Source organism: Acomys minous (genome assembly GCF_964271855.1).
Source record: "Acomys minous genome assembly, chromosome: 20".
Classification (NCBI taxonomy): Eukaryota; Metazoa; Chordata; class Mammalia; order Rodentia; family Muridae; genus Acomys; species Acomys minous.
The window spans coordinates 17,577,424-17,629,666 of record NC_140502.1 but is presented as its reverse complement, the minus strand read 5'-3'; the positions used below and the strand labels follow the sequence as shown (position 1 = coordinate 17,629,666).

General features: G+C 50.0%; 1 protein-coding gene across 3 annotated transcripts; it reads right to left on the bottom strand.

The window, feature by feature from the left end:
- Positions 1–5,669: 5,669 nt before the first annotated feature.
- ZC3H4 (zinc finger CCCH-type containing 4) lies at positions 5,670–42,044 on the bottom strand. 3 transcript variants are annotated; one of them, XM_084771026.1, is made up of 14 exons: positions 41,876–42,044; positions 26,317–26,536; positions 25,924–26,034; positions 22,861–23,083; positions 21,498–21,649; positions 20,949–21,045; positions 20,718–20,857; positions 19,013–19,123; positions 17,580–17,691; positions 17,169–17,278; positions 13,896–14,254; positions 13,335–13,714; positions 10,280–10,528; positions 5,670–9,308 (listed from the first exon to the last, which is right to left on the bottom strand). In XM_084771026.1, exons 1-14 carry the CDS (start codon positions 42,037–42,039, stop codon positions 7,819–7,821), a joined length of 3,918 nt encoding a protein of 1,305 aa, XP_084627152.1. In that variant the 5' UTR covers positions 42,040–42,044; the 3' UTR covers positions 5,670–7,818. The 3 variants fall into 3 exon arrangements, with proteins under 3 accessions (XP_084627152.1, XP_084627153.1, XP_084627154.1); XM_084771027.1 differs by lacking the exon at positions 10,280–10,528; XM_084771028.1 differs by lacking the exons at positions 10,280–10,528; positions 41,876–42,044 and adding an exon at positions 40,386–40,557.
- Between the last annotated feature and the right edge of the window lie 10,199 nt (positions 42,045–52,243).

The following is a 52,243-nucleotide window of genomic DNA, read 5'->3' as shown; positions in this document are numbered from 1 at the left end:
ACCGCACTGCAGTCCCAGCTGGAGGACTGGAAATTCAAGTAGGGAGAGGCTGGGAGCTAGAAAAAAAAAGGCCAGCCTTGGAGAAAGAGGTCAAACAGATCACCAGACACCCTGCCGGCTTGCAGGGGACACTCCATGACAGGCTTACGTGAGTGCCCCGGCCCGCCGGGGTTCGACTGATGCTCGGGAGGAGAATTTTCCTGTATAGGGACAGAACACTAGACAGGAAGAAGGGGGCAAGTCTGCATTCTGATCAAACCCCGTTTATTGAAAAATTTCAGAGTTTATATAGGCACAGAGGCATGGGTATTTGCGTAAGCAAGGGTTGCTATGGATACCTAACTCTGGGATGCTCCAGCAGGTAGGTATCTACCTTTACAGCTGCTATAACTGCAGGAGAGAAATTCCAGGAAAGTCGTGAAGGATCTGGTTAGTCAGGAAAAAGCTGCCGGAGCTGCTGCTCGAAGGTAGCTGGCCCTTAATCTGATCTTATCAGTAGTTCCACCGGAAAAGGAGTAGCTCGGGGGTCTGGAATGACCAGCCCCCACAATAAACCACAACAGGTGTCTAACTGCTGACCTACGACAAGGTCAGCTAGTTTCTGATGAATGGCAGACTTCTGGAGAAATAGGAACCTAGGTTCTGACAAGATGGCTGAACATTGGCCTACATGTAGCCCGTCCCCAACACGTGAGAACTGAACTTGCCACAGAACATTTTTCACATCCTTTGGCTAGGGAACCATGCTAGTTTGTGCCCATAAGGATGAGAAAAGAATAATAGTCACGGGGCTGGAGAGATGGCTCAGTGGTTAAGAGCACCGCCTGCTCTTCCAGAGGTCCTGAGTTCAATTCCCAGCAACCACATGGTGGCTCAAAACCATCTATAATGTGATCTGATGCCCTCTTCTGCAGATAAAGCACTCATATACAATAAATATTAAAAAAAAAAAAAAAAGAATAAGAAGAATAGACACTTGAATGCCATGAAGGATCAGGGCAGAGAGAAAAAAAAAGAAAGAAAGAAAAAAAAAAAAACCTCTTTAGAGGTAGCCAGCTGGTAATTAGACCTGAGGTTTAAAGGAACTTCAGAAGTTTGTCAACGTCCACTGCAAAGCAACGCAAGCTGGATCTGAGGCTGCAGGGGTGTTAGCAGGCTTTTTGTTTGTTTTTCTCCCTTCCTCCCCACCTGGCTTCCTCCAAAGACAGTGTTTCTCTGAGTTGCCTTGGCTGTTCTGGAACTCACACTGCGGGCCAGGCTGACCTGGAACTCAGAGATCTGCCTGCCTCTGCCTCTTGAGTGTTGGCATTAATGGTGTGTGCAGCCCCCACCCCGCCCCCCGCCCTGCTCTCTTGGGACTTCTGTTGTTTTGTTTTTCAAGACAGGGTCTCTCTGTGTAGCCCTGGCTGTCCTGGACTCCCTTTGTAGACCAGACTGGCCTCGAACTCACAGCAATCCACCTGCCTCTGCCTCCCAAGTGCTGGGATTAAAGGCCTGTGCCACCATTGCCCGGCTCTGGGTGACTTTTTTTTTTTAAAATGGCTACATGCTGGTGGTCATTTGGGAAGCAGATGAGAGCAAAGACCAGCATGCCATTGGGATGCCCAGTTCATACACAAGAGCACTGCAATGCTATCTGCAAGGCTGGGTTCTGCAAGAGCATTGCACTGCCCTAGGGGACACAGAGCATCTTAGTGACCATCACAACCAAGGCAGCTTATAGAAGAAAATGTTTATTTGGGGATAAGATTCCATCATGGCAGGAAGGCACAGAGCAGGAACAGGAAGATGAGAGATCCCATTGTAGCCACAGTCAGGAAGCAGAGGGAACAAACTGGAAACAGGGTGAGGCCATATACGCTGGAAGCCTTGTCCTCAGTGACAGAACTTCCTTCAGCAAGGCTTTACCACCTGAACCTTAGCAAACAGAATCAACTGTGACTCTGTGGAGGCCAAGTGTTTAAATACCTAGGCCTTCTCTTCCCTCCACCCCCCCCCCAGCCCCCCTGCCCCCCTCCCTGTCTCTGTCTGTCTCTCTTCTCTGATTGGTTAATAAAGAGCTGAAGAGCCAATGGGTGGGCAGGAGAGAGGAAGCAGGACTTGCAATCCCAGGAGAAGGGTCCCAGGTGGAAGAAAGAGAGAAAAAGAAAGTTGAAAAAAGAAAACAGAAAAAGAAAAACAATCTTATCATACACAGTTACTGTACAAGTGCCAGCAAACGGTGGCGCTTCCAAAGTAATGAAGAATTTAGATGGCATCCCATAGAAATGATAGATTAAAAAAAAAAAGTTTAGGGGCTGGAGAGATGGCTCAGTGGTTAAGAGCACTGCCTGCTCTACTAATGGACCCGGGTTCAATTCCCAGCAACCACAAGGCAGCTAACGACTGCCTGTAACTCTAAGATCCCTCACACCAATGCACGTAAATTTAAAAAAAAAATAAAATTTAAGGATATAACTTTAATGGGCAATGTAATCTCCAAAGGTTTTAAGAAGAGACAAATTATCAAATGTTCTAATTGTGTCCAGCAAGGTCATTTGAAAAGGGATTGTAGCCGGGCGTGGTGGTGCACGCCTTTAATCCCAGCACTTGGGAGGCAGAGGCAGGCGGATCGCTGTGAGTTCGAGGCCAGCCTGGTCTACAAAGTGAGTCCAGGACAGCCAAGGCTACACAGAAAGACCCTGTCTCGAAAAGCCAAAAAAAAAAAAAAAAAAAAAAAAAAAAAGAAAGAAAGAAAAAAGAAAAAAGAAAGAAAAAAAGAAAAGGGATTGTAGGCAAGACATTTCTAGAAACAATACGTTTTCTAGAAATAATCCAAAAAGAAGGCCCCGGCCTTCTGGAGTATGCAGCGTTGGACTACAGAGTGTAGATCAACAAGAGAAAAACAAGGTAAACCCCTTGTCTGCAAATGCCCTAGGAGACCCAGTATCAAATTCAAGCTGTCCCTTTCAGGTTAGCAGAGGAGAAATTCCACCAAAATCTTGGTCCCAGATTGCCCTTTCTAGAAGATAGATATTAAATTTCAAGGAGTTGAAACTTCATCATGGGGGGGGGTGGAAGAAGAAGAAGAGGAGGAGGAGGAAGAAGAGGAGGAGGAGAAGGAGGAGGAGGAGGAGGAGGAGGAGGAGGAGGAGGAGGAAGAAAAGGGAGTCTGGAGAGATGGCTCAGTGATTAAGAGCACTGTCTGCTCTTCCAGAGGTCCTGAGTTCAATTCCCAGCAACCACATGGTGACTCACAACCATCTATAATGTGATCTGATGCCCTCTTCTGGCCTGCAGGTGTATATGCAGGCAGAGCACTGTATACATAATAAGAAATATTAAAAGAAAAAGAAAGGAAATGCCCTACAGCTAGATCTTATGTAGGTATTTTTCTCAAAGGAGGTTCCCTTTCTTCAAAGAATTCTAGTTTGTATCATGTTAACATAAAACTATACAACACACACACACACACACACACACACACACACACACACACACCAAGTTTATCACAACAACTAAGACTGAGTAACCTACTGTCCTGCGTTTCAGCAGGAACCAGGAAACTGGGGCCGAGCACAAAACCAGAAGTGCATGCTCGGCGTGGAAAAGGGTGAAGTGCAGGGTCAAAGGAGCTTAGAGCTCAGAAACCAGAGCCAGGTGGCAATGAGAGCCTGGCCTGACCTGAGCAAGTTTGCTGGCTGCTTCAGAAACAGCCGGCCACTTGATCCTGCAGAAGGCCACTGCAAAACCAAACCAAACCAACCAACCAACCCCACCCCCCACCCCTGCAAAAAATACCTAAAACCTTTTTGGGAAAAGGAAATGCATTCTTTTATTTTTTTTTAAATAATTTATTTAATTTTATTTTAGAGTGAGGGTGTCAGAGCCATTGGAACTGGAATTACAGACAGTTGTGAGCTGCCATGTGGTAGCTGGGAATTGAACCCAGGTCCTTTGGAAGAGCAATTGAGTACTGGGGAATATTGTAAGCCTCTTGCTTGCTTGCTGTCAGTAAGCTAAATCCTAACTCTTTTTGCCTTTCAAACAGTGGCTGGAGCAGGGTGGTGGTGGCGCATGCCTTTAATCCCAGCACTTGGGAGGCAGAGGCAGGCGGATCGCTGTGAGTTCGAGGCCAGTCTGGTCTACAAAGCGAAACCAGGACAGTCAAGGCTACACAGAGAAACCCTGTCTCGAGAAAAACCCCCAAAACCAAAAACAAAAATACAGTGGCTGGAGCTACAAGGAAGAGGCTGAGGGTGCTAAGGACAATGTGTCAACAGAGCAGCCGGTGAGTTCTAGGACAGCCAAGGCTGCAAAAAGAAACCCTGTCTCCAAAAACCAAAAACCAGGGCTGGAGAGATAGCTCAGCGGTTAAGAGCGCCGCCTGTTCCTCCAGAGGTCCTGAGTTCAATTCCCAGCAACCACATGGTGGCTCACAACCATCTATAATGTAATCTGATACCCTCTTCTGCAGATAGAGCACTCATATGCAATAAATAAAATAAATAAATCTTAAAAAAAAAAAAAACTAAAAAAAAAAAAACCAAACCAAAACAACAAAAAGCTGTGCCTGGTGAGGTACACGTATGACAGAAGCACACAGGAGGGTAGGACAGCGGCACTGCATGCAGGAAGTTTACAGACAGGTCCAAGGCCAACCTAGGCTACACAGTAAGATCCTGTCCCAAACAAGCAAATGCAAAGTGAAACAAAAACAAGGACCACTACACCTAGCCCCCTGAAAAACCGTTAACATACCCTTACTCAGCATGCTCGGGGCACAAAGCATCGGACACAACTCCCATCTTAATCCGTGTCTCTCTCCCCACCTGAGCACTGCAAATGAGGCTGCATACTGCTGGGCTGGAGATGTAGTAGCTTGGTTGGTACAGTGCTTGCCTACTGTGCACCAAGCCCTGCACACACATGGCAGGGTGCCATGTGCCTGTGATCTTAGCACTTGGAAGCCAAGAGTCAGGAAAACCATGAGTTCAAGGTCATCCTTGGCTGTATGAATTGAAGGCCAATGAAACCCTGCCTCAAAAACAGATAAATAACGTAGGATTGCTAGCCAGGAAAAGATCCAAATTCCAAGTTCAATGAGCAGGGCACACCCTAGTGTCAAAAGCAGAGCATCTGAAGGTGTGCGTGTGTACATATCTAGATGTTTCTGTACGCATCCGTGTGCACAGAAATAAAGTGGGGCTTGGTGGTGTACACCCAGAATCCTAGCACACAGCAAGTGGAGGCAGGAGAACTGGGAGTTCAAGGTCATCCTCAGCTACATACTAAGTCCCAAGTCCAGTCTGGAGATTATCTCAGGGGGATGAGCACACAGGTGACGAGCAGCCCAGGCGCCGTTCTGAACCTACCATCTTGGTTATTCCAGTTAGCTGAATTCTTACTTAACTCAAGCTTGTTTGTTTCCTTCTTTTACCTCATGTCCAGCCCGAGTTGGCCTCAGCCTCCCAAGTGCTAGGATCACATGCCTGTGCACTGTCCCAGCTGTCACCGCTAAATTTGAGTATGTGAGAGCCAGGGATGTCACAGGGCGCAGTGCTCCCCAGAATGCACGAAGCCCTGGGCTTGAGCTCACTGTAATGAAACAGTCCACAGAGCCCAGGTGCTCCCCCACCCTCCTTGTTTGCTGTCTGGCAGGGCAGAGAGATGAGAGGAGACTCGCAAGCTGTTTAAAATAACTGCATCCTTTAATGGCAGTAATACAATGACTGGGTTGGGTTAGGAGACCACATGAGAAGGCAGGTGAGGTTTCTGGAAGACAGATACTGAGTACAAAAGGGGCGGGAGGGCCATGCGACGATCATTGTAAAAATACAGTACGTTATATACATATTTGCACCATCGACTTTCAACTCAGAAATACTATTTACACTTTTGTTACAATCCTGGTTAGAGAACAATTTTTCTTTAAAAGTGTGGCCTGATGGCGAGTGAGAATTCAAGTGGAGGTCCTTGTCCGTGAGGGTCTTCAGCTAATTATTCCAAGAGGGCTCCATCTCACCCACAGATTTCAGCTTTAGAAATTAATTTAATTTTTCTCTAGCAAAAGCAACGTTTTCTTTCTCTAATGTAGACCAGGCTGGCTTTGAACCTCTGCTTCTCCGGCCTCTGCCTCCTGAGTGCTGGGATGACAGGTGCACACCACCAAGCCTGGCTCTTACAAGAGAATCTGCAAAGGGGTGAAGGGGATCCACACCCTGCCACACTGTACTCTTCTATCCTATGCTCACCACGGCCCCCAGCCTTGGCCTTGTGGCCTCATGGCCAAGGCTGGAGCCCAAAGACAAATCTCATTGATGATTGTTTAAGGAAACAAAACAAAATAAAAAACACAAGACAAACAAACCAACCTGATCTTGGTGCACTGCCCCCATGGGTTGTGAGCCTGTGGGGCACAAGCCCCTCCTATCCTGGCTTCAGGCCCCCGAACTCTTTTGAAGGGATTACTCTTTGGGTTGTGGAGGGTATAGGGGTGGGGGAGGGGGTGGGGTGGGAGGAGAGATGGGAGCCCATCCCCTCCCCTGAGGCAGAGGGGAATCTACTGGCTGTGCATGTTAGGTCTCCTTATTAGCAAGAAGGAAGCAGCTGGGCCAAGAGACCCTGATACAAAAGAGGCAGCCTGCAAGAAAGCATACCTCCAGGGCCTGGCCAGTGACCCAGCGGCAGAAAGGCCTGCTGGTCTTACCCGGTTCTCTGACCCAATCTTATGGGCATGGTCACAGGAAGAGTCTCTCTTGGGGCTTTGTGAACAAGGCCAGCCCTAGGTGGGCTAGTGGGGGAGGCTGTGGAAATGCCTCCACTGTCTGGGATCTGGCAGATACCTTGGCCTCCCCACTTGAAGGGGCCTGGTCCCAGGGACCAACACACCACGCTGGCCCCAGCTGGATACCTGCTGTTTCCTCGGCCCCCGTTTGGGAAACACCCACTAACCCAACACCACAACAGAACACTTATGCCCGGCTTCTGTCAGCTTGGGAGGGAAAAGCAAACACTATCTGGTACTCTACAGATTAACACGGCTAAGGGGTGTGGGAGCAGCTAGCAGACACACTTTGCCAGGGCCACCCTTGGCCTTCCTCCTCAGGAGTCTGGCAGGTGACCACACCACGGATCCTTGAGCTGTCTCGAGGGTCAGGCCAGTGGCACAGGACAGGTAATACTGAGGGAGAACGCTTTGAGGGGCTGTCCTACCCCTGCAAGGTCTGTCTTACCAAGAGTCTCCTGGAAAGCTGGAGGGTGTCACTTTGAGGACAAACCCTGGACGGAGGACGTGGAATGCACAGGCCCGAGCAGGTCAGGGCCAGGGGGCTGCCAGGACCTTTCTCTCCTTTGGACTTTTCCTTACTTCACTGTTGCTTTGTCCTGAAGCAAGCTGTCACAGGCTGCATGCTGGAGAGAGGACACTTGACCCTGGGGCTCTAGACTCCCCTGCACCAGCTTCCACGAGACGTGTGGTTCTGTCAAACTCCCAGCAGCACAGGGTGAGTGGCTTTCAGTGCCTCCCCAGACACTTACGCTTCCATCAGTTCCAGGGAAGCCCCAGGCTGGGTACTTGCCACTGTCCGGCGCAGGGTATAAGCTGCTCACTGGGCAGAAGGAGCCCAGGAGTCTGCAGCACTGACCAGAACCCAAGACAGTTAGATACAATTTATGACTCAAAGAAAGTACTACTTAAAAAAGGGAAAAGGGGAAGAAAAATGTAAAGAAAGAACACCCTCCCCACCACCCCACTCCCCACCCCTAACTCTGGTTGCTGCCCTTAAATGTCACCCTGGGAGGGTGGTGGAGTGGAGGGAGCGCTGGGCCCCACTGACACTACTGGCAGAAGGGGGAGGCTGTGGGGTCAAAGCCTTTAAAAACGTCCTTCAGGGACCCCGCATCTTGCTCACCCTCACGGGCAGGGCTGTTGCCAGCAAACGGGCTTCCTGTGCCAGTTTTGGAGGCCGGCTTCACAGTACCAAAGAGAGTGGGCACTGGCAGGTTGTGTACCCCAGGCTGGGGTGTGGCCCCCTCAGGGGGCGGGGTGGATGAGGCAGCAGTGGGGGCTGCAGTGGCCTTGGGCCGGGGCCGGTTGTAGCTATTGTATCTGTCCGTGGCTGTGGCCCCATCTGTGCTGACCTTCCCTGTCTCTGGCTGCTCCAGGGCAGACTTTCGGACAAACGGGGGCTCTTTTGCCTTAGAGGCTGAGCTCTTGCCATTGCCCTCAGGACCCTTGGGCTGAGCACTCGGGTCGGAAGCTGGCTCTGCAGCTTTACCACCTGCATTGGGAGTCCTTGGGTCATACAAGCTGATGCCACTCAGCACACTGCTCTGCCCACTGCTGCTGCCCTGGCCCAAACCACCAGCTGCCAACACTCGGGGGTCATAGGGAGCTGTGGCCGGTGGGGATGAGTCCCCACTTGGGCTGGCAGCAGGAGGTGATGCTTCGGCCGGACAGGGCTTGGCTGCACGGGAGGCTGCCGTAGGATCTGCTGGCTTCTGTAATCTGGGGTCAGTAGGGGTCTTCCGCACCCTGGGATCGCTGGGTTTGTCACTCTGGCCAGGGGTGTTGACATTGACAGTCTTGAGGATTCGAGAGAGGAGTTCAAAGTCAGGTAGGTTAGAGCCAGATGTGCTGGGATCTGTGGAGCCTGGACGCTGCCGAGTGTTGGAAGGCCCAGGGGGTGTGGAGCGGTGGAGCCTGGGATCCAGGGCAGGCAAGGACTGCAGGGCAGCAGGCACTGGGGGCACGTCCTGCTTGGGGATGGGCAGGGGGATCAGGTCTTCAGGGTTCCAGAGCACAGTGCGGGCGAAGCTCGGCTTGCTCAGGGTCACATCCTTCTTGATGTGGCTGAACTGCTGCAGCTGAGAGCGAGGGTCCCGTAGTGGATGCCCAGGCAGGGGGTCCAGGGGAATGTTCACCGCCTTCTCACGCAACGCCCGTTCCCCTTCTTCCTCTTCTGCAGGGGGCTGCCCTTTTGAACTGCTGGGGCCTGCAGGGCTGGAATGAAGGCTGCCTTCAGCCTTGGAGGTGGGCAGGGCACGGGCCAACCGAGGGTCAGAGGGCGCTGAGTCTGCTGTGCCAGACCCTCCTGAAGTCTCGGCATGGCGGCTGAGTCTGGGGTCCCGGCTGAGGCGGGGATCAGCTAGCCGGCCTCCTGTGGGGTGTCCCTTCTGGAGGCGAGGGTCCCCCAGCCCGCTGCTGCTCTGTTCCCCGACTGAAGCCTGGGGTCGGCTTGATGTCTGTTGCCTCAAGGTCTTGAGAATGGATGTGACACTGCTTCCCCCCTCGTCCTCGTCACTTGAGTACCAGTTTCCAGTGTCACCTGAGAGAGAGCAGAACAGTGGAGAAACATGAATGGCACATCCATAGCCCTCGTGGATCCCTAGGTACCCCTGGTGTGTGGTTCTGTGCTCTTAGTTAGCATCTAATATGCCCCCAGCTCCCAGCACAGCCTGGCTCTGGGCATTGACATCATCGTGGCTTTTCTCTCAGACCAGCACCAATCCTGGAAGACAGTCTGGCCTGCCTGAATAACTCACAATCACCCCAGGAAGTCCTGTCATCATTTGCCCACTGGACAGGTGAGGAAATGGAGGTATGGTGCCATTAAGGCAAGGTAGGGCTGGGCCTAAAAGCCCAGGGCCCTACTGCCTCTTCCCACCCTCCAGGCAGGTTTGGTCCAGACAAAGACGGCCAGACCAGCACTAAGCACCTCTCTCTGAAGTCTGGAAAACAGCCATGCTGACAGCTCACACACACACATGCCCAGGCCCCTCACAATGGTCCAGGGGTCAGGGAAGGGCAGATGCAATCACAGAGCCCAGGAGGGAAACCTGAGCCACCAGGATGGGGCCGAAGACTCTGTTCTTCCTCCTGGATGGCCTGAACTCTCTAAACTGTCCCCACTGGCTTGCTCCCAAGTCTATTCAGCCCTGAGATGGATGCCACCGGGGTGACCACCTGAGCCCATGACTACACCACATCTGTATCTCTATGGCTGGCTGGCTCCTCTTTGGTTTTGGCTTCCCAAGTATGTGCTCTAGGGATCAGGCCAAGAGTCACTCGGACATCTTTGGGAAGGGCACTGTCTCTGCTAGGAACCAGCCCACCACCCTCCTCCATTGAGTCAGTAGTCTTCTGAACCCAAGATACAGAGGAGCAGCCCTAGCCTCCATTTCCTCAGCATGAGGCAGCAGCCCAGGTCAGGGCTTCCTTTCAGACACAGCACCCAGCCTAGGTGGCCCCCCTCGTCCCTGCACAGAGCCAGCTGGGCCCCTGCCGGGGGACACATGCCTTCCTCATTCTCCCGGTCCTGCTTGCTGCTCTCAGCCAGCCTCCTCGCTCTCTCCTCCTCCTGCTGCTTCTGCTGGATCCTCAGGTACAGGGCCCTCTGGGCCGAGGGCAGGAAGTCGGGGACACCGGCGCCCGCCTTCGGCCGGCCTGGGGGCCCTCCCTCGGGGAAGCTGTCGGGCTCCAGAGGGTGCTCGGGGAAGAGGGGCTCCCCAGGCTGCCCCGGCAGCTCTTCGTAGTGCCCGTAGTCCTCTGTGGCAGGGAAGAGGGTTTGTGTCGGGAAGGCCTCCGTTGGGAAAGCCAAGCCTGGTGGCATGTGAGGATGAGGATGGCCACCCGTCCCTTCCTCCTCCCCAGGCCTGGGTGTCTTCAGGGTGCAGCAGGAGCCCACAGTGGCCCAGCTGGCAGGGAAAGGATGAGGCTCAGGGAGGGCATGGTGGGTGCTTATCCACGTGAGCAGAACTGTGCTTATGCCCCAGGCGAGGCTTCCTGTAGACAGGCCCTGTAGCCCCCAGGCTAGGAAACCGTTGCTGTCCTCCCAGCAAGCAGGCTTGGCTCAACATCTACCATAAGCAGTCTCCTGGTTTCTTGCAGGCGTGCCCAACCGTTTGACAGTATAATGTGACATTGTCATCTACCAAATTCACACTTGAGAAAGCATGTAATCAAAGTAAAAATAATCTCACACAAAAAAGGTCCTAATTTTAAAACAGTATCTCACTACGAATCCCTGGATGGCCTGCAACTCTCTAAGCAGACCAGGCTGGCTTTGAACTTACAGGGATCCCCTTGCCTCTACCCCCTGAGTGCTGGGATTGAAGGCTGGAGCCATGATGGCCGGCCTAGTCATAATGCTTGACTAAGTTTAAGATTTTGTGTTGTGTTGCTTTCCTGTGTCAGCTGCATGTGCTGCCTACACTGCAGGTTGGACATGCCTGTAAGACAAAAAGGCACTGTATGTCTGAGAAGCAGAACCAGAAGAGAACAAAACACGCAAAAAACCTCAGTCCAGCTCAGGGCAATCCCCCACCCCAAGTTCACTAGGGATTCCTGGACATCAGAATCCTTGAGCACACAAGTACATGGATGGCAGGGCAGGGCAGCGCCCCCTACCTGGCCATAGCAAGTCTTCCCTCCCTCACCAGCAGCTCAACTATCAGCAATAGACACAGCACCACATCTCACTGCGACTCCTAGATTATGGGTGAGCCAGAGTGCCCAGGTCTGTTGAGAGTCCACTCTATCCCTTCCACACGTGACACGACTCTTACCCAGCTGGGACAATATACTGAGCATCAGAGACGCGGGCCTTGCTACCAAGAAGCCAGTCTGGTATTTTAAATAGCTTAAATAGAAAAACCGTGACTGCAAGGACGGTTCGGTGGGCCACTGCCACACAGTTGGGTCCGCAGCACAACATAAAGTAAGGCAAGGCACAATGGTCTGGAACACCTGCACTTGGGAAGGAGACAGGGCATTCCCGGATACTAGCTGATACGGCGATCTCTTAAGTTCAAATGAGTCTCTGCCTTATATGTACAGTGATCAACTGACAGGTCACCCTGGCCTAAACACATCTGCACACTTCTCATGCGCACCCCCACATACACACATACACTACAAACTGCAGAACTTGTGAATACTCACACACGGTGACGGATGGCCCACTACCACGGCCTGAATTTTGTTAGTACATGACCCTAATGAGAGCTACTCTATGCTACAGCCACTAGAGCTGGGGACCCAGGCCGAGGCTTCACCTCCATACACCACCAATTACCAGAAGGCCGATAGGTGTACAGAAACCACAGCAGCCCTGTGTTCTAAAGAGCAGTCCCTGCAACTCACTATACAAGCTTTGCTGCAGAGACAGCCACCCTCAACATGCCAACTCCCTCAGGCCAGGCAGCCGCTCCTCAACCTCAGCGGCCTGCCCTTTCAGCATCTCCTGGAGCCCACTCCTTACCACGCACTGTACTGCATACACTACGGGTATCCATGCCCACACACAGGCTCCTGATTTAGGCAGCAGCAGTCCTCAGCCAACAGAGCAGCCTGTGCTCGGCGTCCATCCCTCTACACTACTCCTTCCAGCCAACGCAGCACAGACAGTCCGCACTGGTTCCCCTGCTACCACCCGGGCACATCTGCTGTAGGTAATTCCATGGGAGCCTGGAAATTTCCACCACTGTTCTTGTTGTTTGACAGTCTCCCTGTATCCTGGGCTGGTCTAGAACTCAAAGTGATCCTCCAGCCTCAGCCTACTGAGTGCTGGGAACCTCAGGAACAGCTGTCTGCTGCCCACTACTGCTCTACAGAGCAGGTATTGCTATGGTGACACACATGCCTGTGCATGTTTAGATGCACAGCCATCTCTGCTCTCCTCAGACAGGCAGGCCAGCTGTGGCGCCTGGCCACCTTCTTAGAGAAGCCCAGATGACTGCCTCCACTAGGGCGCTGGCTGTGCCCCACCACTCTCTCTACACTACCCTACTATTCTCTAACAATGGCTAATGCTGAAATGAGCCACTGACTTCCTTCCTGTTCCCTTACTAGAATGCAACTGTAGCAAGGACAGAGGCCACTCACTCTGAGCTTTGGCCTGGGGCAGGTCCCCCTCCTCTGAGGCTGCACTGAATCCCCCATAGCCAACCCACAACACCTAGCCCTGACTGCTGGACACTGAGGTTGTTAACATCACAGGAAAGAGGCAAGATCCTGCATGGTCATGGGGTCAGACAGGCAGAGTCATAAAGCCCAGCACTGCCTGAAGAGGGGCTTGTCTCAGACATTTGCCCTCCTCCTGACTGATTCTGGGCACCATGAGCACAGCTTCCTAAGCCATTTCTGCCTTGCTCCCTATTGGTGCCGGGTACTGCGAGCACAGCTTCCTACACTGACAACAAACAAGACAAAGGGTCCCACAATACCAAAAACACCCACAGGACAGGAACGAGACTGGCAGGCTGCTGTAAGACTGGGCCAAGGAAGAAAAGCCACTTCTGCTCACTGCCCACCCTGGTGAGCCGGCTCTGCAGCCTGGCTGGTGCCTACATACCTGTATCCCCAACAAGGCCCGGCTCCATTTCCATGCCCTCTTGCTGCGGGTAGAAGTTCTCATAGAAGTTCTGGGATGGCGGGATGGGAGGCATCATTCCCGAGTGTGGGGAGTCTCCAGGACCATAGGGCATCATCGGGGGACCACCAGGACCCATGGGAGGGCCAGGGTTCATGCCAGGACCCATTGGCATATCGGGATGCATGTCAGGGTGCATGTCAGGGTGCATATCAGGATGCATGTCGGGGTGCATATCTGGGTGCATATCAGGGTGCATATCGGGATGCATGTCAGGATGCATGGGGCCCCCCATTGGCCCTGGGGGTCCCATGTTGGGGCCAGGACCCATTGGCCCTGAGGGTCCACCAGGTCCAGGGAACCTAGAGGAGGAAATAGTACTTGTGATGAAGCTGCTGAGGAAAGGTAGTGGCACCCAGCCCAGCCCACCTGCAGTACTCACTTAGAGCCTGAGGCCAAAAGCCCAAAAGGGGTATGCCAGCCTCAGAGAAGGACAGAGCCGGCCAGGCCACACTCCTGTGCTTCTGTGGGCAGTACACTCACCTCACGCCCAGCTTCTCAGCTAGCTGGCCTGTGGGCCGCACCACAATCTCAAACAAAGAAGGGATCTTCTTGTTATACATGTCCTGCTGTAGCTGCTGTGGGGACAGCGGCTCATGTGCTGGCAGGGCCATTTGAGGAGGCCCAGGAGGTGGGGGAGGAGGTGGCGGTGGGGGAGGAGGGCCACCCTGCATGGGTCTGCCATTAGGAGAGGTGGGGGCTGGAGGCCCAGGGGGCCGTGGAGGGGTGGGCAGGAGCCCCACACCAGGAGGCGGCTTGGGCAAGGGGTTGATGCCCTGCTTCTTCAGCTCTTCCACCTCCTTCTCATCCTCAGCACCTGCTTCTGCATCATCAGCCAACATCTGTGGGGCAAAGGAAGTCACATTAGAAGCCTCCACCAAGTCAGACTGTGCAGAGACCTGAATTTCCTTAGGAAAAACTTAAAAGCGTACACCTGCTTAGGGCCTTTAGTGCACAAGGTCTAGGACCTGAATTCATCTTCCTCGTCAAACTGGGCACAATGGCACACAACTGTAATCTTAGCAGAGATGTCCAGTTTGAAGGCAGCGCCCTCTCACCACCACGGTTCCCATTCACATTGTCCATAAGCCTCTACTGACCCGAATTTGTCTACAAGGCTTCAAAACACTTCTATTGGCCGGGCGTGGTCGTGCTCCCTTTTAATCCCTGCACTCCAGAGGCAGAGGAAGGAGGCCAGCCTGGTCTACAAAGCAAGTCCAGGACAGCTAGGGATGCACAGAGAAACCCTGTCTCGAAAAACCAAAACCAACCAAACAAAAAACGGAAACACTTCTGTCTACCAACAAGCAAGTGTGAAAACCTGACCAATATCCTGAACAATCTGGGACAGCTACCAGACAAGAGAAGCCTAGGGCTCAACCCTAGCTGGCATTGCTGGGTAACAAACTAGATCAAAGCAGTCCTGCTGACACCCACCACAGCTCCCTTAGAGATGCCTTCTGAGCATGGCCAGCACCGCAGCTGGGTTCCTGCCTTCCGTGTGTGTGAGCAGGTAACACCTACCCGCCTTCTACAGCAGACCCTTCAGCCCAAGGCTACGGAGTCCACTCCTAAGCTGGTCATTGGTCTGAGTCCAAGGACAAGGACATGCGAACCGGCTAGAGCTGACTGTATATCTTAGCCTTTCGTTAGCGCCAATGCTAGTGTCCCACAGGATTCCCAAAGGTCTGTCACGTATGCAAAAAGGATAGTCACCAGCAGCGGTGGTGGCACGCACTTTTACAGCACTCCAGAGACGCAGGCAGGCTAATTTCTATGGATATGCCACCCAGCAATTCGTGGAGACACACACACACACACACACACACACACACACACACACACACACAGAGGAAACCCATCCCGACAACTGGAATTCCCGTCTTTTTCTGTAAATACCCCTATTCCTTAGCAGCTGCCCGTATTGCTTCTGTCTCTACGGTTTGCATTTTTAGGGTATGATAGGCATGGGTAGCAGGTGGGTCTGAGCCCCATCTTCACAGGATAAAACAGTAGAACTGTACAGGACAGCAGGCTGGGCGTGTGCGTGCGTGCGTGCGTGCGTGCGTGGTGTGTGTGCGCGTGTGTGTGTCTGCCTTGTGCACATCATAATTCACTTCGGATCTGCTCACAGCACTGTGGGTCTCCACAGTTCAGCGCAGTTGGCTGCAGGCTTGAACTCTTCAGCTAATGGTTAAGTCATTAGTACATAAGTACATTTGTATATTTCCAGTTTAGGCAAAAGCTTAGAATTTGTGACAATGACCTTGCTTATTTGTGTATGCAAGTGGCAAGTGTGACTGCTTCTTTCTGTTGACAAGTTCTCTCTGTAGCTCTGGCTATCCTGGACACACTGGGTAGATCAGGCTGACCTCTAACTCACAGAGACCCACCTGGCTCTGCCTCCCCGAGTGCCGGGATTACAGGCATGCACCACCACACCGGGTTTGATGCATGTCCCTATTAATAACATTACTGTGGGTGGCTAAGTGTTCTCTCATCACATTACTGGAACTAGCAAACAAATGAGGGTGTGAGAAATTCATAAAGTAAAAATGTCTGTACTCAGCCAGGAAGCAGAGGAAGGCAGATCTCTATAAATTTGAGAGGGCAGCCTTGTCTACAAAGTGAGTCCAGGATAGCCAAGACTATACAGAGAAATCTTGCCTCAAAAAAACAAAAAATGCCTGTATACTTTTGTGTTTTCCTCTGTTTCCTCCTTTCTATTTCTAAATTAAAATAATTTCAAAACCATTTTTTCTATTAAAAAAATCTTTGACAGGCATAATGGCACACTCCCTTAAATCCCAGCACTCGGGAGGCAGAGGCAGGTGGATCGCTGTGAGTTCAAGGCCAGCCTGGTCTACAAAGCGAGTCCAGGACAGCCAAAGCTTCTACACAGAGAAACCCTGTCTTGAAAAACAAACAAACAAACAAACCGAAAGGTGAGTGAAAGTGGACAACTTTAAAACTGAGAAGAGTAGGTAGGAGGAACAAAGAGGTCAGCCTGGGCCACAAGGCAAAACTGTTGAAACAAAAGGAAAAAAGAAAGAGAAAGAAAAGACAAAAGAAAAGAAAAGAAAAAGAAAGAAGACTTAAAATTACAGAGGCAGCTATGGTGCTGCCTACCACTCATCCAGCACTCATCCTGGTCTACACAGTGAGCTCTAGGTCAGCCAGGACTACACAGAGAGACCATGTCTCAAATGCAACCAAAAATAAACAAAAACCAACCCTCCCCTCAAACCAAACTTAAAAAAATAAAACAAAGCTACAAGAAAAATTAACCCGACCCAAGAGGCAGGCCTGGGCTCCTGCTTGAGTGTGAACACTGAACTTCCAGCAGGGGGCAGCCTTCCATCAGACACTGCTGGGAAGGTACTGAAAGCTGACAGGCTCCAAGGGAATGGCAAAAGGAAACAGGCACCAGGATGAATGTCAATGGCACCTGTTTTGTGAGGTCCTGGTACCCTTCCCTTCTCTGCACGAATCCCTGTGACTACAGAGAGACACTGGCATTTCCAGTCTCTGGGCATACACAACACCAGAAGGTGACCAGTCTTTTGTTCACCTGTCCCCTAGGGAAGACTGCGGCTGGCTCAGGTCTGCAGCAGGATACACAGTATGGCCTCCATCTCTCTCCTATAGGAAGGATCCAGTGGTTTCCCCCTGACAATGGCTCAGTCCAGAAGGCTGTAACAATGGAGAGTAGCCGGGCCCGCCTCAGCCCTGCCCCCTGGGCCACCCAGACATTACCTTATCTAAGAGCTCTCGGGTCTCTTCCGTCAGCGGGTCATGGGAGAACATGCAGTCGTCACCATTGATGCAGTTGCCAGTGGTGTGGTATAGCTTACAGGGGAAGTCACGTACATGACGAATTAAGGCCAATGCGTCCTCTCAGGACCCACCCCAGCTCAGCAGGAGTGGCTGGCAGCAGCCGTTCTCCACACTGCTTCAACTCCAGAGCAGGCTCTGGCCCACAGAGCTGGTCATGGAAAGAGCTCTCAGACTTACTGAGGAGGGAAAGAGAAAAGATGTGGCCTTCCTCAGGTGAAGATGTGGCCAGCTCAGGCGGAGAGTAAACAAAGGGGCAGGGGGCAGGCTGCCTGCTGAGGGCCCCAGGGGGAGCAGCACAGGGCAGACAGGGCAGCGGATGGCAAAGGATATCATGCATGTAGGGGCAGTTCTCAGCTCGAGCACAGAACCCCGTAATGTAAAACTTGCACAGCTCTCGCTTCTTCGGCAGCTCGATGTCGTGGCTGAAGTTGCAGTGGTCTCCCTGGAAGAGGAGAGGACAAGTGAGAGGGTGGGGAGTGGGTGAAGAGGGAGCGTGGATGGACGAGAGCGCATCCCCTCAGGAAAAGGCCGCTTCCCAAATGATGCTTCCCAACCCAGGGCCTGCTCCCCAGCCTGCCCTGGGCCCTTCAGCTCAGGCCCAAATATTTACACTGGCCACTGCTGTTTCTTCCTAATCCATCTGTCTTTTCTCTTCTATCTACTTCGTTCCATACTGTTTACTATCTGGCAACAAAACCTCATCCCATAAGCCAGTTCCACCTTCTGTCCTTCCTAACTGAAGCCTGGTTTTGCTGGAGGAAGACTGACTGGCTACAAATAACCCGTTTCCCAGCTTCCTTTGTTTATCTAGCCCATGAAATACAGGTAAAAGCTTCTAGGCAGGATGCTTTCTGAATTAAAACTTTTTTTTTTTTTAGACAAGATCTCACTCTGTCTGGAATTTGATATGCTCACCAAGCTGGCCTCAAACTCAGTGAGCCTGCTGTCTCTGAATCCCAAGAGCTGGGACTAATGGAGTGCACCGCCACCTGGAACCTGCCCCTAGCCCATGGGCAAAGGTTCAAAAGCACAGCTCTCATTTACCCAAGTACAACCCACAACAACAAGTGACACGTCTGAGGTAGCAGGAAGAAGGAGTCTAGGGCCCCAGTGGACACTGACTGCTGCAGTGGCCTTTAACTCACAGGCCCAACTCAAGCCTCCTTGCTCCAAATGACAAACATGCATGTGTAGAAACAAGCAGAGTGAAGACTGACACAGGCCGGGCGGTGGTGGTATACATCTTTAACCTAACACTCAGGAGGCAGAGGCAGGTGGACCTCTGAGTTCAGAAACTACACAGAGAAACCCTGTCTCAAATAACAAATTAATTAAAAAATAAAAGGAAGCAACTCCCTCAGGCATGTGTGCCACCTGCCTGCTACACTTGTGTCAGTCACAAGCCAGTTGTCCCAAGTGGCCACACTTGTCTCTGGCACAACTCTGAAGTCCAACACTGAGTCTGTGTGTGCAGTTTTTAATAACTCCACTGCAACCCTGACGTTCGCCAGCATAACTAGAGTAAGCCATGTAGATTCACTTCAGACTCAAGAGACTAGATGAAAATTTCTACCAGAAAGTACCCCTAAGCCTCAAATTCTCCACACGTCATCTAAGCTGTGAGTCTTCTAAACTGCCTAGATGTCTCCTGGCTCCAAGTGGTCGCCAGAAGGGAAGGCCACCACACAATCCTACCCCTCCCCAGCAGTGTGCACTGCGGCAGCCTGCCCACGTGGGCCCATAGCCTCGGGTGCTGCTCTTACCCAAGTGCACCGCCCCTCCACGAAGTACTTGCAGATGACTTTGCCTTTCTTGTCAGATTGCTGGTGGGGCTTGTCATGATCACTTCGCCGGTAGCTTCCGCCACCACCGTCCTGGGAGGAATGTAGAAGGAGGAGAGTGCGTTATGTACTGTATGCAGAAGGGAGTACATTAATCATAGAAAGAACAGGACAGGTGTAGGCAGATCCTTTCTTACCACATACAGTGCAGAACTCAGATGGGAAACAGGCTGGCACCTGAGCTGTGCAGTGGGGCACCCCTTCTAGAGGGGGCAGCCAAGTCCTTTTTAGAAATGCTCCTGAACAGGGCCAGTGCATCATATAGAACCTTCTCATCTTAGAAACTCAACAAGATGGCTGCAGATATGCAAAAGTGCTGCTTTAAACAGAGGGTTGTGCTTACAGGGGGCATCCCCCTGGGAAACTGGGAAACCCTGATCAGCCCATAGGTAAGAGACTGATGGGAAGAGGGGACAGGCTCAGTCCTCACAGAACAACTCATTAGAAAACAAGCCAGGGCAGTGGTGGAGCATGCCTTTAATTCCAGCACTCTGATGTCTATGAGTTTGAGGCTAGCCTGATCTACAGAGCAAGTTACAGGACAGCCAGGGCTACATAGAGAAACTCTGCCTCAAGAAACCAAATGAATAAATGAATGGTAATAATAAAATAAAATAAGCAACAACAACAAAAATCTCCAAAGTTGCCTTGATCAAAACATCAGATCACAGGGTTTGAAGTGACTGCTCACTGGTTAATCGCGATTAAGAACAGGCTGCTTGAGCCGGGCGTGGTGGCGCACACCTTTAATCCCAGCACTCAGGGAGACAGAGGCAGGGGGATCCCTGTGAGTTCAAGGCCAGCCTGGTCTACAAAGTGAGAACAGGCCAACCAAGCTACACAGAGAAACACTGTAAACAAAAAACAAAAAGAAAGAAAGGAAGAAGAAAGAAATAATAAAAGGAAAGAACTAGCTGCTCAGTGGATCTCTGAGTTCAGGGCCAGCCTGGTCTACAAAACGAGTTCCAGGACAGCCATGGCAACACAGAGAAACCATGTCTCAAAAAAGACAAAAGCTGCTCTTCTAGAAGACCAGGGTTCAATTCCAACCATGACATGGCCACTCACAACTGTTTTTAACTGCAATCCTAGAGGATCGAATGCTCTTGTCTGGCCTCTGTGGGTACCAAATGCACATGTGGTGCAGACACAGGCATCCAGGAAAAACACTCATACAGAGAAATAAATAAAATTTAAAAACAAAACAGGGCCTGGAGAGATGGCTCAGTGGTTAAGAGCACTGGCTGCTCCTTCCAGAGGACCTGGGTTCAATTCCCAGCATCCACATGGTGGCTCATAACTGTAATTCCTGTTCCAAGGGATCCAACACTCTCCCACATGGAGGCTAAACACCAATGTACATACAATAAAAATATATTTTAAAAAAGAGTAAACAAGGGGCTGGAGAGATGGCTCAGAGGTTAAGAGCACTGGCTGCTCTTCCAGAGGTCCTGAGTTCAATTCCCAGCAACCACATGGTGGCTCACAACCATCTATAATGTGATCTGGTGCCCTCTTCTGGCCTGCAGGTGTACATGCAGACAGAGCACTGTATACATCATAATAAATAATCTTTTTTAAAAAAGGAGCAAACAAGATCCACGTCAGACCTCACGGGTGTACTCACGCCCATGTCGTCATCATAGAAGTCTTCGTCATCATTCATGCCTCCCTTGCTCATTCCTCCCCGGCCGCCTCGGCCTCGGCCCCGGCCCAGCCCCTTCCCTCGGCCTCCTCGGGAACCCCGGCCTCGGCCTCGGCTTAACCCTGTGGAGAAGGAGAAAAGCGATTTAACACGCTAAGCCAGACCCGTGCTGCAGACCAGCCAAGCTGCCCCTGTGAGGGAGCCCCTGCCCACCTCGACCTCGGCTGTCCTTGGACCTGCGGTACTGGTTCAGCTCCTTGGAGTACTCGTCGTAGTCGTCATCTCCCATGGGCTCCTCGCCTTCTCCATACTGGACACAAGAGAGAGCAGGGCAGAAGCGTCATGCGAGAGACAGCGCTGACCCTAACGCTGAGAGGCTGCATGGGTGGTGGGGGGCCCCGAGCCCTACCACTTCAGACTCTCACCCCATTGGCAGAGCCAATCACAGGGCCTCTGTGCACAAGGAACAACTGTAGGCCTTCAAGAAAGGGGCCACACAAAGGACTTAGATGGCAGGGGCAGAATGGTGTGTGCTCTGCATACTCCTCAGGACAGGGTTTTGCAGTCTACCATCTGGTGCCTTTCCTGCTTCAGGCACCAAGTTTTCTTATTTTAAACATGTACGTGCCTGACACCCAACACCTTTCTTTCAGGGCACCACAAGCCCTCCTACCTTAGCCTCACAGTGCCCACCCTTGTACTTGTAACCCCGGGAGCTTGACAAGTCACATTACTGTCCCAAAGAGCTACAGAAGACCTTACGTCCATCTCCTCCTCGTATAAGTCCTCTTCATCCTCCGGGTGCTCTCCCATGGAGCCTCGGCCTCGGCCTCTGCTGCCCCTGCCCATGCCTCGGCCTCGAGATCCTCCTCGGCTTCCACGGCCCCTGTAGCCCCTGCCTCGTCCTCGGCTACCTGTGGGGTGATTGGGATAATGAGCCTCACATGGTTACAGACTACAACAGCAAGGAGCAGGGGAACCCATTTTCTATGTGTTACTTGAGGCCTCCTTTAGGAAGCCATCCAAGCTGGCCCACACAGACTACAGTGCCTCTGGTCCCCTTAAAGGGGTTCAGTTGCACTCTGGACACACAGCTATTCCTGTCCTCTCTAGCTGGCCTCCTGCTACCTGTCCCCTCATGGCTACAGTGTACAGGACAGCAGCCACCAGCCCCATGTGGCTACAAAGCCCAGGACATGCATCTAGTACCAAGTGGAAGATCCATACCAGATCTTAAAGACCTAGGGAGAGCAGAGGTAGAGAACACCAAAGTCTTGGTGTCTATCATAGATTCTGGAATGGGCTGATAAGACAGAGTACTAAAAAACTGTGCCTGAACAAGAGCTGCGTTCCCTGGGCAGCACCACACTAGGGTCTCCACAAAGCAGAGTCTGCTCCTAAGGTGTCCAAGAGCAAAAGCGTTAACAGCCACTCTCTTTTTTTTTGTTTGTTTATTCATTTGTTTTTGTTTTTGGAGGCAGGGGTTCTCTGTGCAGCCTTGGCTGTCCTGGACTCACGTTGTAGACCAGGCTGGCCTCTAATTTACAGCAATCTGCCTGCCTCTGCCTCCCGAGTGCTGGGATTAAACGTGTGCGCCACCACCGCCTGGCTGACTAGTCACTCTTAACAATAACCTGGATCCTAAATCTAAGAACCTGAGCTGAAAGGTTTTAGAAGCCTCGTCTAGCTAGCTGTCCTTTTGGGAGGAACTGCCTCAAGGAGATTGTTATCTCCTCCCCCATCTTCCCTTAGGCCTCTGGCCATAAATTCACCAGCTTCCCAAGGTCCAAAGTTCAGAGGTAAATGCCCCGTCAGGTGATAGAAAGCCCAGGATTGGACTTAAGCAGAGCTGGGGCCTCCAGGTGTCCTTACTCTGCCCTAGATGAGGGAAACCTGCTTGTCCCTGCACTGTGCCTGGTATTCCAAGGCTGCCCCTTCCCTTCACACCCTGCGCGCACAACTTCTGTGCACTCCACCCATGTCTGAGGGACTGCCCAGCTCCCTGGGAAAGGAGGCACAGTACAGGCTGGCTGCTGCAGTCTTCCTTGAGTCTGTGAATCTCCATCCTCAGTATCCACACTGGCCCTGGAGAAGAGCTGGGAAGGGAGGGGAGGGGCGGGCTCACCTCGGCCCCGGCTGCTGCCCTCCTTGGCTCGCCGGTACTGGTTGAGCTCTTTGGTGAAGTCGTCATAGTCTTCCTTGCCCATGTCCTCCTCTTCGTCGCCCTCGTACTCTCCGTACTGCTCATTCTCGTAGTCCTCATACATGCCGTAGCCCTTGCTGTCCACCTTGCAGTAGGACTTCTTGGGCAGGGGCGTGCTGTGCGACGAGGAGTACTGCTGGTGGGACTGCGCAGCAGAGAGGAGGAGAGAGGGTGAGCCAGAGCCCAGGGCCTGCGTCACGACTACTAAGGTCACCTCAGTTCTCACAACTTGTGCTTTGTCTGGGTGTCTCTGCTCTCTCTGGTTTACCATGTTCTTGGCCTCTCTGCAGACATGTTTACCCTGACAGGCTCGGAACAGCAGTGAGTCCACATGGCTGGCTGTAAGAAACGGGCCAAGGGATGGAAGGAAAGGGGGAACAGGAGCACACAGTGCCTGGAGAACTAAGGACAAGAATGCAGAGTGAGCACACTGGGGAGGAGCCTGGAGGCCGGGGAGCGGCTTCCTTGTCCAAGCTTTCCCTAGGGCCTTGCATTTCAACGAAGAGCCTGCTTGGTGGCCACAGCAGACTGCTATTTGCAAAGACACCTGCTAAAACGCCTTTTAACAGGTGAACAGATTGTGTGGCACAATCAGACAATGAGGACCGCTTTAGCAATGGAAGCTGTAGGCAAAGAAAATACCTCACTGTATTGTGGTTTTGAGACAAGGTCTTATGTAGTCCAGCCTAGAAGTCTTTTTTTTCTTCCTGGGTGTGGGGCAAGATAGGGTTTCTCTGTGTCGGCCTAGCACCCAGAAATGCACCTGCCTCTGTCTCCCCACAGTGCTGAGAGTGTCATCCTGGCCTGGAACTCTTGATCTGTCTCCATATCACTGGCGTTGAGATTAATGGCTTTAAATACGTATTGGGAGGGCAAGGTGTGATGACTCTGTGATGTCTAAAGTCCCATCCACATGGGAGACTGAGGCAGAAAACCTGCTTGAGCCCAGGCAACAGTTTAAGATTGCCCTGGGTTAAAATAAGGGTTTGGTCTCAAAACAGAAAACAACAATAACAACAAAACAAAAAAAAATCAGCATATTAATAAAAACAAAAGCAACCAGGCAGAAACCCTGTTAAAAAAACAGAACAAAACAAAAACAAAACAAAAAGAAAGAAAAAAATTAAAGAGAAAGAAAGAAAGAAAACGCTAACCAGTTCCCTTGGTGACAGGGCTAAGGGGCGTGGGATTTTATGGCAGTAAAACTACAGTCACAAAGCTCAAGAAGCTACAGAAAACTAGTCCAGCTGGGCGGTGGTGGCGCACGCCTTTAATCCCAGCACTCCGGAGGCAGAGGCAGGCGGATCGCGGATCGCTGTGAGTTTGAGGCCAGCCTGGTCTACAAAGGGAGTCCAGAATAGCCAAGGCTACACAGAGAAACCATGTCTCGAAAAACAAACAAACAATAACAAAAAATGAAAAGAAAGAAAGAAAAATTAATCCAAGAATACAAATGGATACTAATGTGTCCACATCCACTCATGAGCTACCACAGTAGCATACTTGAGGGACATTTCAGTGATGGGCAGGGCTCAACTTAAAAAGGAAAGCCATATTCAACTACAAGAAAATGCAAGGCACAGATACCTAGACCCAGGCCTCAAGCTCCAGCTCCTAATCAAGACCCTCCCTCCCTTAGGACGGAGAAGACACCCTTCTCAAGTAATCAGTCTGGATTACTGCACTAGAACATCCACCATCTGCTGTGGAACACGATGTCACAGGAAAAGGCTTTAAAAAGGTGCCATCACAGGGCTGGAGAGTTATTATCTATAATTCTAGCTCCAGAGGCTCTGGACACCCTCTTCCAGCCTCTATAGGCACCGAGATGTTAATGATACATAGACAGAAAAAAAGACACTTTTTTTGGTGGTGGTTGCTGTTTCATTAGTTTTTCTTGACAGTGTTTCTCTGTGTAGCTTTGGCTGTCCTAGATGTACTTTGTAGACCAGGCTGTCCTTGAACTCACGAAAATCCATCTGCCTCTGTCTCCCAAGTGCTAGGATTAAAGATGTGCACCACCACACTGGCTATTTATTTTTATATGTATGAATGTTTTGATGCCTCTTTATCTCTGTACCACATGCACACAGTGCTCAGAGGCCAGAGCTCCCAGAACGAGAGGTGCACCCAGTTGTAACCACCATGTAGTTCCCAGGTCCTCTGACCACTGAACCATTTTTCCAGCTTCTGTCTCCAACTCTCTTGTTTTTTTAAAAGAATTATTTATTTTATGTACATAAGCATTCTGTTTTCATGCACACCAGAAGAGGGAATCAGATTCTATAATAGATGGTCATGAGCCAGCATGCGTTTGCTGGGAATTGAACTCAGGACCTCTGGAGGAGCAGCCTGTGATCTTAACCTGAGCTGAGCTTTAAGCTGAGCTCCAGCCCCTGGCTCCAATTCTTGATCTTTCTGCCTCAGCTTTCCTAGTACTGGGCATTACCAGTTTGTGCCACTGCTTCCTGACTGTTTTTTATTTTCTATTTATTATTAGTATTGCTGGGATGAAGCCCATGGCTGTGAGCACTATACCACTGAGTTACATCCCCAGCCCATGTTTGTTTTTTTCTTACAGGTTTTTCTGAGAGAGAAAATATACACACACTATAAATTTATGGTTAAGTTTATAGTTGTAATGGGGTATTTAACTTCTAACTGTGCAGCCCTGAAGATAATTTACTCTACTGGCCACTTCATCCTCTTGCCAATTTCCCACAAAAGATCACTTATGAACAGTCGAAAGCATTCAGCTGTGACCTGGACGAGTTAAACATACTGAGTCCTGCCAAGCCATGGGGAGACTTGACACTGGGCCGGCTCAGAAGCAGGCCTTGTGGAGAACACCACTGCCCTGCCTCAAACCCATACATTCCAACTCTATTTCCTCATCCATAAAACAGGGATGAAAACAATACCCACTGCCTCTAGGTCCCATCCACCTGTCCCATACCAGAATACACGAGACACAGCATCACTCACCGGTGCATATGGGGGACTATAGTCCCGGTACTTGCGGTGACTCTTCTCACTGGGGCTGAAATCTGAGTCATCTGAGAAGTCCGAGAAGTCATCACTGGAGGAAGCATGGCGCTACAATAGAGGTCACACTGTGAGTGACTCTGCTGCTGGAGGGCCACCGTGGTACAGGCAGCCCCGGGACAAACAATGCTGGAACGTGCCTGGAAGGACTGTGCTCAGCCTGAAAACTCCTCCCCTAGGGGCACTCAATGGTAACAGAGCATAAGCTCCAGATCTTTATAAACTGTCCTCAGGCCCTGGATGCTAGAAAAGGCTGTGACAAAGAGTGCCCGCTGGGCCTGCAGTCAGGCCCTGAGCCAGCAGTGGAGGTGTGGGGAACCCTCTGGGGCTTACTTTGTGCTTGGATTTCCGCCTTTTCTTCGACCTCCTCTTCTCCTTCTCCCGTTCCTTCTTCCGCTTCCGCTTCAGTCTCCTGTGGGACTTTTCCTCGTCTGAGTCACTGTGGTGCTTCTCCCCCTTTTCTTTCCGACTCCTCTCTTGTCCTCCAGGGGCATCCTGGGTCTCCTCGGCCCCATCGTCTTCCAGTTCACCTTCTTCCAACTCACCATCTTCCCTGCAAACCAAGCCCCAAACCACTGTGAACTCGGGGACTGCAGTGGAGCCTTCTGCAGGCTCTGGACTGATGAGGCAAATAGCAGCAGAGAGCCCAAATGAGGTGGGTAACAGCTCTAGAGGCTGGGACAGGCCCAGGAGGATCCTTCTCCAAACGGGACTGTGCCTGTGAGCTTAACTGGGTCACAAGGGGTGGAGAGGTTATCACCAGTAGGCAAGGGTACAGCTCAGTGGTAGGGTGCTTGCTTGGCACACAAGAGGTCCTTGGTCCCAGTCCTAGCACTGAAAAACTAAATAAAAAGCCAGGCTAAGCCAGGCATGGTACTACATGCCTTTAATCCAAGCACTGGGGAGGCAGAGGCAGGAGGATCTGTGAGTTTAAGGCCAGCCTGGTCTACATAGGAGTTCCAGGCCAGCCAGGGCTACATGGTAAGACCCTGCCTCAAAAAACAAAACAGAGAATCAAAAAATAACAATAAGTAAGTAATAAAAAGAAAGGTGCGGCTGGGTGTGGTGGCACACGCCTTTAATTCCAGCACTCAGGTCTCTGTGAGTTCGAGGCCAGCCTGGTCTACAAAGTGAGTCCAAGGCAGCCAGGGCTACACAGAGAAACCCTGTCTCGAAAACAAAACAAAACAAAACCAAAAAAAAAAAGAAAGAAAGAAAGAAAGAAAGAAAGAAAGAAAGAAAGAAAAAGACAAAAGAAAGGTGCTGCGCTCACACGGACAAACCTACTTCAAGTTTCCCCACCACTGCATAGCCTAAGTGCTCTCAGTAGAAAAGCAGCACGTCCTGCGGCCACAGAGCTGAGGAGTGTACTCCTGGTGCTGTCACAGGCTCTGAGCAGCGCAGCTCCCGTAAAGCTCTTCTTCACAACATTATTAAGACCTACTGGACCACAGAAGTTCATCTGCAGGGAAACCCAACAGACACACTCTGATTTGTAGACATAAACAGCGAACTGAACTTGTGTTCCACTAGGAAGCAAGTTACAGAGCCATTCCCCATCCCTGCGGAGTCCTCCCTTAGCTGGCCCTGTTAGTTCCTTCTCCCGGCTGACTCCCCGCACCTCGCCTCTAGGTACCCTTCCCACCCCGCTCATGCAGTTTTCCTGACTCTTTCAACTCCCCCGCGTCACTCAATGCTCAGCATTTTGAAAAGCAAGCGCATTCTCCTAACCCAATGAGCTATGGGTCACCCAACAGGTCTCAACAGCTATGGATAGGCCGGGGGTAGGGGACAGGTAGAGTCAGGGGAAGGTCAAGAAAGCAGCGCACAGGAAGGAGTTCAGTGTAAGCCAAACCCACAGACACAGATGTTGCCAAGTACAGAAGTTGGTGGAGTGAAAAGAACTTCCAAACAGTGGCTGGCTGGTCTCTGAGTCTGAAGCCAGAGGGCCTGGTAGCAGGCCAGCAATGGTACACAGTGAGACTCTGCCTTGGGGGTCGGGGAGAACTGTTTTTTAAAAGCTCCCAGTTCTGCCTGGTGGTGCATGCTTTTAATCCCAGCAACCAGGAGGCAGGGACAGGAGGGTCGCTGTATGGAGCAGGCTAGCCTGGACTGCATACTGAGTTCTAAGACAGCCAGAGCTATAGAAACCTTGTCTCAAAGGCAAACACAAAGCACACACACAATAATTATTTTACAGCTCCCTATGTTCCTAATGACGACAGCAGAAAGGTCTGTGAATGGGAATAAAAATATCTTACAGCTCAACTAATAAGGGACAAAAAGATTATGTGGCGAGGGGAAGGGAACTGAAGATGAACCTGGAGGGCTGCAGCTTGAAGGTCAGCGTGCACAGGCAGGCTCTACAGTCCAGCCCACACCAAAGGAATGCTCTCTCTTTTTTTTTTTTTAAATGCAGTAGGCCCAAGACTAAAAAAAAAAAAAAAAAAAAAAAAAAAAAAAAAGGACCTGCCCTCTAAAGAGGCGTTGTGGAAGGAGGAAACAACCACTTAGAAGCCCTGAGGGTCCTAGGGGCTCCAGGGGAAACAACAGCCCCTAATTCCCCAGCCCTCCACAGCCCTTTCTCAGCCTCAAGAGGTGCTTCTCTAATTAATCTTGAGCCCAATTCAAAGGCTCCAGGCCTGGCTCAACAGCCAAGAGTCTTGGCCCCCAAAGACAGACAAAGTGGAGGTCAAGGACAGCACTCACACAGCAGGGCAACCACAGTGGGGAAGGGAGGTCTGTGTACCTCAGTCTTTCCACCTAAGCAGCTAACCTATGGGACCCCACCTTCACCAGAAGACAGACAACTCTGGAGGGGGCAGGGCACAAAGCAGCATTCCTGTCAAGTGAGGCACCCTGCAGGTGCAGCTCAGAACCAGGAGCAATGAGAACACCTGACTAGGAGAACTGGTTTTGTCTCAAGCAAAGCTGATTTACTCAGGGACATGGCACCTGCCTGCAGTGATGGAGCAAACCCACCAGGGTTCTCTGATGGGAATGCCGAAGTAGGGCAAGGCCACGCTTCAGAGACAGGGAGGACCAGACAAGGCCTAGGAGTGAACTGGAGCCAGGCAGACTGGAATTCCAGGTGGAGAAAAGCTAAGGACAGAGGCCAAATTGATGCTTGGCATGGGGTACCCAACTACCTCCTTTCCTGCAGTTTCCTTGTAAGAAAATGGCAAAAAGCACATGAAATTCAGTCCACGTGGCAGTCTTAGATAGCCGTCACCTAGGCACATGGCTATACAGGCACAGGTCTAGCCCGGGGTCAGCTGAGGCCTCCACAGGTCCCTGTGCTACAGCTGGCCATGATAAAAGTGCCCCACTTGGGGGCTGGAGAGATGGCTCAGCGGTTAAGAGCACTGCCTGCTCTTCCAGAGATCCTGAGTTCAATTCCCAGCAACCACATGGTGGCTCACAACCATCTATAATGTGATCTGATGCATGCTGTATACATAATAAATAAATCTTATTTTAAAAAAGCGCCCCATTTCTAATACTCTTGGCAACATGTGACAACATTATCCAAGAAACTCATGAACCTTAACTACCATCCAGAATCACAGAGCTCTTCTAGAGGTGTCCCTACCCTCCAAAGACTTCAGCCCAACAGCGATTCTCCCCACCAGTGTTGCTAACAGGCCCAGGCATACACCTGGGCTCTGCAAGAACTACACGCACAAATTTCTATAAAATGGGCTGAGACATGCTTAGAACTTTGTTTCCCTGGAATAGAGATGGGGGGGAAACCCAGAAAAAAAAAAGAAAAATAAATTGTTTTGGAAACCTAGCCAGGCATGACCATCCATGCCTGTAACCCAACTAGGGAGGCTACTAAGACAGAAGGATCTCTAGTTCAGGGCCAGGCTGGGCTACAGAACAAGACCCTGTCTCAAAGTGCCAAAGTAATAAAAAATAAACTAAAAAAACTGCTTGTGACTTAGAAGTTGTACTGGGAAGGTAACTCTAGATTGGTCACTGCATCTACAGACACACCCAGCTGTGCCTTCCCTTAGCCCCCAAGAGCCCTGTATGATCTCTGCCATGGTCATGCTGCGGATACCTTCCCAGCTAAGAGGCCTGTGTGAGTATGAGGTCTGACTACTACCTTCATACTATTCACTAGAAAGAAGAAAGGAAGCCCACTGGGAAAGGGCGGATATCCCAAGGGCCATGGACAGAAAACAGCTGGGTGGTTTACGAAATGTCACTTTAACAGGCTGCCAGAAAAACCCTTGTCAGAGTGGGATTAAACACCAAGGGAGCACGCTTAATAGACTGTGACATAATCCCCCAAGAAAAGTGGGGGAAGCCCCACTGCACTAATCGTTTCAATCTAGATCTGCCAAACCCTCTTGAGGCAGGTGCTCTGGGGGAAAATGCTACATGTAGGCTGCAAGGACCTCACCGGCCTGCTGGCAGCCAGAGCCACTACCAGAACCCCTAAAGACAAGAACCAGCCATGCTGGGAGACTGGCCAGCAGATAGAAATGGGAACAGGGCAGCACCCTGCCTCCTGCAAGACTCCCAACCGCCTGAACAAAGCATCCAAAGTGTTCAAATGTCCATTTTGGGGGCTGACTGCAGTTCCCCTTTGGTCAAAGAGTACATGTGGATGCCCAATCTAAGTAACAGGTCCTGGGCCAAACCCCCCAGGGCCTTTAACTTACAGGGCCAAACTACTCAGTGAGGAGATCTGATGTTCCCAAGCAGGCTCAGTGATGGGACAATATACTTCTTCCTCCAGACTAAGTGACACACAAAGCAGCCCTGGCCTCTCAGCTGAACAATGGGAGAGCCTTATGCGGATTTCCAGGTTGGGAAGGTTAAATGATATCCAACAGACAAAGCCCTGCACAAGCAGCAGCCATACAGATCAGCATCGCATTCCTATGATCCCAGCAGTGGGGGTGGGGGGGTGGGGGGGTGGAGGCAGGAGGCTCAGGAGCTCAGTCATCCTTAGCTACAGTTCTTGGGAGACACTGCTGATACCCGCCAACGAATGCCTATTTCATTGTTGTCATCCTCAGTCAAGCAATCTGCTGACAAAACTATCTCCACTTCCTCAACTAATCTACCTGGCACCATACAGCCTGACCAAGAAAAAAGACATGCAGAGCTGACAAAGAGGACAGTGGAACCAATCAAGATCAGAAGAAAAGACAAAGACCCCACAGGAGAAAGAACGCTTATAGCTCTCAGCAACTCTATAGAGTATGGGGCCAAGTTGGAAGAAGGCATGAGCTTAGGGCTCTGGTGGAGACTCGTGGACCAGTGGCTATTACCTGAAGCTCATGAGGCTGCTAGGTTAATGTGAAGGCCAGGGTTATGATCATTTACTGTCCAGACTCTCAATAAATTGCCTGGGTAGGCTCTGAATGACCCATTCACTGGGGATTTAAAAAAAAAAAAAATCACAAAAATTCAGTTGCGCCACCTCTTCCAATGCGTAACAACCGGCGTAAGTGCAGGCATCAAGGATCCTGGCCCGGCCCCATAGGACAGGACAGTCACAGAAACCTAAGCACAGAACCTCTACTTTAGAAGGTTGGCCTGTGCTCACACCTAAGGAAGCCTCCCTCCCCAACCCACGACCTTCCCTTGATCTAGGAAGTGGTACAGCAGCCAAGGGGGATAGCACTGAAGGCTTTGCCTCTGAATCTCACACATGTTTTTCAGTGTCCTTACTACCCAGTTCATCAACCAGAAATCAAGAGCAAGTGAGCTCTGGTGCCTTCCCCTTAGCATTTGCAGGCACAGTCATAACCTGCTCTGTGATGTCATGCCATCTCCATAGTAACATGCCTGCCTTGTGACAACCAGCTGAGCTACTGGCACAAACCAATCAATCACAGGAAGAAAGAGACCCCTTGACACCAGTGCATGGATCTGAACCACCTACAGCATACCACACAAGGGATGTCCAAGCAGTGTGAACCAGGACTGGCTATACCAGGCACTTAATGGCTAATTGCTAGGTTTGCTAAGAATAATGGAGGTTTCCAGTTTATATTAAAAAGATAAAACCCACCTAGGCAGTGGGAGCCCACACTTTTAATCCCAGCACTCAGGACACAGATGCAGGCAAATCTCTGTGAGGTTCCAGGTCAGCCAGGACTACATAAATAAACCCTGTCTCAAAACCCAAATAAATAAAATCTTTAATAAGGCTCACAGCTACGTTCTCAGGTCAATCTTCCCTCAAGTGTCCTCTTTCTCTTATTCCTCATGTGTAAAATCTGTATTAAAAATGTCTCCGTCAACTCCAACTGGGCTGGAGATACAGGCCATCAGGAGCCACTACTCTTCCTGCAGCCTCGGGATCCCTGCTCCCACATGGTGGGGTATAACCATCTCCACAGGATCCACCGTGCTCTTCCTGCAGCCTCGGGATCCCCGCTCCCACATGGTGGGGTATAAGCATCTCCACAGGTTCCACCGTGCTCTTTGAGCACCAGCCACTCGAGTGGTGTACACACACACATTCGGGCAAAACTTAAATATACAAAAAAAGTTAAATATTTATTTTGTTTGCTTTTCAAGACAAGAGTTTCCCTGTGCAGCCCTGGCTGTTCTGGAATTCACTCTGTAGACAAGGCTGGCCTCGGACTCACAGAGATCTGACTGCCTCTGCCTCCAAGTGCTGAGATTAAAGGAGTGCGCGACCACCACCCTGCAATATTTAATTAAGAGATTCAAGCCAAGTGTAAGAACTCATGCCTACCATCTCAGTACTTGAGAGGCAGGAGAACTACAATTTGAAGACCAGCTTGCACTATACATATTGAGACTGACTTTAAAATCAAATTGTAAAAAAAGGATGTGTGCGCACAAACTGAAAAAACAGGAAGAAAAGATGGCAGGCTAAGGTTGAAAGACACCTCTGTCCTGCTTCCTGTACCGCAGGGTCCCGTGAAGGCAGAAGGCAGTCTGCATTGCTCACTGCTAACATCTCCAGCTCCACGCTGAACTCATCCTTGTCTCCTCACATTACCATGAGTTTCATCACCACCCCCATTTTACAGAAAAGAAAACTGAGGCTAAGAAATGTGAAGAGATCTACCTATAGGGTCAAAGCAAGAAGCAGAACAGAAATGAAAATCATTTGGTTCCAAAGCCCAGCTCTTAATCTCTAGCCTTAACATAACTAGAAATCATCTGTATAGGAATAATTTATTAAACAGGCAAAATAAGCAACATGTATATGAAATGGATGAATGACAGTATTTCAAGAAATGTCCAAACAAGACAGGAGGGTCAGTGAGACGGTTTAGTGGGTAAAAGCTCATGCTCCCATGACGTCAATGTCACAAGCCAGGCACCGATGGAAGGGGAGCCCTCTACCATAGCAGTTTGACTAGAGTAAGATATTGCCTTGGAGTACGGAAGGGAGTAAACAAGCAATGCAAACCCCTCAAATAAAGAAAAGTCCAGAGTTCCCGAAGGTGAGGACACCAGTACTCACAAGCTGCAGTTAATCAAGCACACATCACTTATGCAGGCACACCCCCCCCCCCAAAGAAAGCCAGACAGCCCAGAGGAACTTCCCAGACACAAAGTTGCCATTTCCCTTGTGGGAGTAGCTATTGTCTGACTCCCACTAGTCGGCAAATAACGCACAGCAGGAGTCCCTCAGAAGCCCATTCTCCCAGAAGATAACCCCCAGCAACTCTCATACCCCTTGCTAAGCCATACGGTACCATGAGGATCCACGAGGCGTTTCCTACACCACCACCTCATTTCTATTACTCAGAAGAGAAATGCCTAATTAATTTGAACAAAGACCCTGCCTTATAGTTTTTTTTAGGGGAACTGATATTGCCACATAATAGACTGAACCTTGTAACTTGCTGGACAAGCACTTTCTCTGAGCTATATTCCCTGCCTTTGTTTAACCTATTTGTAAAAAGATTTTTATTTATGTATATGTGTATGTGCCTGTGTACATCTGTGCATGTCTGTGTGGGGTACCACTGGAGGCAGATTCCCCAGTCACAGGTGGTTATAAGCTACCACATGTGGGTGTTGGGATCAGAGCCCAGTTCCTCTAGAAAAGCAGCAAGCACCCTTAACCACTGAATTAGGGCTTGTTGTTGTTGTTGTTGTCACCTGGTTTCTGTTTTGTTTTTTTTGGGGGGGGGGGAGGCAGGGGTGATCAGATAGGGTTTCTGTGTATCCCCAGCTGCCCTAGAACTCACTTTGTAGACCAGGCTGGCCCCAAACTCACAAGATCCACTTGCCTCTGCCTCCCCAGTGCTGGGACTAAAAGCGTGTGCTGCCATTGCCCTGCGACTTTGGTTATTTCTCATAAATGAAAATCCCATCCATGAGTGACTAAGGATGCAGCTCAGTGGTAAAGCACAGTCTAGAACATTCCACTCTTTGATTCAGTCCCCAGTGGCTCAAAAAGGAAGAATCCACTCATCTACTTTGCAGCTGAAAACCTTGGGCCTGGGCCTCTACATGCTCAAGAGCAGAACAAAAAGGTGATGGAACCTCTGAAGACTGGGGCTGGCAGTGTTGCCCACCTCTGCGCGACCAGCTTTACACAGGATGCCTCCACTCCCTACCTGCTCTGACATAAGCACACTGACTACAGCAGCTGTGTGCAAAGGCCAGCAAACTTGGTCAAGGGCCCAGAGTAGACGCTGTCAGTTTTTTGCAGGCCCTGTGATCCCTGTCTCAATTTCTCGGTTGTCATTTGCTACTAAGGATAAAACAGATGGGCATGGCTATGCCAATAAATTTGGCCTACAAAAACTAACTTGGGACAAAGACAGTGGTCTGCAGAGTCCTCTAAGAAATAAGCAGCTTTCATTTTTTCTTCTTTTTTGCAGTACCGGGGCTGGGAGTGGACCCCAGGGTATCCTACACACCAAGCAAGCAAAACACCACTTTTCTATTTCTATCTCAACGGTCTTGCTAAAGTTACTCAAGCTGCCCCTGAGCCTGCCTACGCCTCCTGGGAAGCTAGGCTGTAGGTCTAATCATCACGTCAGGCTCACACTTTCTGTCTTTGGCCTAGATCTCCTTATATTTTGTGTAAAATATAAAGGAAGTTTCATTTAGCTGTATTTGCTACCCTCTTCTGATGTTTGTCTAATATGGAGACATAGCAATAAATGGACTTCATACCCCACTAATGAGCATACCGTACAGTGTGAAAAGTACTGTTTGGGGTGGGCATGGTGATTCCTGCCTTTAATCTCAACCTCCAGAGGCAGAGGCAGGCAGATCTCTAAGTTTGAGGCCAGCCTATCTATAGCTTGGTTGAAACAACAAAAAAGTACTATACTACACTGTGCTTGGGAGGCTAAGGCAGAAGGGCTGCTTCAAGTTGAAGGTCACCTGGACTAGAAAATGAGACCCCTCTCAAAGAAAAGAGACTGAAGAGATGGCTTTACAAGTGGTTTCAAGTACTAAATGCTCTTTTAGAAGACCAGAGCACTTTCTAGCCCCCGGGTGTAACTTCAGTTCCAGCAGCCTTACTGCCTCTGGGGACACCTGCACTAATGTACATGCCAACACACACACACACACACACACACACACACACACACACACTTTAAGACAAAAATAATCTAAAAAAGAGAGAAGGGCAGAGAGTACTGTAGCAGACTCAGGACAGCATGGGGGAGGAGGGGACCAGGATGACAGCATATGTCACATAAAACCCCCAGCGCTTTTTGTGGCGATTTTTTGTTGAGCTCCCAGCAAAGGGTCAGGTTAAGGAGCTAGTGTAAAAATCCTGCAGCAAGGCTTAATGGTTTTTGTTTTTAGGTTTTTTTGAGACAGGGTTTCTCTGTGTAATGACCCTCCCTGGCTGTACTAGACTCGCTTTGCAGACCAGGCTGGCCTAAACTCTGATCCACCCGCCTCTGCCTCCCTAGTGCTGGGATTAAGGGCATGTACCACCACGCCCAGCTTTTTTTTTTTAAGATTTATTTTTTATTATGTATATAGTGCTCTGCATGCATGTACACCTGCAGGCCAGAAGAAGGCATCAGATCACATTATAGATGGCTGTGAGCCACTATGTGGTTGCTGGGAATTGAACTCAGGACCTCTAGAAGAGTAGTCAGTGCTCTTAACCTCTGAGCCATCTCTCCAGCCCCCACACCCCTTTTTTAAAGACAGAGTTTCTCTGTGCAGCTACGGCTGTCCTGTACTCACTCTGTAGACCAGGCTGGCCTCAAACCTGAGGCCTGGCTTTGGTGGTTACCTTTGACCTTTCCACTTATAGGGTACAGCTGTGCTACAAACTGAGCTCCAGCCTCATAAAGCCAAAGGGCACAATGGCACATACCTGTAATCCCAGGACTTAAAAGGCAGAGGCAGGAGGATTGTCTTACACTGGGCTCAGCCTGGTGAGCTACCCAGTGTTCTATGCCAGCCAAGACTACTGTGTGAGACCCTTTTCTTGTAAAACCAGCCAAACCAACAAATACTAGGGGCTACCCAGGCATGGTGGCTGCATCGGTGATCCTAGCACTCCTAAGGAAGAGTATCACTTAAGACTTGGAGGCGGGAATGCATTAAACTGTGAGACCTTGTTTCACAAACAAAACACAAAGACAACCAAGGGCTAGGGGTGCAGCTCCATAGTAGAGTAGCCATCTAGCAGGTGTCGGGTCTTGAGTTCCTCCCCTACTACCAACACGGATACAGAACAATGAAACACTGTGTTCCCCAATCTCTCAGGGTCTCAGCCAAATTACAAGGGTGTGACAGAGCCTAGAGTCCAGCAGGCCTGGGCCCTCAGAGTCAGGCCAGGAAGGGTTGGCTGAAGCAGAGCAAAGGGGTGGGGGAAACAGTGGAGGTTGGATTTGGATCCCCAGCTTCCTGGTTCTCAGGGGGCCAACCTCAGCCGGAAGGCTGACTCACTCCATTGTAATTGCAAAAGCAAATGCATGCTGGTACAGCGGGCACTGGCTCAAGACAACACGACCATTTTAGCATCCATAACAAGCACTGTGAAACACGAAGTGCCACAAGATGGCTTCCATTGACTTTAGTTCCCACCAGGCTCCTTTCAGTTAAGAAAGCTGCCCAGAACCTGAGAGGTGCAAGCTTAGTGAACTCCCTTAGTCACACACAGCCTGCCAGGGTTCCATTTAGAATTTCCTCTGTAGTAAGGGCAGAGGCGCTGAGCTGCAGCCACTGTGTGGGTGCTGTGTAGTGCCCACGGGACTGTGGTGGCACTAAGAAGTGGGCACTGGTGCTGGAGGGCACCAGCCCTGAATAGCAATAGCTGCTTCCAAATACCCACACTCCTCCTTCACATCCTGTTGCTGCCTCCAGTGTTCAGAGATGTCACCACTGCCTGACAAACACCGAGCTGAGTCACCAGTCAACACAGCCAAAGCAGGGAGAACAGAGTAAGATTCTCTACTGGAAGGAGCAATCTGGCCAGGAGAAACAAGCCACCCCCAGTGACAGCTTCCATCCCACTAATGAAAAATTCTCTACGATGACACAGCTGTAACTAGCACGAACCAAGAGGCCATGTCTTCATTTCTGTCACATCAGCTCAACAATTACCTCAATGGTCAATGTGCCTGAAATTGACTTTGAAACCACTCCACCTCACCGCATAGCAATTCCACAATACGAACTGCTGCATTGTGTCTAAACAGTGTGTCCACAGCATTCACAGACCAACAGAGCTGTGTAGCAGACCAGGCCTTGAAACTTGGGAAGTTTGGCTCCCTTTGGGCAAGTTCATTTTTTTTTGCCTTAACTTATCCAAACAGGCAGTCTGCCATAGTCTTCAAGGCCTTAATTATGTAACTGACTCCAGACCACGTATTTCCTCCACTACCTCTGCCAATGAGCTCCTCTGGGTCCTCAAAGCACTCAGCACAACTGCAGCGTCCTTGGCTCCCACTCATCCTGGTTGTGCACCCCAGCCAAGGGCCTGGCTCAACTCAAACCATATCACTTAAGATCCCTCCGCAGGGCAGAACCAGTCATAGAGGTATTCACTGGAAATGGATCCCTACCTCACCTCCATGAAAAAGGTTCCTAGGGACTCAACACCGCACGCCACACAGCCAAAGTGAAGAGCCTGAGGTAGCTCTGAGATGGCATACGGGGAAGGTAAAAGACTGAACCGCAGGGCTGCAGGCAGTACCAGGGCCTAGGAACCTGTCCTAGGGTGCAGCTACACGGAAGCAAACACATTCACCTCTAACTTTCCAGGCTGAGCAGCCAGGACAGCCTTCCTATGTAAGGCAAAACCACACAGATACTTCTACAACAGCTACCTTCACTTCCAGAAGATTGTCAAGAATCAAAACCCTAACGCTTAGAGTAAACAAAGGCAAGCCCTAGAAGGCAGACCAGGCATTAGAAAGGCCCTGTGCGGGGCTATCTCTTTGGAGGAGTAAACTGGAGAACTGGGAAGGGGAGGTTGTGCCTTGGAGCATCTATGCTGTCATGCCAGAGCCGGTCTGCTTCTCCTGACTTTGACTTGCTTTCAAATTAGATCTTGCATCCAGAGGAAACAGAGACTGCCAAGGTTACAAAGTATATAAGCTGTGCTGTTAAAATCAGGGATTCCAAGAGACACCCTTTTCTTTTGCAACATCCATTAATTTCATTAACACTGATACATCAGCTTGCGGAGGGGGGGGGAAAAAGGTACTACTGTGACATTTCAAAAATAAGGAGTACATAAACACAGTTGACTTAATATTGGGATTCCTTTGCCAACAAAACAAAAAATAAACAAACCCTTGTGTGGATATGTCTGAGAGTTTTGTTTTTTGTTTTTTTTTTTAATGTTTGGAGGAAATATTTTCAAGTTCAGCAAAATGACTGATAAATTTTCATTTCCAAAAGAAATCCCATTCCCTAACATTTTATTTTTAAAGTTTTAAGTGTTCTTTTACAACTTAACAACCCTGAAAGCGTGGAATTGAAGGGTTCTTACTTGACATGGCTTTTGCTTTGAGCTCCCAGAGGGAGGAGGAATTTTACACAAGATGGGAAACCTTGAAATGCTTTTTCCAGCTGACCCAGCGCGCTGGCTAGTGTGGTGAGTTCGTGCTTTAGACGTTTTTGTGCAGGAATACAGTATGTTCTGGAAACTTCTTCCTTGAATAACTGATTTTACATCAGACCACCATTGCATGGCAGTTAAAATTGTGACTATATTAAAAGGAAACAAGTGGCCTGACAAACTGCAGCTTACATGGTCCTCAAGTGCGGGTGGCCATCAATTCTCCAGAGAACACAAGGAGGGGAACTGGCTTTGAAAGGGGCGAGGCTCATGTGTGAGAAAGACTTCCCTAACAAAGTACTTCAGGGACCAAAAGTGGGCCACTGGGACAATTGAACTTCAACGTGTTTTTGTCTTTTAACAGAAGAACTTATGCTTGTAAAACACATCAGAAGGACAGTGTTAGGTCCTGCAAGTCATTGCTGCTGTTTTTGTTGTTGTTTCTTTTTAACTTGTATGTGTAGGATGAGGGAGACTGAGGATGGGAGGTGTTCTCTCCAACATGACTGGGCGTGTAACACGTTTTACATCAACTTTTCACGGTCAGGCATGTGCTTTTGAACAAAGAGCAGTGGAGACAGGAGAGATCAGGGTTTGACACAGTTTACAGATACATTTTGTGCTTAGACAGTACTTTACAAATGACTTGCTCAATTTAAATGTCTATCACCATAAATAACATTTGAGTAAAAAAAAAATACTGGAAATGGACCTGCTTGAAACAGTTTTTTTTGGGGGGGTGTGACTTCAACTTGAATTCAAGTATAAACCAAATTGAGTAAGCTTGTCTCCTACCGAGGGGCTTGAAGCAGCCACTTTTGCCTGAAGGCTGGAGACAAAGCAACGGATGGGTCTGAAAAGAGGGATGCCAAGGGTCTGAAAACATATCAGGCCTTTTCCATGGATTTTTGTCATGTTACAGTAACACTTTTTTTTTTAAAGAAAACTGTGTATATCAAATTTTTTTCAATTAAACACTGAAAGGATGTGCAAGTCTAAAAGGGCTCAGTAGGATTAGAATCCTGATTTGAACATAATAAATCCAGTCTCAAGCATCATTTTGATCTAAAGGCAAGGAAGGAGGAAGCAGGCAGGAAAGGGACTAAAAGAGGGAGATAATTGAATTACTCAATAAAAGAGGCTACTTACCATCCCAACCCATTGTAAGACATACACTTCTGACATAAGAGAACTCCTTAGAGAGGTCGGATAAAGCACCTTTGAGTAAAGCACCTGCCCCCGAGAGGGCCTGGAAGCCCAACGTGGGCTTAGCGAACAGACCTCCGCTAATCTGTTTATTTCCTTGAACTGTAGTCTGGCTGCGAAGGGCTGCGATTCCCAGGACGATACATTTAATTAGAACAAAACAGGAAAAAAAAAATTGTAAAAAGCTCACCAAACTGCTGCACCTGTGTCTTTGAATGTGGGTGGCATTTCTTTTAAAAGGCAAAGAAGGGTCTGTGAAGGAGAAAGGGGAAACAGGAGGTGGGAGTAGGGAGAAAAGGCTGAGACCCACGTCTGGAGGGTCCTCTGCTGTTCCCTAGGCGGCTCCGAGCCATCTGTCCAGCGCGTTCTCCACCCTACCCCCCCCCCACCCGCTCCTGAAAGCCTCGCTTTCCTACCCCACTGAAACCACCTATTTTCAAACCTACGCACTCCGACCCCAGGAGCCAGCAGATCCTATACCCTGAACCCTTCAGCTGCAGCAGGGAAAAAAGGGGCCCAACCTCATGATCAGAACGCGCGGGGCTGGGCCCATTATCACCCCGCCAGAGAAAGGCTGGGAGGGGGGACCCCACTTCGCACTTAATAAAGGACAAGGGGCACCATAGCTCACGTCCTGCCAAAGTACATGGAGACCTCCTTGGCTCTCGTGGGAGCGATTGTACCCCGTTTTGCTCCCAAAGAGGGGCGACACCCAGGAGAAACCGGTGGCCAACTTCCTCTCCGAGGCAAGGCTGGGAAAGCAACCTTTACCCACCACACACATAGACACACACGCACACACAAATAAAATTAAAAAAAAAAAACACTTAGGACCCTCTACCACTGTCACCTACCGACAAAAAGCGGGAGACCCTAAAGGGGGGGGGGGAACAGGGCTTCCAAAAAAGGTCAGGGGCTTTCGTCAAAAAAGCTGGAGATGCAACCCTTTCCTGCCTGCCGTCTAGGGAGCAGCTACACATACCTCCCGCCAAAAAAAATTAGGAGTGCACAAGAGCCCCCATCCTAAGGAGCCCCCCCTCTCTGCCTCCGTTAAGACTCGGATACCTATCCAGAATGGGCAGGGTAGACCTCCCCCAGTAGAAAGGATACTGTAGGGGACTGGGAAGACCCCCAACTCCGAACCCCTTAAGAGAGGAGCTGTAAACTGGAGATTCCCCCCTAAAACAAGAGAATCCGGGAGCCCCTCCCCCCCCAAAAGCCTTCCCCGAAGCCAGGCGACAGGCCGCTGACGGCCAGCTCCGGGAGCAAGGGCGGCCGAGGAACCTGATGGGCCTCGGCAAGCCCACCCCCTAGGCGGCCCGTGCCCCGGGCGGGCGGGCGGACGGACCGACAGACCGGCGGGCGCGGGGGAGTCCGGGGGGCGCCTCCTCACCTTCCCCTCAGCATGGCGCCCAAAAAAAGACAGAGCGAGAGCGAGGGAGAGCGGGCGAACGCCGCGAGGGGGGGCAACGCATGAGGCCGGGAGAGAAAGCGAAGCGAGAAAAGAGCGAGCGAGCTAGAGACACCCACCGACCCCGCCCTTCCTCCTCCTCCTCCTCCTCCTCCTCCTCCTCCTCCGCGGCCCGGCCCAACATGGCGGCCTTCCCCTTCCTCCTCCTCCCCTCCCCCCGCCCCCCCCCCCAGGGGGGAAGCTGCCCGGCCCAGGCCGGGGGGCCTGACCTGTCGTCAGGGAGCGGGAGGCGGTGGTGGTGGAGGAGGTGCGGGGTGGCCGCGCGGCGGTCGGGGGAACACGGAGGAGGCGAAGGCGTTGTTGGCGGCGGCGGCGATGGCGGCAGCGGCGACTCTGATGGCGGCGGCGGGGGGGTCCCGGGCGCGGCCTCCATCGTTCCTTTGAGGGGGGAGGGGATGTTAATGCACGAAAAAGGACTGCTTGGGCGTGGCGGGAGGGGCACACTTCAGCTCTCCGGGGCTCCTGATGGGAATTGGGCATATATATATATATATATACATTTATATATATAGGTTGGTTTTTTTTTCTTTTCTTTTTTTTTTTTTTTCGGTTTCGGAATCACCTCTGAGCCGACTTCCACGTAGGCCGCGCGGCCTAGGCCCCGGCAAGGGCGCCCCGCCGCCTGCTTTCTCCGCAGCCTGCCCCTGCGGTCACCCGCTCACGGGCACGGGACCCTCATCGGGGCGAGCGGTCCCCTTCCGCCACACACACACACACACACACGCACGCACGCACACGCGGGCCCCCAAGGCCTGACACCCGGGGGGACACGGACACTGGTGGGTGGTTGGGTGTAATTAGCGCGGGCCGCGCGCAACGGAGCAAGCGGAGGGGGGAAGGGGGAAGGGAGAGGAGAGCGAGCAAGGGGGGAATGGTTAAAAAATAAAATAATAATAAAAATAATAAATCTAGGGAGAAGAGGAAACGGGCTACGGAGATGGGCCGACTTGTCTTGCCCGCCCTAGATGCCCCAGCTGCCCGGCCCCCGCCGCGGTCAGGAATTCACACAAAATGGCGGCAGAACCGGGACGAGCAGAGAGGCTGAAGCTGGAGGAAAGGGCGTGGAGGGAGGCCGGGGGGTGGGGGTAACTGAGAGGCCGAAGTGGCGTCACGTGGAGGGGGGCAGAGACAGCCCGCCCGAAGGCAGGCGGAAAGAACCGAAGCGGAAGGGCGAGGCGAAGGAGACACGGAAAGAGCCGAATGCAGCTGAGAAAAACCCGAGAGGCTGAAAGAAGCCGGAAAGAGCCGAAGAGAGATTCTAGGTCATCGAAGCGGACCAAAGACCCACCTAAAGAAGCAAGGGTGGTCGTGGGGGGGTGGGGTGGGACTAGAGAAGGCGCGGAGAGTCGGAAATAGCCGAAGCGCTTCGGGACTGGAAATAAACCTGGGGATTTGAGATTATCCGGAAAGAGTCGAAGCCAGTGGAGGGATCCTGGTAGAAGGCGGAAGTAGCCGAAATAAATTGAGCCGAGCGAATAGGAATTAGCGAATGAGCTGAACGGGTGGGGCTGGAAAGGCGATTAATTAACTCCAGAGTAAATGACTTTCAGGAACTCGCCCCCAAGCAAGCGAGAAGAGCCGAAATTTGCTAGTTTGAAGGAAGGCGGGAAGAGCCAAAAGTTTTAGGTGGGAGAATGGGAGGGGAAAAAATTTTAACCGAAAGTCGGAGACCGGTCCCAGGAGTCGGACGTTTCCGAAGAGGGGCTGGAGCAGAGGCGGCCCGGAGATGACGTCACTACATAACTCGGGTGGTGACGTCATTCCTGGGGGCGAGGAGGGCGGGGCCTGGCAGGGCGAGCTTAGTGGAAATTTTGACAGGGTTCTTAAACCACTAATAAAGTCTTTTGACCCTCAGCTCCTACCCAAGTTGATGTTCCTCGTTCATAGATAGAGACTGAACCCGAAGCCTGAAGGCTCAGTTGACTTAAAGTCTTTTGTTTGGGTCCAGGATCTGGTGAAAACGCGAAGTCGGCAAATTATAGCTCAAACAAGAACAAGGACAGAGAAGAGCGTCCCAAAAGGGAGGGAAATAGCTCATGTCACTCAGTGATGAAGCAAATATGGCTTTGGTTCCCAAAAGAGAGAAAATTGTACCCTGACTGGAAAGTCCAAAGACAGGAGCCTTGAGACGAAAACAAACAAACAAAAAGCCGTAACTCACCTGACATGCATGCTTGGGGCGAGTGGGGGGGGCTTGGTGGGGGGAAGGGTTGTGATTTAAAACTTCTGAGCATCTAGGGAGCCTCATTTGAGACTGCTTGCTAGAGTCTCCTGATTCTTTTTCCCCCTTCCCCCAAGACAAGGTTTCTCCGTGTGTAGCTCTGGCTGTTCTGAATCTCTATTTGTAAACCAGGCTGGGCTGGAACTCACAGAGATCCACCTCCCAAATGCTGGAATTAAAGGCGTGTAATACCAGCTGGGCGTGGTGGCGCAAGCGTTTTATCCCAGCACTCGGGAGGCAGAGGCAGGCGGATCTCTGTGAATTTGAGGTCAGCCTGGTCTACAAAGTGAGTTCCAGGACATCCAAAACTGTTACACAGAGAAACCCTGTCTCAAAAAACAAAACAACCACCCTCAAAACAATCCCTATATAGCCGGGCGTGGTGGCACACGCCTTTAATCCCAGCACTTGAGAGGCAGAGGCAGGTGGATCGCTGTAAGTTCAAGGCCAGCCTGGTCTACAAAGCAGGTCCAGGACAGCCAAGGCTACACAGAGAAACCATGTCTTGAAAAACCAAAAAAAAAAAAAAAAAAAAAAATCCCTATATAAAAACAAACAGAAGTGCAGAAAATGAGGAAATTTTCTAAGAAATAATAATAAACAAAAAATGGGGGGGGGGCAGGGGAGATTACCACACCAAGATACATGGGCAAACAGGTGCATGACAAACTGGTTTTGAGCCCCTAAATCCACATTTTAAAATCTGATTACTCTAGTGGACTGTGGTGGGGCACGCCTTTGATCCCATCACTTGGGAGGCAGAGGCAGGCGGATCGCCATGAGTTCGAAGCTAGCCTGGTCTACAAAGTGAGTCTAGGATAGTGAAGGCTACACAGAGAAACCCTGTCTCGAAAAACCAAAAAAGGAAAAAGAAAGAAAGAAAGAAAAGAAAATCTGATTACTCTATAACAGACAAGAGGCAGAAGCAGTCAAATCAGCCTGGAACTCCTGAGCCAAAGATCTTGACTCAAAGCTGGGCATGGTGGTGCACGCCTTTAATCCCATCACTCAGGAGGCAGAGGCAGGGGGATCATTGTGAGTTTGAGGCCAGCCTGGTCTACAAAGTAAGTCTAGGACAGCCAAGGCTACACAGAGAAACCTTGTCTCGAAAAACAAAAAAACAAAAAAAGATTTTGACTCAATCAGGTGAAAGGAGGGAACCTACTTGTAGGGAACAGAAGTAAGCCCCAGTAAATGATGTCCTGAGTGAATGTGTTGTTGACGTGGGCATGGCCGTGTCAAGGACCCCAAAGCCTCAAACCTTTCCCTCCTGGTCTGTGTGGATATTGGTAGTACGTACAGAAAATGTGTACCATAGCTTTCCCCCAGTATTACAGTCTGAAAATTGCTCCCTGCAAAGACCCTCCCTATAGAGAATAGCTAAACCAGTCTCTCTCTCTCTCTCTCTCTCTCTCTCTCTCTCTCTCTCTCTCTCTCTCTCCCTTTTAGAGACAGGATACAGGATTTCCCTTGTAGCCTCGGTAGTCCGGGACTCAGCTTTTTGTAGACTAGGCTGGCCTCAAACTCACAGCAATCCGCCTGGCCCTGCCTCCCTAGTGCTGGGATTAAAGGCATGTGCTACCACGGCCGGGCCTAAAGCCGGTCTCTTTGATCAAGTTCCACACCATACACCCTGCCTCCTTCTGTCCCTGTATGTAATAACCCTGCTTCTTCATTCAGCTGAATGCAGCAATGCTGCCTCTCTGTTCAACTCTGTATAACAAACACAGAGCATCCTGGGTGCTGCTGAGGTTTCTCCAGCAGAGAGCACAACCTGCCCGATCCAGCTTTTCTCTGTATCTTTGTTTGTCTTTTCTTCTTCTTCTTTTTTTAAAATAATTTATTTTATTTTATGTGCATTAGTGTGAAGGTGTCAAATCCCTTGGAACTGGAGTTACAGACAGTTGTGAGCTGCCACGTGGGTGCTAGGAATCGAACCCAGGTCTTTTGGAAGAGCAGACAGTGCTCTTAACCACTGAGCCATCTCTCCAGCCCCTGTCTTTTCTTCTTTCCTTTGCAACCCCACATAGGTCTGTCCCTGGAACAGTGCAGCAGCATACAGCACAACTTGGTTTTAGTGAACAGGACTGCAATCCCACGATTTAGGAGTTTGGGGGCAAGGTGGTGCATGAGTTCAAGGCCAGACTGGGCTGCATAGCTCTGTCAGGAAAGAAAGAGGCACCGGGAGTGGTGGCACATGTCTTTAATCCCAGACCTCCAAGAGCCAGGGGCTCGCAGTTCTCTAGAAGTTCGAGGCCAGCCCGGTCTACAGAGAAAGTTCCAGGATAGCCAAAGCTGTTACACAGAGAAACCCTGTCTCAAAAAACCAAAAGGAAAAAAAGAAAAGATAAAAAGGAAGAAAAAGAAAGAGACCAATACCAGGCGTGGTGGCACACGCCTTTAATCCCAGCACTTGGGAGGCAGAGGCAGGTGGATCCTGTGAGTTCGAGGCCAGCCTGGTCTACAAAGGGAGTCTAGGACAGCCAAGGTTATACAGAGAGACTCTGTCTCAAAAAAAACAAATAAATAAATAATAAATAGAAAAGGAAAGAAAAGAAAGGGATCAAGACTGGAGAGATGGCTCAGAGGTTAAGGGCACTGACTGCTCTTCCTGAGGTCCTGAGTTCAATTCCCAGCAACCACATGGTGGCTCACAGCCATCTATAATGTGATCTGATGCCTTCTTGTGGCCTGCAGGTGTATGTGCAGGCAGAGCACTGTATACATAATACTAAAACAAATCTCTTAAAAAAAAGAAAGAAAGAGATCAATGAAATGGTTCAGTGAAACAGCACTTCCTGCCAAGACTAATGACCTGAATTCCAGGTCAGCCAGGGTTCGTTGGGCCCCATGCAGTAGAAGGAAAGGGCTTAGGAAAGCTGTCCTGTTTTTCTGTCTCTGTCTGTCTGTCTGTCTGTCTGTCTGTCTGTCTCTCTCTCTCTCTCTCTCTCTCTCTCTCTCTCTCTCACACACACACACACACAATCACACTTTAAAAAAAAAAAAGAGGGCTGGAGAGATGGCTCAGCGGTTAAGAGCACTGGCTGCTCTTCCAGAGGTCCTAAGTTCAATTCCCAGCAACCACATGGTGGCTCACAACCACCTATGATGTGATCTGATGCTCTCTGGTGCAAGGAAAGCACTCATATACAATAAATAAATAAATCTTTAAAAAATAAGAAACAAGCCAGGCGTGGTGGCGCACGCCTTTAATCCCAGCACTCGGGAGGCAGAGGCAGGCGGATCTCTGTGAGTTCGAGGCCAGCCTGGTCTACAAAGTGAGTCCAGGATTGCCAAGGCTACACAGAGAAACCCTGTCTTGAAAAACCAAAAAAAAAAAAAAAAAAAAAAAAAAGAAAGGAAAAAAGAGAAATAGAAGGAGAGAGGCTAAGAGGGTGCCTCTCGCTGAACCAGACCCATTATCACTCTTGCTCTTACTACACAACGTGTCTGAGCCTGGGCTAAATAGCAAGACCCTGTCTGACACAGACAAGCAACACTTTCTATGGAAGTCCTATTTGAAGTATGCGAGCTGAGCCTGTGGGTGCATGAGCTGTGGCACACACCTTTAACCTCAGTACTCAGGAGCAAAGGCATGCAGATCTCTATGAGTTCGTGCCCAGCCTGGTCTACAGAAAGAGTCCCAGGACAGCCCAGGGCTACACAGAGAGACCTTGGGATAACCAGAAAATAGTACCATTTAGCCCAAGCTGGCCTTAAACTTGCTACGCAGATGATGTGAGGAAGGCTGAACCCTGGTCCTCCCATCTCTACTTTCTATGTGGTGGCAGTACAGATGCACGCCTGCCTTTGTCCCTTTCCATCCCCTCCTCTTCCCAAAGTGGATTTTGCTATGTAACTGGAATAGCCTAGAACTCCATGGCTCAGGTGATTTTTGACGAAATACAGGACTAAAGGTGCATATCACCACACTCGGCCCCCCCTTCTGTCTCTGTCTTTTTTTTTTCTTTCTTTCTTTCTTTCTTTCTTTTTTTTTTTTTTTTTTGTTTTTTTTGTTTTTTTTGTTTTTCGAGACAGGGTTTCTCTGTGTAGCCTTAGCTGTCCTGGACTCACTTTGTAGACCAGGCTGGCCTGGTGTAAATGAAAGGATCATACAGAGAATGCTCTTATTCCCTTTGTGTGAGGAAGAGAGAACCCGGTACCAGCCTCAGAAGCCACATGGAAGAGAAAGGAACCAGGTCCAGTGAGGGGCGGGGCAGCATGCCTTTGACTCAGCACTGGGAGGTAGGGGGCAGAGGCAGGTGGATCTCCGATCTCTGTTCGATGCCAGCTTGGCCTGAGCAACAGAGCAAGTTTTAGGACAGCTAGTGCTACACAGAGAAACCCTGTCTTGAAAAAGAAAAGAAAAGGGGTTGGGGATTTAGCCCAGTGGTAGAACGCATGCCTAGCAAGCTCAAGGCCCTGGGTTCAGTCCTCAGCTCTGAAAAAAAAGAAAAGAAGCCATCAGCAAAAAAAACAAAACAAAACAACAAAAAACGAGGCAATAGCTGGGTGCAGTGGCTTAAATCTGTAATCCCAGCACTCTGGGAGGCAGAGGCAGGCACATCAGTATGAGTTCAAGGCCAGCCTGGTGTACAAAATGAGTCCAGGACATCCAGAACTACACAGAGAAACCCTGTCTCAAGAAACCAAAGTAGCGGGGCTGGAGAGATAGCTCAGGGGTTAAGAGCACTGACTACTCTTCCAAAGGACCCGGCTTCAATTCCCAGCACCCACATGGCAGGTCACAACTGTCTATAACTCCAAGACCTGACACCTTCACACAGACATACATGTAGGCAAAAAAACCAATGCACATAAAGTAATAATAATAATAATAATAATAATAATAATAATAATAATAATAATAATAATAATAATAAACAAAGTAGCCCAGCACAGTGGCTCATTCCTGCCTCTAATCCCAACATTCAGGAGGCAGGGGTAGGTGGACCTGTGAGTTCAAGGCTAGCCTAGCCTACGAGTCCAGGACAGCCAGGGTACACAGAGAAACCCTGTCTCAAAAAAAAAAAAAAAAAAAGAAAGAAAAGAAAAGAAGAAAGAAAGGAAATGGAAACCAAAATAAATAACTTTTTAAAATGAAGCATCACACTGACTTGGCCCTGCTACATGCAAGCCAGTCTCTCTTTCCTGCTTTTATAATCCAACCCAGCTTTTAGGAAAAAGGGTGCCAGGTTTAACAAACAGAACCAAACCAAAAACGTCTCTGACAGCTTCACCCTCTTCTCAAAGGGATGATGTCGCCCTCTAGAGGACCTCTGCGAAATTGCTGAGGAAAATTAGAGACCAGTTTCTATTAATCAGCTTTCGCCAGGGAATAGTATACCCTCCCTCAGGATCGCTTTATTTATTTATTTTTTTAAATTTATTTTTCACTGCTAGTTACAGTGATGATGGGTTTGTTTCCAGGGATCTGACATTCATCACAAATGACTACTTCATTAACAGTTAATGAAAGCCAGGCCTGGGGCAAAAGGCCAAGATTTCAGAAGTAGGGCTGGAGAGATGGCTCAGTGGTTAAGAGCACTGTCTGCTCTTCCAGAGGTCCTGAGTTCAATTCCCGGCAACCACATGGTGGATCACAACTACCTATAATGTGATCTGACACCCTCTTCTGGCCTGCAGGAAAAAAAAAAGATTTCAAAAAAAAAAAAAAAAAAAGAAAGAAAGAAAAATTTCAGAAGCATAGAAATTGAGGCAGCACAGTCAGGACTTCAAGGTCATCTCTAGTACATAGCTACTTGGAGTTCATCTGGGGCTACCTGAGACCTTGTCACAAAAGGGAAAGGAAGAGGCTGGGTGTGGTGGCGCACACCTTTAATCCCAGCACTCGGGAGACAGAGGCAGGCGGATCTCTGTGAGTTCGAGGCCAGCCTGGTCTACAAAGTGGGTCCAGGACAGTCAAGGCTACACAGAGAAACCCTGTCTCAAAAAAAAAAATGAAATAAATATATAAATGTTGTGTCATTAGAGACAGGAATTGGCTGGCACAGTAAGTGCACTAAATGTCACTGTGAGTTAAACGCTTGGACGTAGCTTGCAAGCCATTTAATCTCAGCCCTTGGGAGGCAGAGTCAGGTGGATCCCTGTGAGTTCAAGGCTACCTGGTCTACATAGTGAGTTCCAGGACAGCAAGGTTACTTATGGTGACCCCTTCTCAAAACAAAAAAAACAAAAGAACAACCAAGAAGAGTACTTAGGCACAGATGGCACACGCCTTTGATCCCAGCACTCGAGAGATAGGGGCAGGTGGATCTCGGAGTTTGAGGCCAGCCTGGTCTACAGAGCAAATTCCAGGACAGCGGGGACTACACAGAGAAACCCTATCTGGAAACAAAAGGATTGCAAGGGGCTGGTGTGAGGTCATCTGCTGCTGAAAATGACCTGTGACACAAGTTTCAGCAACTCCAGACCTTCCTCCAGCCTCCAATGACATCTACATGCTTGTGTCACTTATATAAGCATTTATACACATACACATTCATATAACATAAAAATAAATCATGGGGTTGGGCATGGTGGCACATTCCTTTAATGCCAACACTCAGGAGGCAGAGGCAAGGGGAAATCACTGTGAGTTTGAGGCCAGCCTGGTCTACAAAGGGAGTCCAAGACAGCCAGGGCTATCATGCAGAGAAACCCTATCTTGAAAAAAAAAACCAATAAATAAATAAATAAATAAATAAATAAATAAATGGGGGGCTTCTAACTATGAAGCTATCTCTTTATCCCTGTGTCACACTTTTTACCATGTCTGCCTTTGCAATGGGTTCTTTCGTTTGCTACTTACACAGCAGGAAAGGTCCCTATACAATCAATCACTCGCTCATCTGAGGTCCTCTTCAGTGAGTCTTGTAGCCTGCCGGCCATCCACTTAGCCTTTGGCTCTGCAATTGGATCTTGCACTTGGAAGAGCAATAACAGTAGCTCTGACTCTCCAAGGCCCTTGAGGGTTGTTGGTTGTCCCAGCCGTGGCAGACCCTGTGACGACTCACAGGATGACGTGAGGACTAAGACCACAGGTCTCCCACCCAAGTACAAACCAGGCCCGACTCTGCTTAGCTTCCTCCTATCAGACAAGATCAGCACACCTTTAATCCCAGCGCTCGGGAGGCAGAGGCAGGCGGATCTCTGTGAGTTCAAGGCCAGCCTGGTCTACAGAGCAAGTTCCAGTACAGGCTGGGCTACACAGAGAAACCCTGCCAAGAAAAACAAAACAAAATATATATATATATATATATATATATATATATATATTTATTTATTTATTTTTGAGACAGAGTCTCACTAAGGAACTCTGCCTGGCTTTGATCTCATAGAGTTCCCCCAGCTGCTACCTTTGAAGTATTGAGATTAAAGATTGAGATACTGAAAAAACCCAAACCAAAACAAAACAAAAACAACAACAACAACAACAACAAAAGATTGAGATACTGAGCCGGGCGTCGTGGCACACGCCTGTAATCCCAGCACTTGGGAGGCAGAGTCAGAGGGATCGCTGTGAGTTCGAGGCCAGCCTGGTCTGCAAATCGAGTCCAGGACAAGCAAGGCTACACAGAGAAACCCTGTCTTGAAAAAAAAAAAAACCAAAACAAAACAAAAAGAAAAAAAAAAGATTGAGATAGTGTCTCCTTTAGTATTACAGTCTAGCCTGGAATTAGAAACAATCCTCCTGCCTCAGCATCTAGAACACTAGAGTTACAGATATGAGAAACCATGCTAGGATACATACAACCTTGTGTGTGTGTGTGTGTGTGTGCGTGCGTGCGTGTATCTGTCTCTATGTCTGCCTCTGTCTCTGTCTCTGTATGTGTGTCTCTTTCCTGTCTCTCTATGTATCTATCCCTATCTCTGTGAGTGTCCATATGGGTGCTGGGATCCTGCTGAGCCATTTCTTCAGCCCTTGAGTGTTAATGCATTCGTCAAGTTTGCTGTTGGTGGTTTATTTATTTGTTTGTTTGTTTCTTGCTTTTTATTTTTATTTTTTACATTTACTCATTTTTTTTATGTGTACGGGTGTTTTTCTCACATGTGTGTGTGCCACCGTGTGTGTGTGCCTGGTGCCCTAGGAGTTCAGAAGAGGCCACTGGATCCCTTGGAACTGGAACTATGCCAGCTGTGAGTTGTCATGTGGCCACCGAGAATCAACCCAGGTCCCTCTGCAAGAATAAGTAGCCTCCCCCCCCCCAACGACCCAAGAAAGAGTTTCTCTTGTAGTCATGCCTGTCCTCTACTCACTTTGTGAACCAGGCTGGCCTTGAACTCACAGGGATCCGCCTGCCTCTGCCTCCCGAGTGCTGGGACTAAAGGCGTGCGCCTGGCTAAGAGTAAGTAG

Bases quoted from the DNA above. Each gene is read 5' to 3' on its own strand.
- ZC3H4 (XM_084771026.1), bottom strand. From the start codon at position 42,039: ATGGAGGCCGCGCCCGGGACCCCCCCGCCGCCGCCATCAGAGTCGCCG. The intron at 13,715-13,895 runs GTGAGTGTACTG...TTCCTCCTCTAG, and splicing joins GCTGAGAAGCTGGGCGTGAG to GTTCCCTGGACCTGGTGGAC. The intron at 9,309-10,279 runs GCATGTGTCCCC...GCTCTCTCTCAG, and splicing joins GGACCGGGAGAATGAGGAAG to GTGACACTGGAAACTGGTAC.